The following is a 70,960-nucleotide window of genomic DNA, read 5'->3' as shown; positions in this document are numbered from 1 at the left end:
CATCTGTCACCGCTGTTGTTCTCCAAATGTTACTGCCCTCTGCTGCACTGACTACGACAACATCCACCTCAAGCATGCAGATGGAGTATTGAAATCATACAGATAAGTACAAGGCACGGTTTTATTCTGGACCAAAATAGCTGACTGTCTGCTGCAGCATCAAAACTAAAATTAGAGAAGGCGCTCGGCTATGCCAATTGGCTTCTCTGCAGGTTCCTATCTGATGGTTGCCAGGTTTCACAAAGATCATCTTTACACACTGTTCCGGGCTTCTCGGAATGGCTCCTTTCACAGACCATGCTGCCAGTTTAAACTCCTGAGATACAGAATGGTAGCAAACGCCATGAAACCTGAAAGAGCACTCCAACATTCCATTGGAGGTGCGTGTGCTCACTTTCAGTGAACATTACTCGGCAACTGGCCATGACTGCAGTGTGATGAGAGAGTGCTGCCTGTTTTCTACATTCACGTAGGAAAAGGTGAGCCCTGCCATAACGTTCACCGTGCAGACATAATCCGGACACGCGGTAAGCAAAGGCTGTGGAAATAACAGCGAGGTCCGGTATGCCTGAGACTCAGCAGGACAGCAGATGATTTATACAGAGCTGAACTTCCTGCTTTGGACATCCTGCTCTGATCACAGTAGCAGAACCCTAGAGGGAGGTAACAAAGCCACCAAAAGGCAGGATATAGGCAGGTATATTCAAAGCCCTCTAACACACACACTCACTTTCTAACACACACAATCTCTATCTCTCTTGCTCACTGTTGTTTCTCTCTTTTTCACCCTCTTTCTGTCGTGCAGGGTTTTTTTTGTTTGTTTGTTTCCTCTTGCAGCAGATTTGGACAAGCGTGAGAATTCAGGATTTCTAAAAATACAAAACAGAGCTGCATGAAAGTGAGTAATTTCCTAAGAGCGGCAAACTCCAAAACTCCTCTTCTAACCCATGATAAATTACATGTCTGTGTGTGAGGGAGTTGGGGGTCAACATCTCAGACATCTTATTAATATAAACAAGGGATGCATTGAAACTGGACTAATTCTACACAGGAAGTTTTAGAAGTTCTTAGAAAGTTTTCAGAACAGTGGCAATGGGACAGTTGATCTCAGTTCCCAGCAGTTGGGTTCCCTCTTGTCTGTCCTTGTTCAGCATGTCTGAGGTAAGGGTTTCCCTGATGATAACACCACCCAGCTTCCCATGATTTCAAAGCACAGACAAAGGAATTCCCCTCTCCTCTAGCCTCCCATTCTAGATTTGGACATGGTGTTGTGTGGGGCTGCGACTGGTATCCATTTTTTACCAAATAAGTAAAAATAAATGTGTAGAGGCTCAACTCTGTGTTTAGATCTCTCTGTGAGATTAGAGGCCTGTACCTATGTTTTGTTGTAATATGCATTTTGACAAATAGTATTTAACAATTTTTGTGTTAACTCCTTTCGTGTCTTTCTTCCAGTAACAATCAATAGATGTGAAATCCCTGCGTTCAATAATAGTAGATCAGCAGTACATCATGATTTCTTCTGCTCTTTGATAGAGCAAAATATAAGGAAAAATGGCCGCAGCATCAGCAGAAATATTGAAAAGACTATTGCACAGCGCTCCCAAAACATTAATAACATTATAGGAAATGTTAAAGTATGGCATGCCATGGATCACACTAAAGATCTGCAACGAGTTTAATTTGAACCTATTGGAAGGTGAATGTTGTTGAAGTTTAAAGAGAAGTTTGTTATATACTTTTCTGTAGCTCTCCCCCTTACACTTACATAGGCTCATCAGTCATCTGTGGGGAAAGAATGTTATGAATATCAGAATATCTGTTTAGGATCAGAAAATGAGCAAAGATGGAACCTTGCTCTGAAATCTAATGTCTCCAAGTAAACAGCTATGGAAAACCACTTACCAGCCCTGAACATGACGTAACATGGACCATAGCCAGTGGCTACTGTGCAACTATTACTCCGCCGTTAAGGAGTAGCGTGATTGCTAAAGTGGAACAGCAACAGTATAGTGACCCAGGTGGTAGAATCTTGCTCTAAATCTGAGAGCTTTTAAAAGTAAAAGCCTGGAGCCATGGACTGCTCTCCAAACGAGAGGGCGGGGGGGGGGGGGGGGGGGGGGGGGGGGTGTCTGTGAATGTGAAGGTATGATCCAGTTCAGTTATGCAATGTGGTGAAGGAACTGTGTGAAGGTAAGTCAATAGTGCCGCTCTGCTGGGTATTTACATTCAGCTTTCTGAAGGTAAATGCACATGGTACACAGAGTCCACAGATATTTTGAGTGGATTTGCAACAACTCCATACCATATCACATTATGTCTCTAAAATAGGCTATGGTAGGATATTGATGTCATGCTTTAATTCCTAATGAGATTAAGTAAAACAGTTTTGTAGAATTCACATATTCTACTGACTACTTTGACAGTATAACACATCAGTATAGTATATCAAGTGGCAGTCTAAGTTGCGTGATTTCTATGTAAATAAGGGTATTACGAATACCACCATTTGATTGGGTTATTTTACTTTGTATAAGCAGTTGACAAAAAAATGTTTCCTCTGAATGAGGCCCTGTGGTCTTCACTGACAGCAAATGTAGAGTCTGAGTGCCGAGGTACTGCATGCAGCATCTGGTAGTAATCAAAAAGAATTTCAAGCTTAGGATGTTGCGGGCTAAGAGGGTACTATTTCCATAGACTACGGTAATGGGACCCTCTTGTAAGGTAATAGGACTCAGGTGTGCATAGGAGACAGGCAGAAAATAAGGTAATTCCATATAAATGACCCAGTCGGTGTTAAAAGAAATGGTGTAATCTGAAAATTCATTTTCAGTCCAAAAAGCAACAGTATGCAGGAACCTATATTTAAATGGCTAAATTCTGAAGATGTTTATACCACTGCAATGCTGAATACAATCATATTCATTATTACAATTCATGTTTCACAATCAATTTTATGTTTGATTCTGTTATATCATGCATGGGTTGCCACTCCTGCAATAGTGTATATTATATTATAGTGTAGGTCAGGGTTCATATTTCACACTGAAACTCCAAATAGAAACAAGGCTTGCACGACTGTAGACTTATAGGCAGGAGAAACCTCCAACATCGTCCCGGACCAAACATTCCCTCACACTGTTGAAACACTCATACTGTGCACCTTCATAAAACCTCCAATAGGAATGAGGGGGTGGCTCCATATAAAAATCATCACCTTACAGAAGGCCAGGACAATGAGATGAAGAACGGTTCCAACCATGGTTGTTTCACATGACAAGTTAGCCTTACTGATACAAAGGTCTCAGATCCAGGGTGCAGGAGTCATTTTAATCAAGTTTAATCTAAGTTAAGGGAGTGCCATGAATATCAAGCATCAGTTTCCGTAGCTTGGTAAAGACACTTTTGACCATTCATAAACACTGTCTGTTCCTTTAGATATAATTTGACAGATAATCTCATGAGTTTACATGTGCTTCTGAGTATTTATTCAGCCATATCATTTCCATCATGCACAATTTCAAAATAGGATACAAGATGTGCACACATATTGCTTGTGATTATGTCCAAATTTGGAAAGGAAATTCTTCAGGTACATGTGGTTAGCAATTTGGCTGCAACACACTTTCTGACTGTGTATGAATCAGGAAACTGGGAACCATTACCTGAGATATTTTCAGACAAAAGTGAAGTCATTCCTTTCCTTTCCCCAGGAGAATGAGATACCTTCCTCCCCTGTGGGGTTCTTTGGCTACTCATTGAAACTCGGGGGTTGAAACACTGACTTCAGAGAGGAAGATCTATCACACCACGTTCTGTTTGCCTTTTTGCTGAGTGTCACTCGTGCCTAGCCAAAAAAAGCAGCACTGCTAGCCTTGGTCAGTACACATGGCCTCATTTGTAAGTTCAGTAGCAGGACTACAAGTGTCAGTTCAGGCTTTGTGTTCAAATAGCACAAAAGGGCTGAGGTTAAGATGAGAGAAAGAGAAAAGAACCAAAAGAAGTGGCAAGTTAATTATAACCAGTATCGCTGTAAGTCTTAGATTTAAAATGAAACTTTAAATGAAACTGTAGTGTCTAATCTTATCATTAGAAAGTTGCTCATTCAAGGCCAGTTAACTTCTGCAATTTCCCTTTTTAGAGAACTAATAATTTGCCCTAACAATTTAGCTCTTAATGGATAGATCCTGGGAGTGCTCAGTGCTTTTTATGTCCTTTAAAAAGGTAGACTTTAAATTGAGAGTGTATCCTGTGAAGCAGTTCATCTTTGATCTCATCCATGGCCCTCTCATGTCCAGGAGATGTGGAGACATGAAGCATGTATGTTTGTACAAAGCAACCTTCCATACCATTGGGAGGAATGAGACTTTAAGCCATGAGGCATTTTTCCTTCTTCTAGGTGCCCTAAAATTAGCACTGGGTTCCAGTTTAGAAACAGAACAATCATAAACTGAGGTACAAATTCACAGTTTCATGTCTTAGGGAGGGCATCACTTATTGTGAAAAATCACAAGTTTCGATTTGCATTTGCTCTATTGAGAATATTTAGCATTTAATATTTATATACTACGGTTGAAATATTTTAACAAAATAAAAGTAAAATATGGAAAACAGTACTGTCATTCAAGTCCCCCAAAGCTAAAAACACTGAGAGACATGTCCTGGAGATATTTTTCTTCAGAGCAGCATAACTGAATAGGGAATCGAGACATAATTAGCCCTGGAGCACTCACGGCTTTGGGCCTGTTACAGACAGGCAGATCAAGTTCACTACATGATAGAAATGTCCAGTCCTCCACCTCTCTCTCTCTCTCTCTCTCTCTCTCTCTCTCTCTCTCTCTCTCTCTCTCTCTCTCTCAGTTTTCTTTAGGATCATAAAGAGAGCACTACAATATCTTCTCTAATGTCTTCTGCATCCATCTGTTATTATACAGTGGGATTGTCCAAACGCATCTGCATCCACATCTGACCAGAAGCACATTCTGCCAATAACTATCATTATCACTGGAAAAAAAAGGGGAAAAAAATAAATAAAGAAGGTCTTTTATGCAAAAGTACAGAGGGAATCCAGATGGCTGCTTTACACTTTTCAACGACGTTAATGGCATGAGTGAGCAGTGCTGTCAAAAGCGTAAATCTCTGTGCCGGTGCTTAAACAGTTCCTCTAGAAAGTAATGAAGCAAAACCATTCAATAGTCTGATCACTACTGCATAAAGAGGTCGCGGGTCTCAAAACTATGACTTTCAAGTAAAAAGACTGAAAATGTCTTGCTGGGTCCTACATTGCTTTGTCCATAGTGTATAGAAGCTTATTGACTGAAGACCTAGAAGCTCATACTGTTTAGCATTTCATCCCATCAGTTCCCCAAACTCTCATCCTTACACTGCCTGCTAGGGCTTCCCTGGGAGAACAAAAATCACACATCTGCACATCTTGTTCCATGTATTATGAGGTATCTTCAAATTTAATCTGACAGAAAGCATACTTTCCGCTTCCTTAAAAAAATGGTGTGCTTTTTAATCTCTGTTGACCCACTTTGCTACTTTGTCATGTTTTTCATTACCTTGTCAACAGTCTTCGATCCAGAGACATGTGGGGTTTTCCCTTACCCGAAGCCTTTTTCACTGGAGGATAGTTGCCATGACGGCATATGCTACTCCATGATTCCATCCATAAAACATCATGAACACAGCACTACGTCTTAGTCAACTGGCGGTGATTCGCAACAAAGCACCAACATCTGTGTAGCAGTCTGCTCCTCACAGCGCAAACCAGACATGTCATAAACTGATGGTTAATACATTGTTTTAATGAGAGCCAAACTCGCTTTTGGGGAATAGTTTCCCCCAGCTCACAGCATGTTTCAGGTTGCAAATGTGAAGGCAAAATGTTAATTTTTACGCTACAATTTTAGCGTTAGTGGTGCTCGACCGGCGAGGACATAGAACCCTGAATGAAAACAGTAGCCACGGACAAGAAAAACACTGCTGGTGTTCATGCATCACAGGACCACAGCCTCCTGAAAGAAAAATAAAGTCTGCGTATCCAGGGGACTGAAGGACACAGATTCCGCTACACGTACAGAAACAAGCCTCAAAAAGAGACTAATGGCCTTGAGGTTACAAACCCACTGAAGAGGAAAAAAAGTGGAAAATGGGCTCATGCTAGACAAAGTGGTATGCAAGGTCAACTTTCATACAGGATCAGATGTGAGTTGATTTCTGATCTTTAAGAACTACTAAAGAAGGCTCAAGGACTGAAATTAGTGCATGACCTAGGGATGACTAAGTTATTGAGTTAAAAACTTCCAGTTCTGGAAATACTCTTTTTAGAGTGAAATGGATTTTATAGGTGAAGATTTTGAAAGACTCTAGCTCAGGGTGACCTCTCCATAGTGACATGTAGTTACTTTCTAAAAATGCTGCTTGAGAATTTGTTTAAAGTAATAACAGGTGAATATGTAGGTGAACACTAGGCAGAATGTTCTCAGGTCAACAAAAGGGTCTTGGAATAATATAATCTTACCAGCCTTACTGAAACACTCAATGTGATTGAACCTAAACCATGTACTTTAAAAATGATTTCAATGGCAATTACGATTCTCAACTTGGTGTTGTTACACAAATGTCAGCCCTTCAACACAAGTCCCCCTTCCATGATTCATAGGTGTACAACATGGAAAATCCCAATATGGAAAAAGTCTAAAAAACAACAATTATAACATTGTAGACAGATTGCAGCAGTACATAACCCTGCATAGTAACACATTTCAGCACGACTATATATCCTTCGTGACACTTTTACTACTACACAAAGCAAATTGCATGTTATTCTTTCTTTTAGGAATGTCTGAATTAGACCACATGGTTTGTAAATGAAACATAACCATTCAAAATGTAAAATACTCTATAAGTGTATATTCTACTTTCTGTTTTTTAAGTTCTATTGGATAAGCATGTGACTCAATCTTTTCTTATATGGTGTCCTGACTTGACGTATATCATTTTGCATATTTTCATAGAGCCATCATTCTTTACTCCTTAGTTAATCTTCTTATAACCCTGGACTATGTTCACACAATATAAATGAAATTAAAATACAGAGACAAGCACATTTGTACAGCAGATATGCATAGTACACACAGTAAAAAGCACTGGTCCAAACAGAAGACAGAGGAGCATTCTTTCTTGTCTAAAGGGTTTTCCAACCAAAACAATTCTCTATTTTCCACAATGTAAATGCACGTATACATTTTTTCTCTCTCTCTCTGAAATTATACCTTTCCAGGTACAAATCATATTTGATTTGTTGTGGCATCTGGCACCAGATGATATAACCAGATGCAAGTATGAGAGTTGAAAGTGAGCTACCATTTCACTCACTTTGGGATAACAATACATAACAGGTACATACAAATAGTACAATAAATACATTAAAAGTTGATTATTAACTACATCCTGGACACATTATTTCATCCATGCCATCCATGGAAGCGGAAAAGTCTCTTTAAGCAGTCACACTGCTGTGTACTGTATTAAGTCCACGGTGTGCTTAGTGAAGACATAGCCATGGAATCATGGATACATCTGAGAAGCCTTGTTCTCTCTAAGGGGTCCATACCAGCGTACAATACTGCCGGGGTGCTGCAGAAAAGGTGGACAAGTTCTGGTTCTAAAAGTTCAAGTCCTGTGATGATCAACCCTGTTGAATTCACCAATTACTCTCTTAAACACTTTCTGCTGTCTTGAAAACAAATGCAGCTGGAACAAAATCCTAGGGAGGAGTTTTTCTTTAAGAACCTGAAACGTCCATCTTGGGTCATTGGATATCACAGACCTCATGGGAGTAACTGGAATTTTTAAGATATGATGCCATTTCTTTTCTGCTTCAGAGTTCAGGATTTTACAGCTGGAAAGGAATTTCTGCTAACTTCTTCCCCACCACCTTTACCCGGCATGCCATAGAAACTACAGCTCATTGTAACACTTAGTTAGAAACTGCTTTAAATCAGAAAGACGATGGAGCTGTGGGAGGCTGAGTGTGCAGTTCGCTCATTTCGGTGACTCAGTGAAAGCTTTATGCCACACTACTGGCTCCTGCATTTAATGCTTTTTCCATCCTTTACCGTTAAGTTCATTCAGTAGGTCCTAGTAAAATGGAACATGTGGATCCATAAAACTGGATGCATGTGAGCCAGCAAAAATGCAGCCAGACGTTTTGAGTCTTTAAGAGAATCTGCAGCATGCTTGCTAAAGATTCTTACAGTAACAGATGTAATATAATACTCTAAAAGCCACTGCACACGGCCTGACGTATATGGCATAACAGAGATGCCTAAGTGCTAGAATGTACTGTAGCAATCTGCTATTACAGGCATATTTACTGTCCAAAACAAAACAAAGATATTTTAATAGATTACTGTCACTAGGAAAAAAGCGTATTAGCCATTTTAAAACAATTTTATTGGTGAGATTTCTAGCATTTAAACTTTCTGCATTAAGAAATAATAATATGCTTCTCTCAAGCAAATGAGGGACTACTTTAAGAATCCTTCCAGTTATCTCTGACCTTCCACCACTAAACCAGACCACCATGATGCATCTGATTTACATGCGGAGGCAGAGCGTGGTCATTCACCAGGGTCTGCGGACTGTGCTATGAGTGCGAGTGCCCTTGCACCTCTCTAACAAAATGAACTAAGGAGAGGAGGCCATCAATTCTGCAAGTTGACCACAGGACAGCACAGTGGACCTGTGGTGACTATGGAAGTGAACTCAGTTGAGTGGAATGTGAGTGAATGTAAGGGCTGCCACATGAAAGACAGGGGGAGGCAGCGGTTGGGGGGGGAGGACTTCTTTCCTCTACGGTCAGCCTCTCACCCTAATTACAGTTTCATGGATGCTGATGCAAGGGTAACCAACAAACCATGACGTCTGTAAAAACCCTGCTAACTGGAAACTAGACCTAATTCCTGTCTAATAGGCACAGCACACACACACACACACACACACACACACACACACCTTTGTTTAAATACATACATTCAGAGAGATGTTATCTACCTGTGACCTTAACAAAGTAGATTTAAACTATGCTAGTAGACGCACATATAAGTCAGAAAAAAGTCCACTTTTTTTTTTTTTTGCTTCCTCTGAGCTTTCTCAAGGTCCTTTGTGTCTTAGAGTAGCAAGGCCACCTTTTAAAATGGTCCTTAATAATAGCACATGTATCTTTCTGCTTTTCATGGTCAACTCTAGCCTGTCACACCATTTCACTGTAGAAGAACATACATTCTAACAACATCTTCAGTTTATATAAAGTTATTTAATGCCACTGTAGTCATCTTTAAAAGATTCTGCAATTAGATTTGAAATGAAAAACAAGTTATGATTAGATCTGTACAAATATACCAAATGTGAGTTTCAATGAACCAGAATAGCAGTATGAAATGGATGAGAAGCTACTTTAGCCTCACATTACTCGACAGCACGCGATTTACAAAAGACACAGATTTTCCACCCCCACAACACTAGCTGTTAGTCAAAGACACATTAAAACTGTGATCAAAGGCATGGGGGGGAAAAAAAAATAAAAAAAGAGCAAGAAGGTTTAAAATGGCCCAGTGTTTCTCAGCATGGCTAGTTTAGGTAGAAGCTCTCAGCAGGTAGACCCATCCGGTCCACAATGAATTACCCTAATGTAACACTCAAACTCCCCTCACCACATAAGCCATCAACTAGACATGCTTACCATCAGGCCTCTGATTTGTGATGCAAGGGAGAGGAGCACACAAAACAACAAACAAGAAGCCATTATATAGGGGTTTTTTGCCAACATGCTGTTTGGGTATAAAAATGCTTGTAGAGCAACAAGTACCCTCTGACTGGTGAGATAAATAACCAGGGTTCCAGAGGGACCTTGCATTGTTTACTTTATTCAGCGAGAGCATGTGCTTGTGTGCACCAAGCGGGAACCTTACCTGGGGTGTGGCAGACGTGCTCTCAACCAGCAGGCTGAGGGGAAACGAGTGCATGACAGCAAATGCAACCCCCGGGAGACGGCTAGCTCAAAGAGATCAGACAGCAGAACAAAGCGAGAAAGAGACTTCAGAAGCGACGGTTAGCCACAAAGGGGACACAGAGCGATAGATAGGAAATGTCCGCTGCAATGGGAGAAATTTTGCATTAACATCTTGTAGCTTCGATGTGTTCGACGGTTTGTGAGCTGCATGAGCCAACCCTTACCTGCCGGCCTTTGGGGCCAGCTGTGTGATCCTGTGCTGTAGCAGAAGCTCAGACCTGTCTACTCACACAATTTGGGGCACACAATGCAACTTCAGTGGAGGGAGTTTCCCTGTATTAACCTATAGATGAGATGCTGTGTGATACAGCACTGCAGCTTCAGCCTGAGGAGGGAAAGCTGTGCACCAGGCTAATAATACCGAAGGCCTCTTATTGATGGGATTAGCAACCTTCTAACTCTACAATACAGCCCGCTGTAAGCATGAGTCAACTGAAGCAGCACAGGGGTCAATATGGCACCCATTTATGATTCAGTCCCAGTTCAGTAAGAAGTTGAATCTTTCAGTCCACATCCCAGTGAAGTTGTTGCCTGTTGCTTTTAAGCCTTTAATTGTTATATTTTACAAATAACTGCTGGTAACCAAATTCTGCAGCAGTCTTACAACTGAGGGTTTCAGAGAAGAGGTCATATTTCAATGAGTTTAAACTGCTACCTGAGCTTCTCAAACCTTGTCCCTGGTCATTTCCTGAAAAGCATCTGGTGTATTCCCACACGATCAATGCCAAGGTCCCATAAGTTTGACATAACGACGAGCTTTATTTTTACTTCTTGAAAACTCATCGTTGCTGTATGGTTTTCCCTTAAAGTCAAAAGAGAGCACATTACCAAATGTATGTCCAGTACAATTAAGGGAATGTTATAACTGCTCCACTTTGGAGAACATCTTAACACTGCTTAATATTTTTCTATTTCATATCCGTTAAAATCAAATCAAAGTTTATTTGTCACATACAGTCATACACTATAACTGGCAGTGAAGGGGCTTTGGTGACTGCTCTGCCCGTTGCTGAGGAAAGATGCATAAAAAAAATACAGATCAGGGTAATGTGATTTTAAACTGGAATAGATCCTAATGGATCTGTTATGTGGCTAGGAAATTTGTAAGCCTTTTAAGAGGAATAAAAACAAGAAACTGGCTTGTCATCATGTGATACTTTGTCCTACCAACACCCTAGATGGCAATCCACTTTTTACCCCCCACTCAAGAGAGGAGTAATCCCCATGCTAGTTTGAGTGCACCGAGCATACCGTATGGGAAAGCCAATTCCCCAGAAACCTTTTCACTGCTTGATTTGTGCTGTTCGCTAAAAGTGTGCAGCATCAAGTAGATCGGACACCAGGCCTACGTGTGTCACAGGAGTGCCATCATGTGTTGAGTTGAAGAATGGGCAGGTGGTACTGAACTAAAACAGGCGCCCCCAAAAAACAAACCCACATAACAGTAAACTTAGACTCAACAGTGAGGCCAGGAAAGCATTTATTGAAGATGTTATAGAGGATTAAACCATGACAAAGGGAAAAAAGAATCATGGTTCCTTCCTTGGCATGTCATTTGCCATTGCTTATGGCAGCAACCCACAATTTTTTGCCATCAAAGTAACACTTCTAGCTCTGTAAAACAGCATTAGAAAGGCTATGGGACTGCGAAACTATGAAGTCTTACAAAGTTAGAAACTTCAATTGCCAACACAATTTATTAAATACCACCTAAGAAATAAAAAAAGTACACAAATATTAAGTTGAAGAAGAGAGATCATTCCAGGATAAATAAATAATTTCCTTGAGTTTTAATTCAAATGTAAAAACTTAAGAAAATACTGTTACTTTAGTATAGTGTATGTTTATTCAAAGTCATCAGCAATGTCTTAGTATTTTAAACAGCTGTAGACGAAATCCTGCAAATGTAGTGTATCTAGCAATGCTTAGCCACCTCTTAGAAAACCTAACCCCGTTCAGAGTGAACACAAAATAGATTTCACACTCAAAATAGGAAGGACACTTGTATAATTGCACAAGCTAAATCGTAATGTACTATATGCATTACAATGAACAATTATGTAATGTAATGCCAAGTCAAAAGGCAAAGAAAACAAAAGTGTTATCTGTATAAGCTAATCGAGTAACTTGGAAAGCTTTATATAAATGGCTCACGATACACCACATCAGTGTCATGCAAGGGATGCTGAAGCTAGCCTGTCTAGAGTACGCATCTAATGAGCTACACTACAGAAACACATCCCATCTGTAGGCCTATTCACAAAAGCATTGAAATCTCACTGGGGGAAAAAAGAGCAAGCTATGGAAAACTTCAACAGCCAAATGAACCACACAGCTCCTTGAGGGAGGGGAGGAGGGGGAAAGAACCCCAGCAGATCTTTCTGGATCTTTTCGAGACATGTTTCCTCAAAAGGATGTCGCCAAGTGGAGGAGAACTTGCTAAAGCCCAGAGTAGTGCCCGAACACATTTTTAAACCATCCCAACAGGAAATAGTACATATATTACTTAATAGAATCTATATTAGATATATAATTAATATCCGTCATATGCACAGTGTACATCAGTCATAAACAACTCTGTGCACTGTATAATAGTATATCTATTTATACTTAAATAAGCAATATAACACACACATTTATAACCATCATATACTGTTTTCAATCAACAGATAAAAAGTAAAAGCAATACAAATAAAATGCTGGTCTACAAAGTAAACCAATACTTTACAATATGCGCGTTTTTCACTTTATTGAAACATCTCGTGCACAGAGAGATTTCAATGTCTGTCGGAACTGGTTTGAAAATAGGCTGGGTCTAGGTGCTTTGTTAGCATGAAGGCATCTTAAAGTATCTCAGACTCCATCTAAGAAAACAATCAGACCATAAACCTCGTATGGAAGACATACTGTATACTGTAAGCCCTTAGGATGGAAGAGTCATGCACTGAATAAGTGTATTAATGCTCTCTGCGGTTCACAAAAAGACTCCTGTTTCTCTTGAGGTGTTCACGTGTAGAAAAAGAAGTTGGGCAAACTTTCTGGAACCTATCCAATTTTGAGATGGCTTAAAGGTGCTACAGGTTGGTCCTTTGCTTCCAGAGTCTGGTCCTGCTGCCCATTATAGCACAAGCTAAACTGTTGATGTGTCAATATTTGATCAGGCTCAGTCACCCATTATGTTGTTGGTGCACCATGGCACTTGCAATGGTATATATAAAAATCTTTAAAAAAACAAAACAAAAAACAAAAAAAACCCCCACATGTTTTGTAGTAAACTTCTGAATTTTGCAATGAGCTGCTGTCACCTGGGACAACAGGAGCTATGGTAAATTAGGGATTTTTGATGAATGTTTCTATAGTGATCTGTTAACGATTTAGGATGATCATTTACACAAAAATTCAACACATAGCTCCTTTAACAACCACACGTTTCTAGCATGTTTACAGAGTGCAGAACCCATGAAGAATCTTTATAGGATAAAGACAAAACAGCAGTGACTAAAAATGATCAAAGCCTCATTTGGCAAATTCTAGTTCACAGAGTACGTTATATTTTGAGTGCCAATAGTCATTTTAGCCCAAAACAGCACAACATCAATAGAACACTCTAAACGAGAAAACACCAAAAGTACAATTCAACACCAGCCCCTCCACACCACAAAAAAAAACACAGGGTCTACTGTCCCAGTCTACTTCTCCACTCAGATCAATCTAAATGCTGCCAATTGAGGTGTTTGTGTGAACCGCGGATGCCTTGCTGTCGGGATGGCCGTACAGTGGGATGACAGGCTGTGCCGAGGCATGCGAGGCAGAAATCAAGCATTTTTTAACACACCAGCGCGTCGTGATTTTCTCTGACAGGGATTTCTGATGAAACTCCTTCGCTTCTCAGGTTCGTGATGCAAACCTGGTCATTTTGCTAACTTGAATGTATCTTCCACAGATCCAACATGCGAACTAATACAGCAAAGGACACCAAAATGGAATGGAAAGGAAAAAAAAGGGGGGGGGGGGGGTAACCCTCTACAGACACACAGCTCAACACACAAAGCAGGGTTCAAAAACCCAAATTCTGCGCTTTGGACTTCATGAGATTCAAGCAATGTCCACCACTACAGATAAGTACCAATGAACACAGGACTTGAGAGATCAGAGGCACACAATGCAAAGAGGGAATGTCAGAAGACTGTCGATGCATACGCTTAGAGCAAAGGTTAGACAGTATATGAAGCAAGGTAACTATATAGATGCAAAAGAATTTACCAGCATCGTTTGTTGTTATTTTGAAACTCCACGTCTGTCTATGCAAAACATTTTAAAAAATACTCACTCGCAAGTAGCTCAAGCACCGAAAGAAAAATAAAGGAAAGCCTCAAATACTGGCCACAGCACAAGCAAAGCACTTGAAAATGAAATGACTTCTATTCCTGTGAGTAAAGTCTTCTCTCAATCTCTATAAAAGGCAGAGTGCCACATTTTTGGCACCAGGCATCAATAGTTACATTACAATCACTGCTGACAGCTATCCCACTATAGGGGAGTAAAGAGACAGCTCCCTAAGGGCAATTATATTACAGTAAAAACTGTACAAACTCCAGGTACCATTTTGGTTGGCAACATAATGTAGAACAATGGAAATCCCAGAGAAACTGCCCTGGGAGTCAGATTTGTGTCGATGGTAAGGGGAGGGCGCATTGCCCCAGCGACAGAGCTCTCTTAGAGGGCACCAGGCCTCGGAGCAGCACTGCGAAAACGAACGAGCTCTGCAGGGCTCGCAGAGACATGCCTTACACCCTAAAGGCCAGTGAGGTCGACGATGGCCTTGATAAAGATGGTGTCATCGCGGATGTAGGAGTTCTTGGAGTCGAGCTTGGAGAGCGGGCAGAAGAGCGGACAGCCACTGGCGATGTTCATGTCACTGACGGGCCTCTGGAAGGAGGAGGAGGAGATGTCCGGCCGGAAGGCATCGATGATGTGCTCCCTGTTGTTCTGGTCCAGCAGCATGAGGGTGACCTGTGGGCGTGGCCAAAAATAACACACCAAACCCAAACACACACACACACACACACACACACACACACACACAGACAGAGCTCTGAAAGGCATGAAGCTAGTCCAGTGGCTTTTCTTCCAACATTTTTTAAAAAGAAAAATAATCCATACACTTATACTGCTGCCAACACTGGGCTCATTTTTGATGAGAGGTACTAACCTTTTGGTTAAAAGGCCATTTAAGCAAGGCATCACTGTGTCCCCTCATCACCACGAAGAACAGAGACAGGTGGCTGCCACGCCCCGTGCCGTCCCCGTTCAGGTAGATGCGCAAGCACATCTTGTAGCCATATTTACTGGTATAAAAAGCTGCAGAGCAGGAGGAGGTGCCTTAGCTTTGTTTGCATTTCTTTTAATTGGATGAAAGAGGAGGAAAAAGAAAGTGTCCACCTACCGGGAGAGAACATGGCTGGGGCCCGCCCTGCCACTGCGTCCTGCCTCTTCTTGGAGAAGTCTGAGATCTTCCACACAAAAACTCCGTCATAGGTGGCGGCGGACATTTCCCTCATCTTCCCTTCCATCTCCACGATGGAGAGATCCCGCAGGCCCACCGTCCTCTCCAGCTGACGAACCTTCATAGGGATGAGAGGCAGCCATACATCCAGCCAAGCATTGCATACTGTACATGGAGTAGAATATGTCTGAACACACAGAGCCACATCTACATGCACATAAACATACACAAGTGAGGTACAACACTATTTTTGTCAGCGGACCTTGTTGTTGAGTATCTCGATCTTGTCCTGGTCGAGCCTGTGCTGACGGTTGTAGGCCTCCATGGTGGTGGCGGCGCGCTCCATCTCGCGGTTCAGCACGCAGACAATGTTCTCGAAGGTGCCCACCTTCAGCTCCAGGTCCTGGCAGCGGCGGCTCAGCTCCGCCACCTTGGCCTTCTCGCTGTGGAGCTGCAGCTCGAGCGCAGCACCCACCGTGGTGGGCAGCGGCGTGAAGGACGTGGCCAGAGTGGGCGGCGGGGGCGGAGGAGGTGCGCAGGCCCCCTGCACGGGAGACCCCGCATTCAGCTGGCCCATCTTCAGCTCCAGCTCGCGCAGAGACTGATGCAGCTCCTGGATCTTGTGGCTGGCCAGCTCCAGGCTCTGTGGCTGCAGGCTCTCCAGGTTCACCTTGATGCCCATGATAAAATGCAGAAGCAGGTTCAGGTGCTCGTAGGAGCATGTCCGCTCGTGGTCATGGATCTTCTCTTTCTCCACCTAAGGGCGAGAGTGTGTCATTTGGGCGATTGTCCAGTGGCTTGAGACCGCCATAACCAAGAAACAATTCACTCACGGACATATCACAGCCGACGACATGGAATCTGCAGGGAGTTCGGAATTTGGTACACAGCTTAATATGGTCCACGTACTGTAGAGATACGCAAGGCAAAAACAAAACACCGGAACTAAGATGAGCACAAAGAACAGCCAACTCAGCTCACTGAATAAAAAGAGAATTTACTGAATATACTTATGTAAATGTAATATAACAACCACAACAGCAGCAGCAGCAACAAATATCCTAAATTCACCTTTTCTCTGGGAATTTTTTTCTTCGCACAGCCTTCACAAATCATTGGATATTTAGGGCAAATTTCATCATGAGCCTAAAGATAAAAGGTATTAAGTTGATAAACTTAAGAAAAATCAAACTAGAGTCCACAACCATAAAGATAATTTCAAACTCAAGCAGCATGCCTCTGAAATCTACGCATCAGACTGGGACCACAATAAAAAAAATGGCTCACCTTAATGTTTTTAAAATGAAAAGGTTCTTTGCAGTATTTGCAGTTCAGTGTCCTCTCAGGACACTCTCTTTCATTGTGCCGTTCAAGTTCATTGGCTCTTAGGAGCTCTTTGCAGGAGGGACAAGGAACGATCATAAAACCACACTGTCCCTCATGAGTGGCCTGGGAAATATGACAACACATTTAGATGAAGCCACTTCACTGTTAAAGGGCTAAAATGTATGAATTTGACTTGCAACAAACACTTATTGTGGGGAAATGCCGTCAACCTCATATTCTTTGATGGTGCCTGTCCAACTGCAACCTTCATTTATACACACAGCTTCAAGGGCTTCAACTTCTCTTTTGGCAGCATTATCAGGAAAAGCCTGGTAATATTGAGATTAACACTTTATACTTCAAGTTACTTAACGAATTTATATTTTGCATGTAAAAATTAAGTATTTTTGTGATATTTTACATTAACATTAAGTTTTTATATCTGAAATCAGTACAAATTTATTTAATGTCTTTTTTTCCAGTTATATCGCGCTTTCGATTTCTCCTTCATGACTTATTTGCAATAACAACTCACGCAGCCCTGTTTCAAAATTGATGTTGGCTCCTCAAAGATATCTTCTTTTATACAGGCACTGCATTTTTGTGGACCAGAGCTGAAAAGCAAAAACAGACCTTTTTTTTTCTTCAAAAAAGGTATAAATACCATATCGTAAATGTGGATGAAGATTATCTCGTCTCACCAGAACAATTGATTAGTCACAACACCATGCTACCAGAAAATCTAATCTGGCTGGCAACAGAGCACAATATAGACCAGCTAGCTTCCAAGCTACACCCCAACAGATCCTATTGTTTGAGTTGCCTAACAGACACTAGCTTTACTACTATATACTACCACAAGAACATGACAAAAATGCCCCCAAAGGAACTATCAGGTCATATTCATCTTTTGTTATGTCAGGTGGGCCAGCTAGAGATTACAGGCTTAATAGCTGTCTTGTTGTTAAATCTAGACGGTTCTGCTGTCTATCTCGTATATTGCTCAATGAGTGGCGCTTACCTCACGGTTTTGTTAAAACAATATGAACAAAAACGATGTCCGCATTGCGCTTGAAAAGGCCTCCGGAGGATTTTCTGACAAATGTTACACAAATGTTTGTCCTCAAGCTTGTTGGCCAGAATTTTCCTAGGGAAGCCAGGTTTGTTGCCTTCTAATGACGACGGTGGCGACGGCTCCTGTGCAGCCATTATTCCCGATCGAGCATGTGACCTGGCTATAACCGAGAAGTGAAAGGAAAGTCATCTCCTAGCCTTTCATTGGTTTTGTAGAAAACAAATATTTTTGCATTACCTAACCATCAGTCACGCAACAGTGAGGTCACTGACTCACGATGACACGGTTAACTGGGGTTATCTTTATCTGAAACATGTTTTTAAAAACAGTAAAAAAAATAATAATAAATTTTTTTTTTTAAATCGCGGTTTACCCGGGTCTTTGCAAAAGATGTGGCATATGTAATACTGTAACGTTAAATACATATCTAGCTTATTATTAAGACATTTCACACATTTTCTCAATGTTTAAAAGTCCTACCATAATATGTTCCAGGAAACTATCGATGAAGACTGAACGCTCTGTAACCATCATCGCTATATTACATTTATCAAACACTTAAAATACCGTTATGTTATTATTTTCCAGGTTGTAAATAACAGTAGATAAACACCGTGCAGTTTCCGTTATGTGTATTAAAATATAAGGTAGATAATATCCAATAGGGGGCGTTGTTCGCTTTCCTATTTATAAAATAGTGGCCACTGTTGCAACACAGAGAAATTAAGTCATATTTAATGTTATATAAACTGGGTATTTATTTTTATTCTTTAGTGTGTATTGTTTTACCTTTTAAAAATGGCCCAAAGAAATGTAAGGAATTTAGGTCTCATGAAAAACAGTGCATATATGTTATCTATGCCCGATGCTAACATCTGGGTAAATAGGAAATTCTATTTACATTTATTTAAAAAGAAAAACATATATCCACCAAAACATTTATTTACACGGGTTTCATTGCGGTTTAAAATTGCATTTTGCTGCTTGTCCCCTCCTCAACAGGACACTGAAACCTTTATTTTGAAAATGTGTAAAAAAAAAAAAAGGGGGAAAAAAAAGAAAGAAAAAAAAAGTCATTCTCATACAACAGGGCTGCTTCCTTCACAGCTTTGCTTAGCGACCCCGTTAACGAAACAAAAATGATGGCTAGGATAGCTAGATAGCTACCTTTGTTAGTTGATTTAGAGTTAGAGGAAGTTTGCATGTACTTTTTTTGTACTGTCATGACGTGGTGTGGAATTTTTCGACATTAGCTTCCCACCTTAGTTAGCTATCTGCTAGCCTACCTAAGATAGCTATCCAGTCGTGAATGGTTGCCCTTTGGAGTTTAACGTCGGAAGCGGCTTCTATATAACGTTAACTAGCTAGTGGGCTAGTCTCTCGAGTCTCCATCGGCAAAAACTAATCGTGTATCGAACATAGACAGCTACAGCTAGCTCACGACCCATCTGCTTTCCACAGTCAAGATTATCAAGATAACATTTCAGGAAACTCAGTTCTTGCTATCATACTTGACTATTGACCATTCTTTCTGTTGCTTAAACTCTCGAGTTTAAGGAATCGACTGTTGCTTGTTAATAAGATCACTCAAAGACGAGGTAAGCCTTAAGATAAAATGAGGTTTAAATTGCGGTTAATTTAAGATATTAAATAGCTAGTTAGCTGGTTCGGATAATTACTCGGGAATGTAATACCACTGAGTGATGATGTCTTTCCGAAGTGTCTACTGCCAACTGTCTAAGAAGTTGGTTAACGCTAGGTAGTTAAATTACATTTGCTGTAGTTCTTGTTCTGTGGCTAACGCTAGCTAGTGAAAAGATTTTTGGTGATCCTGAACGCTCAAGCTCAAATGTCTTAATATATCTAAAGTTGGTGTGTTATTTTCATATCTAATTAGCCATTTGTTTTGTCTCTTTCTACATAAGTTATGGCAGAGGAAAGCACCCAGTTTTGCACCAATTGGTAAGGACTAAGTTTACTCGCGTCCTCTCTTAACCTAAATTGTTATGCCTTGATGTTCTTTAATGCTGATGATATTAAATCGGGAATTAAAAAAACAACTTCTCACCACCCCCGCCCCACCTCACCTCACCTCACCAGCAAGCATGACATTCCAGAGGCTAACTTTACCACTCATGAGATTCACTGTCGACGGAATATTGCCCTGTGCGATGTGTGCCAAGAACCTGTCCCCCGTGCTGAACTTTCGGAACACAAAGAGCAGGAGCACTCACAGGTAGGCTATGGCTAATACTGCTACTATCTGTCTGATAATGGTAAGGGTGATATATAAATTTAGACTATGTGGATGATGATAATCTTACATTTAAAGCTTGTGTTTCTGGTGTAGACTTTCAAAAGCACACTTTAATGTTTAAAGTTCTTTTGGATACACAAACTATGAAGCATGTTATAAACCAATGAATTGGCATACATATTACATGTTAGCAAGAGACTATGTCCAGACACAGTGTTCATAGTCATTTAAACAAATATAACATGCTTTGTATAGGAGGAACTTTGGTTGAGAGTTATTATGCAATTATGTAATAATATTTTATTAGGTTGTCAATTACATTTATGTCGAATGGGATTTTGTTTTGAAAATACCAAAAATAAACTGACGCTTTCATTCTACAGCTCATGACTGTTCAAGACATGTAGAATAGTTTTCCAAGATATGATACTTTGCAAACGGTGTGAATTAAAGAATGTTACCTCTAGTTGCATTAACTTAAACCAGTTGTCTTGTGTGGTGGTGGTGGGTTTTTTTTACCCTTCTCTCCACTCTCAGGAACAATGCAAATGTGGTCTGAAGATTGAAAAAAGGCTCATGGAGACCCATCAGGTATTGAGCTGGAGAACTGCATCACCTTTGCGTGAGTTTCACAAGAAAACAATAACCTAATTGGTCGTGACCTCATTCTGACTTCTGTTTGTAGAGTTCAGAGTGCAGCCTGCGTATGGTGCCGTGTCAGTACTGCGACCTGGAGTTGGCTTTCTCTCAGGCCCGCGACCATGAGGATTACTGCGGTACACGTACGGAACCCTGCCCCATCTGCAAGTGCAATGTCATGCTGAGAGAGAAAGCCATCCACCCAGCCTTATGCGGTAGCCTCACCCCTCCCCAGGAACGGAGGACAGGCTCCCAGCCTCCTGGAGCTTGGTTTGAGACCCAACCCATCCACAGCCTGCTTAGGCTCCAGGAGCGGAGCAATAACAGCGGCAGTCCTGGGTTGGCAGATCACAGGGGCCCACCTCGGCCATTAGAGGGCAGATTGCACAACAGCACTAGGGGACCAGTAGGGGCAGGGGTGAGGAGAAACCCAGCACCAAGGAACAACGAATTTGCTCACTGTAAGTTATTGTCTGGTTTAGCTGGAAAATCTTTTGTAAAAATAAATCACTTCTCAGCAATACTTTGTCTAACTACCTTAAGAGTTCCTAAGATCATCTGTTCTCTAGTTTTGAGATTACGAGAGGCGTTTGCTGTTTCATGGTGAATGGAAACATGAGTGTGCCTGAATGTGCTCATTTCCTTAGTGCTCGATCAGGAAGCCGAGCTGGAAAACAACAACAACAGCCTGCTGTGGCCCCTGGACCAGCTCCCAGAGTACGACTCTTCCGGCCTGGACTACCTGCTGGCCCTGAGTCTGCAGAGCGATGGCGATCTGGAGGATCTGGGGACTCGGGAGGGCGTGTGGACTGATGTGTGGGAGCACCGTCTGGGGGGGGCGCCTGCCCGAAGCTCTGTGGCGTCCCAGTTCACCTCCACCACCAACAGCAACATATACTGCAGCACAGCTCTCCCAAGCGCTAACACAGCCCAGACTCAGAGCCCTGCCTTTGACATCATGCTTCCCTGCGAGTTCTGTGAAGAGCTCTTTCCAGAAGAGGACCTCATCTTACACCAGGTCTGTGCCAAGTCTTTAGTTATCTAGTCTCAGCACATTGATGCTATATTGCCTCATGCCAATTTTGTTTTGTTTTTTTGTTTTTTTTTTTGTTGCTTTATTTTAATTTAAGTGTCCTACAAGTGTCCTTGTAGCTCATAGATCTAGATGACTGTGGGCTAGTTACACTAAAATTTAACTTGGTAACTCAATCCAGTCATTTGGTGAAAGAGACCTGTCTGCTTGAATATATGAATAGGATAAAGCAGCAGCCAAGTAGATACTTGTTTATGACTTTGTCAAATCACTATATTTGCTTTGAAGTCATTTAATTCCAGCTATTCAACTGTCCACTAATCAGGACAGAAAAGGATGAGTATTGACAAATCCTTGAGGTGCTCAGAATGAGTACACATGAACAGTTTCAGAACTGGAGAGAACCTTCAAAGGAGATGAAGGTTAAGATATGTATGGGATATTATACAATTATATTTCCTTATTTTTGCTTGTTTTTTGGGAACTGTTATTCTCAGTGTGGATGTGGAATCTCACCTCCTCTCCCTTCTGAGACACTAGTGCGTTTGTTATCCGTGTGTGTTGTGTCTGGTTACTTTCAGTGGTAGCCTCAAATGTCAAGCTCCTCTTGCACCTGTCCTTAGATCATATTTCCTTGTAGATTTATTCTTTAAATAAAGGTTTTAAGTATGTTTCCATGCACAACATAAGCACATGTATTGTCTTCAACTAGGCTTTAAAAAAATAACAAAAACACTTCCAGAAAATGACAAAGTTTATGATGTATGTATTTTCTTAAACATCTAGGAATTGAAAATGCACTTTCATGTGACAACAAGTGTAACAGAAAATATTTTCTTCCTTTAATGCAAATGACTGATGTGGTATCACTACTAATAACAGACCATGCCTCCACCCTATTACAAATGATCAGAGCTAATGTACAGTACCAAAGCATTATCAAGGGTTGAGGGTGGAGAAATAACCTGGCTTCTCTAGTGAATTCTTTATTAATTGCTGTTTTATGTGCTTACTTTATTTCCCAGACTGGTTGCAACCCAGCTTCTGCCATTGCCTCCTTCAGTAAGCAGCCTCCGTCTCTGCAGTATGAAGATGGCGCAGGTCACGAAATCCTGCCTCACACTCCCAGCCCCCCCAACCTCCCCCACTCTGTCTCCCCATTGTCCGACAGCCCCCCTTCCAGCCCACTAGAGGGCGACGTGGTCATACCCTGTGAGTTCTGTGGCATTGCTCTGGAGGAGAATGTTGTATTTCACCACCAGGTATCACAGCTGTGCAAATCTTGTCATTTACAAAGCATAAATATAAACAGCATTTCTCCTGATCTGTAATGTAGCCTCTTAACAGAAGACAGCGATAACACACAAGTCCTGCTTATCATAGCATGTCATTGCAATTTCTGGAAGGATTTTGATCAAGATGGGACAGCAAAAATATAAGTTCATTATTTTAAATTGTGATATTAATTTAAATTGGCAAAATCTGTATCTGCTGTAGTAATAACTGTGAAATAACTGCATTGGTTTACTGTAAGAAGAAACAGCCAAACATAACCTGTGTTTTTGACCAAATTCTAATATAAAAAGAATTTTGACTGTGCACTGAAGCCTTCAGTCTGTTTTGTTTTGGTTTTTTTTGCCACTTTGGTAATGTCTTCCGTTCAGGTCAGTCAGCGGGTGAGCTCTTTGAGGTGTACAGAAAATATTATGGTAGAAGGATGGAGGCTTTTTGTTCTTACTCTACGCTTATACTGACATTACACTGATGTTCAGGATAAGTGTGACCTCCGTCCTGTGACTGCTTACCAAGCAGATGGAGGGTCCCCACAGACACCCCTCCACGCTCCGAGTGAGAGATGTGGGAGGGGCTCTCCGGAGAAGCAGAGGAGAGTGAGACACCAGGGTGAGATTTCAGTATTTCAACCCATGAGTGCACACACACACCGTCACTGCACCCTCCTTTTACTAATCTGCAGTGTTATTACTGAAAGAAAACACTACCAAAACTGAGCACACTGACACAATTTTTTATGTAGGCTGTGTGCCCGATTGTATTATATTTCTAATTAGTGGCATGCTTGATCTTGCATCCAAATGTTCATTCTTTTTTGGGGTGTGCGTGCGCGTGCGTGCGTGTGCACTTACGCAGTGGATCCTAGCGAGGATTTCCTGGCACCCGGCTGGCAGAGTGGCAGGGCCAGTGGCAGTCTGTGGAAGACCTCTCCCTTTGTGAGCATCTCTTCTTCCGGGAAGAACACCAACGCAGAGCAGCAGGGGAGGAGCAGGAATCAGTGGGGGACAGCCCTGGAGAGTAGCTCCTCCCACACAGCTCCGCTTGGCGACAGCTTCGGAGCTTTGGGGTAAGCATGTGGCTGGGGAGTTTGGCTAGCATGTGAGTCAGCAATCTCCCTGCCATCCAGTCATGGTCAGCTTGTTAGCTTGCTTAACAAGACTTAGGCAATACACAGCCATTTCCAGTTAGCTGTGTCCCACACCTTTCAGTGCCCAGGCACGTCTTCTGCCATAATTTGTTTAGTTACTGACATTTTCCTGACAGCTTAAGAATACCGATGACTTTAACACTCTCTGCCTACCCCCCAGGCCTGTTTGCAAAGAGAGAACAGAAGGTAGACACACCCATAAGAATACTGGGACATCAAAGGTATGACATTTGGTTTGACATATCATTATAATAGAAGTTTGGATTAAAAATAGTAACGTTACTGTTTTAGGCAAGTCCTTTTTTCCAACTTTATTATGTTTATGTTCTGTAATGGATAATGTGTCTGATGTCACTTGCAGGCACCCAAGAAGCAGAATGTTGAAAAAGAGGAAGAGTAGGAGTTTTCAACTAGTATAAAGTCTGGAAGAAGGATGACTCTGATTGGTTAATATTGAAACACTTTGAGTGTGCTCATGTGTATTGTAATCTGAAAGGGTGTGAATGTCTTTGTGTCCGCGTTTAAAGAGTCTAAAATTTGATTATACTATCTTGGCTTCTAAACTATTTGCTTTTGTTGCACTACTTATACAACCTGTTTTGTTTTCTGTTACTGTTAGTCCAATATTTTTATACTTTTAGCCACTTTGATATCTTAAAATTCACTAAGATTAGAAGGATGATATGGCTTTTTATATTTTCCTAAAATCTGAGGGGGAAAAAAATATTGATGTTAAAGAAAGTTCTATTCTTCAATTTGCCTAATCTTTATCTTATACAAAAATATTAAGGTTTCATTCTAAACTGAGGCTTGTATAACCTTTTGATATTCTTTATGGGAAATGCCTGACAATTATTAAAAGCCTCTCTTCCAACTTGTCTCCATGTCACAATTAAACCCACAGCAATGTCTAAACCAGGCAATCATTTGGTCATTTACTGATGCCACCAGCATGCGGAATCAAATGTGAACTAGCATTTGCTGCTTGAAATTGAAACAGCAATTGCAGTAGATCAATTATTTTTGAGTTTTCATCCTTTATATTTCAAACAATGTATTTCACCATATAAAATGATTAATAACTAGTTTCATGGTGATGCCTACACCTTATGTGATAGAGCTTCACAAGGCGTATGGGATGTATAAACCTCACCATACTCAAGCCTCATGCTCTCACAATGGGTTTGTAAGAGCTGATCAAAATAAAACCCAGATGTGGCAGGCTGATGTGTCATTAGAGGGGGTGTAGCTGAGATGATGTTGCCTAAGCATTAGACCACCCAACTCAATCACCATCCATTCACCTAGGGTACTTGTGATGAGGTCAAGAGCTGTGACCCATCACTAGAACTACTTTAATACATCACATCGTCTAGAGACACAAATCAGAAACGAGGACGGTTAACAATAAAGTGGACACTTACCTGAATCTTGTAGGAGTGGTGGAACAGGTCATTCTGCTCTCTTCCAGGGACTGGAAAGCTTCATTGGGAGCTGGGATGGAGAAAGAAATTAACTAAACAAAGGTAGCTAGCAAGATGGAATTGACTATAGAGTGAAATCTTTATAAATTGAACATTTATTATGACATATTTGAGATGTTGCTTGTTTGTAAAACTTTGCATGCCTAGCCATCTTGGATAAATGGATTAGCCCTGTTATAATGAAGGAAGGGCTAAGGGTAAAGACCAGGCAATTCAGACAGAACTGCAGGACATTGACTTTTGAATTCATAGAGTTACTTTAGCAAGTGTTATTTCTTAACTTGTTTTATGTTTGTATAACTTAATTTTCCCCAATAAATACTGTAATAAAACTTGCAAATTTTATTTGTAAAGAGTCATACGGAGTGGTTTGTCTGTTTTGTCTATTTTTTAAGGCAGTGGCTTACCTTCATGTTTGAATGTTCTTTTGTAGGTTGTTTACTCCTCACTGCTGTATTTCTGCTGAAGGATGCAGAGGGGCATGAAGGTAAGACCAGACCAGATATTGAGGCCTTGTGCCTATGTTCAAAAATTTTAACAATCTTTACTTTTTTTTTTGGTCTATCTCAAAGGGTGGAATAAAAAGGTTGCACAGCATTTGTACAGTGTAGCAACATCAGTTCCTATGAATGAACCCCAAAAAGTCAACTATCTTCCTTATCAGAGCAAGATGGAGGGCTCTACTTCTGGTTGCATGCATGCAAAGTAGCTCTTTGCTTCCTCAGCAAGTCCAGGAACCCAGTCAGAATGTTCAGTCAAGTTGTATTTCAAGCAGTCAAATGGATTCTTCAGAATCTGAGACTTCAATTGGCTCTACTGGGTATTAATGGTCTGTGTTCCAAAGTTCCCAGCAACCTCCTGAAGTATCCCAGCCCCAGCTGCTGGGTTTCTCTGGTAATATCGAAACTCCATTTCAGGGCCAGAACTCTATGCCTGTCCTTGGCACCCAGATGTCCAGTAGCCTCTTTCACCAAGGTGCTTTGCCTCAGGGGTCTTCTGGCAGCTTGCACTCTGTATTCAGCACTCAAAGTTTCCCAAGTCAGTATGCTGGTTCAACGATGCACACTGCATCTGTTCAATCTGCTCCTATCCATCATCAGGGAGGCTACAGGGCTCAGTCCTCAGGCCAATCAAATACATTTCCATCAGAGAAGCACCAACCTTCTCATATTTCTCCTCAGTCTCAAAAGTACACACAATTTTCCCATCCTTCACAAACCAGGCCAGTAAGCCCATGTCCCAAACCCAGACTGTAGTGGGTACCTTGGCTTTAAACTCTCAGCAAGGCAGCTATGGTGGTCAGTACCCAAGTTCAAGTTGGTCTGCATCGTGACCAGCTATGAAATTGACATCAAACCAGTCCCAGATGCAGGGTTCCAGTGTGGGTTATTGTGTGGCTTCCACCAGCCAGCAGTCGGCCAGTGACGCTGCACAAAAAACACCAGTTATCATGGCTCTTTATGTTCCCAGCTTGCAAGTAAACAGCAGCTCTCTATCCATGACCAGCCTTCAGTAAAGACTGCCCAGGCCCAGATGCAGGGCCTCAGTGTGAGTGCTGGCTTGACCTCCACCAGCCAACAGTCTACCAGGGATGCTTCACAAAAAAAGCATCAGCTATTATGGACCTGTGTATTCTCAGGATACAGGCATATTACAGCCTTCTAGCCATTATGAGATTGCCCATACGCCGGGCTCTGGTGTGAGTGCTTGTGCAACGTCCACCAGCCAGCAATCTGCCAGTGAAGCTCAAAAAAGCAGCATCTCCTATGGGGCCCATCCTTCTCTGGTTGCGAGCACATGGCAGATGTTACAGGGCGGACTTGTGCCTCAGATTGCTCGGTCTCAGATGCAGAGTGCCCAAAATCATACCCAACCTGGATCCCACACGGTAATGTCCAACCAGTAAAGCCCACCAAGTCAGATCTCATCCAGTGTATTTTGGTTGTCCAAAGGCAGCTATTCTACTAAGTGGGGATAGGATGCAGGCAAGTGTAAGCCAACCAGCATCTGTTGTGGCACTTGGTATGGACCAACAATCCTCCGACATGCACATAACCTCTTTTGGTTCCCCTTCAAATGTGTATAGTGGCTCTCTAGGCTCAGCCAGCCACAGCTTCACTCAGGACCACCATCAGAGTAAAGCTCAATTGCCCCTACCTAGTTCAGCTGGATGGTCAAGCACTAAAGGTTTATCTAATGTGGCCTTGCTATGGGATACTGTAACTTATTGAACCTTCTCAAACTCTCTGTCCTGAGTTTCTTAAATAAAATGTTGGCAACATTTGCTGTCCCTACCACTGGTTAATCAAAAGTGCCTTTATTTTAAAGGGCGTGTGCAGAATGCTCTGCAATGAACCAAGCCAACTTATACTTGTAAGGTGGTGAAAGCAGAGATTTGTTTTACTTATTACATGAATTGAGAAGTTTGGGTATCCTGGTTCTGACCAGTGTGCCACATGCACAGTGTTTTCGTGAGGTGGAATGTTGAGCAGTGTTCATTGGTTATTTGTCAGAGTTCAAATTGTGATGAGGCAGCTACTAGAGTTATGAAGGGGCTGGGGGTGGGGGTGGGTGGGTAAAGTGAATCAGCAAATGGAACCCTTGGCTGACAAATCCTTGTTGGGGCCACTTTGAATACAACTTGGCTACCCACACGAATGCGAGGAAGTTCTAGTAGTGAATCAAGTGTCATCTTAAATTTTGAACATTCACACTGGTGTGGTTGGTGGGTTCCTGTTTATTGAGTCAACCAAGTCAAACATGCTTGCACACAAATGATGACAATCCTTTCAGTTTTCATTATAAAATCAGTGTTTAATGCATTGTCTAAACAGCTTGTGCAATGTTTGAACTCCATGCTTAAGATAGGATATATGTATAATTGGACCTGCATTAAACACTGCATTAAATGGAAACCTATTTCTGGGAACCTCCTGCAGTACTGACTATAACGGGAGTGATTTTAAGTCTCACATGCGAGTGAATGTGTATTAATTTTTAAAATGGTGCCAATTTACGAATGTCCTCTGTACCCCGTTTTAATTATTCCTCAGGAAATGTTGAGTTAAAAAAATTGTGTGCGTGTTCATACTATTGCCATTTTTGTATCAAGCTTACTTTCAGTAAGTCTTTGCTTTTTTTGAAAGAAGTTGATTAGGCTTTAGATCAAGTAATGCCATAATGACATCCTAAAGCCCAGGTCAGTTTTTAAGTAAAGCTAAATAACATTACTGTACGTGGACCTTCATTTCATCTAATCAATTAAAAATAATCAAACCAAGCTTAAGTTAGAGCAAATTAAGCAAGACAGCATCATTTCCTGTACCAGTCCACAAAAAAATAACCTTTTATTAATATTAAATAATGAGAAACGTCAGGTTTACATCAAATTATATATTTTTTACATTGAGTTAAATAATTTGCTCAGAAATTGTAACATTCTCAGCGATCCTCATTAGATTAAAACTAAGATTAAAACTAACTCATTAGATTAAAACTAACTTCATGGGTTTTTTTTTTTTGCAATAAACTATCATAATGGGTGGCCCACCGTCAAGAGGGCTAATTGATTTATGCAGTTCTTTGGTAAATCCACCAAGCCCCGCGAATTTGGAGGAGCAAATAATCAGAATGTATCCATTGGAAGTGGCGGGGTTGCTTATCTGTTTAACGCCACACCCTGACCAGCCATTCCTCATGTGACGGCTGCAGGCTGTAATGACTTGCACACAGAAGTAACTGTAAACTTAAACAACAATAAAGTGTACTTTTGTGTAAACAAAAACAATAAGATAAAATGTATATGTAGGGATGTGTAGAAAATGTAAATTACCTTAACTTTTATTATTTGTTGAGGAGACTCCTCCGCCACAAGGAAGCCTCGTCCACACATTTAAAGCTAATACTGGATTTGAAAACATATTTTTTTTGTATCAGTATCGTTAGTTTCCAAGCACATCAAGAATACAAACACTGCATACGCGTCAGTGACGTCACTCATTTTCAATCTAGATGGCAGCAGAGTTTGAATGGGTGCCGTGGTTGCCTAATTTTAAATTTAATAAATACGTTACACACAGTTTATGGAAAGCATTTCGAACTAACAAGAAAATAAAATGCCTTGCCTTACCTGCAGAGAAATTATATTGAAGTGAATGTTCAATTTGGCCTGCAGATGGCGATGATGTCACTTTGTGTCATGCATACGTGAGTTTACTCAATTCTTTAAACTGTGTATGACATTGCATCATGTGTAGCTGATGTCTACAGCTGCAGTTGTCTACATATAAATCATTTCAGAATTACATTTTTGTATAGATGCATAAAATTATTCTGGGCATGTCTTTTACCTTAAGCATCTAAACCCATTCTGCAATTCAAGATACAATTTTGAAAATGATTAAATGTTGATTTGAAGTAATCAATCAATGTCAATATACCAGCAAAATCACAATTTCAGTTTGAATAACTGCATATATTTGAATCCACAGCATTTATTATTTACAAGCTCTCATTTAACTTATTATTTAAAAAAAATCAAATAATCAAAACTGCAGTTTGATACAATATAAATAATAATTATTTATTTTGTTTTCCATAATGTTCTATTCTTACATGCATGTTAAACAATCTCATTAGTTGAAAAAGTGTTCAGTATATTCAAGACCAACATAAACAGCGATGTCTTGTGTAGGTGAAGGTTTCTGAGTAACGTACCTTTCATTCCTGTATATACCACCGTAAATGGTGGAGACAAAGGACTTGCTGGAGAATGGAGAAGTCGTATTTAGACAAAGTCTCCGCCCTTAAGGTGTCCTACTGAGTCACATAACCTCTATATTTACTGCTACATCACTTTAAGAACACTGTGCAATGACTTTATCCACAACTGCCAGGTGACTTGTTTAAAAAGGCTTATATAAACTAAGGTAAATTAGTCCTTTCCCTTTTACTGATCAGGGACAGGTTTCCTAAGAGCGTCGTAACATAAAGATCACCGTTAAATGGTGGAGTATCACGCTGAACACACTCTGTCTTTTAAGATGATCTTAACACTGCAATGTTTTTGGGAAAGTGGGCCCTGAAAAAAAAAAATTTAAGTCTCTTTCTTCCCAAAAGACTTTAAAAGACAAACAAACTGGTCACCATGCTGTATAACACTGTTCTCCCATTCCATGTTGGCTATAGATGTGCCATTGTCATGACTAGGTCTGTGAGGGGGACTTTGGGTGCAGAGAATACTGCTCAACAGTCTGGCTACTGTGAGCAGCTTTCCTGAGTAACAGCAGACAGGAGCAAATACTTCAAGCCACGAGCAACATCACACCAGCAAGCACAGAGAGAGTTACTGCTGAGACCTGGCAGAGGGGGTTGGCAAAGTCCAGTACATTGTCTTCCCTGCAGCAAAACACAACACATCTGTAACGGAGGTGCACATCTCGCTTTTGGTGTTGCCTGTTTGCAGAGGTCAGTCAGACATGTTTGAGCCACAGTTCAGCAGGGCACATGTTTAAAGGTCCCGTTAAGTGGTTTGTAAGAACTATAAATGCATACCGGCTTCCTTTATCGTTCCACAGCTTCAGATCATGCATAGTAGGACCATACAGACTATACGAAGGCTACATCATATAATGTAGTTATACATATATGCACAATTATGAAAATATTAAAACCACAACTGGCGTTTAAAAAAAAAAAAACACTATTTGTGCTGAAAGAAACAATATATGTGGAAATCATATTTAAATAATATAACTCATGTTTTTAGGGCGGTTTCTAGATTTTATGTATGACACGTGAACAGCTGCTGGCATTTTAAAATCTAACAGTTATATTTTATTATAAAAGCAAATCTAGGATTTTCTTAGTTTGATATGTTTGTCAAGTAATTCTATGCATGAGTTCAATTTCCATTGCACAGTATTCACAATACTGTATAAATAAAAGACAGAGGATGAAGCAGTAATCTGATAGTGAAGCAGAACCCCAGGTTAACACTGACCCCAAAGTCCTGATCACTGATCAGCTTATATACTTCATTACTGCCCAAACCAGGTCCATTTAAAAATGCACAACTGATTCCAGATCTGAGCTCTCCCTCTCCGAAAGGCTTTAAGCGTATGGACCAGAGTGCAAACATCTAAGTTTAAAAGCCTTTAAACCGCTCCCTCAGCCCTCCCTCTACCTAAACGTTACGGCTCTGTGAACCTCAGAACAAGGACAACGTGGACCTGCAGCGCTCTTGCTTACCAGTCCATGGTTAGTTTGGGAGCAGGACCAGGGCAAATCCCTGGAATGCCAACGCCCCCCGGCCTCCGCAGGCAAGCTGGGGACAGTGGACAGGCGTGCTGGCCACAGTGTGATGGGGTGGGCGGGGCACTCAGGGTCCTATACTGATAAACGCTTATACTGAAAAAGGCTACAGTTACACTGCTGACTTTTAAAAGCTCTGCTGGGCAAAATCCAGAAGAATAATAAGAAATGAAAATAAAACAAAACATTGCTAGATATGCCTACTAAAAAACAAAAAACCCCAAATGTCTGCTTCGCTTCCAAACAATGGCAGTGTGTAATGGCCTCTGGAAGGGAAAACGCATGTTTTGAGAATTAAAGGAAGTGCTCAGTTCATGAGAAAATGAAGCCACCAAGCACTGTAGAGTGTGAGTGTGAGTGTGTGTGTGTGTGTGTGTGTGTGTTTTTGCACGCGCGATTAAAGGCAGGTCAGTACATTAATGACCCAGTGTGGTGCATCCTGCATTCTGTTGTGAGACACACTATGTAACAGTCAGTACATGAGTGCGGGTCCGAGATGGAGACTGAGAGGACAGAAATCACCAGGGAAGGATAAAGCAGCCAGCACTGAATCCCACACCACCGGAAAAGCTGCTCTTCACTGGTCAGAGTTCACGCAGGTCTCGCCTTGCTCTCTTTTCATTTCCTCTAGGTTGGGACCGCTGTCCAAAGATCAGGCAGGTGACTCAGGGGTGGGGAGAGTTGATGTTTCTGATTGATGTTTCTTCTGTGTGGTTGTGCGTGACTGTCCTGGTTTAGTTGTAACTCCTCTGCAGATTAAGATGAAGATGAAGGGTGGAATCATCGAACAGAGGATTCTTCACCTCCATCTCCCCGGTCTACACAGAGACAGACAGAGAGAACGAGAGAGGATAATGAGAGATTTAAACACCAGTCTACACAATGATACATGCTACATTCCACTGCAAGTGGCAAATAATACCATTGATTTTGCCCACAGGGTGGTGCCGTTTTGTAAGACTGCCCTGGGAGTCACTCACACACACACACACACACACACACACACACACACACACACACACACACACACACACACGACTTACTGGGGCGAGTCCAGGGCATTCATACACAGTGAAGTCTCCATCCTCGTTCTCCTCATCAGAGGTGGCTCCTGATTCTGGGATCTTGGGCTCATCTCTTTGTCTGAACAGAGATTATGAGAAAGTAAGGAAATGATCATCTTAACAGAAGCTGTTCATGTATAAAATCAAATTCCACATAAACGGTGGCCTGGAAGCAAGCTGGTTGGCATTGGGCTGGGAATGGGTCAGGGTTCAGAGTGCAGATTTGAAGTCGTGTGGACGGACTACTCACTTCAGCGACAACATCTGCTGCTTCTGATGCTGATAGTGGTACATCTGAGCACTCTGAGCCAGTGTTTTATCTCCAGACTAAAAGCCAAAACCACACCAAAATGTAAATACAAGAAAAAAATGTTTGCGCGCATGTGTGCGTGTGTGATTTCTACACTCACAGAGGTAACATCATAGGAATGGTGGTTCAGCACTCCGAAGGCTGAGTAGTCTGCTTTCTGCGCCAGGCGAGTTGCTCTCTGCATCCTGTCACCAAAAATATAGCACGTCCAATAGCTTTCAACATGTTCCACTTGTTCCAGTGATTAATGTTCTATCAAGGCCTGCACTCTGACTCAAAGGTCTTTCTGATTCTGTTTTTAAGAGGTGCATCTATGGATGTGCCAGGCAGGGCTGACACTCACCTGACCCAACAGACTGCAGCCAAGACCAAGGCCACGGATCCCAGCATGAGGCACAAGCCTGTCACAACTACAGAGAGAATGCGTGCGTGCGCGTGTGTGTGTGTGTGTGTGTGAGAGAGAGAGAGAGAGAGAGAGAGAGCGAGAGCGAGAGATACAGACACAGATGAGACAGATGATTGAAGTATACAATGCAATAATACAGTAACCAAACCATCAGGATGAAAAAAGTAAACAAAAATCAAAACATCATGAATCAGATGTTTTGTTAATCGTATTTGCCCATTTGGCTCCTGAAGCACACCATTGCTGCCATCTATAGCAGTGCTTTAGATTCAGTGTGCGGGAGAGGAAGGCTTACCTGTGAAGGAGTGGTCCCCAGGCGGGTAGGGAACGATGAGAGGTACGCCCTGCACCACTGAGGCCACAGGGCTGGGGGAACTGGGTGCACTGGGACCAGGGCCAAGGGGGGCACCCATGGCGGTCAGTGTGGTCAGCGCGCTGGGCACAGGGTGAGCTGGGGCGGAGCCAACAGTTGCTTTAGGTCTGTGATGGCTTCTTAGCCGGGAGCTGTCCTCTGCAATCCCAGGGGCATCCTGAGAGGGCGCTGTGGAGCAAGGTGAAGGAGTCATGGCAACTCAATGAAGAAGGAATTTCCACAAAGCCATTTAAATGAGATGTTTTACAGCAAGAATGCTCACCTTTTAGATATTCACAGCATTTAATTTCAACATACCTAGTTCTAATATTCAGAGTACTTTCAATACCATCTCTTACAATAGTAATGTGTGTGTTCTGATACCTGTGTGTTTCATGCCAGACTCTCTGTGTTTGGTTATGATAGACGAGAGGAGGTCAATCTCTTCATCTAGCTCAGGCACTTCTGCAGACAGGAGAGAGAAAGAGAGAGAGGAGAGAGATCTTTGGTAATACGGACTAGCTGTATGAATTTTTGTCAGATTATTAATTTATTTGCCATGTGTACTCATTCCTTGTCCTATAAATCACCCGTCCACCAGCTGAGGCTGGGTTTTCTCTTCTAGACTGCTGCGGCAGTGGAATGAAGCCAGTGAAGTGGCTCAGTGCTCCCTGATTTAAAGAGCAATTGTGAAAGTACTGCTTCCAAGATTTACACCCCCTTCCAGTCCTGCTTACAGGCCACAGCAGGCACCACCAGCAATACATCTTCACTGCACAACAACACATAGAGATGCATGACCACGGTGAACACTGCATCTCATCCTGGTAGAAGAGAACTGCAAGAAAATGTTCAACCACTACCAATGGAGTAAACGACTCAGGACACTTCAGGAAAAGTAAAGGGTTAAGAGGCATGTGTTTGTGACAGAGCTCCAGAGGATACAACACATGTACGTGTTATGTATCTCATGAAATGAAACAAAGATCGTAAAACGTAAGCATGCATATTCATTCCTTCCTTACACACTTGCACCACCATGCATGACTTATTCTAATATTACAGTAAATATAATTCGCAATGCATGTGACTGTAGAGCGTATGTGTGTACATGCATGTGCTCTGTGATCTGTGTGCCGCTGAGCGATGGTGCAACACAATGGGCATGCATTGTTGCACATGCTGTAAGTGAGGGTTACTGCCTTCTAGATATCACCTTCTAGATTTCTGTATGTGCGCTTGTGCTGTAAGATATATAGCAAAAAAAAACAAAACAGTATTATAAGGGATGTGTATTGTGTCATGCATCTATATTTGTGCGTGAGTGTGAGTGTGCGCCTATATGCTGTAGCATGCGTGGGCATGTGAGGTCTGCAGCGTGCACATGTGCTTGTGGCGCGTGGGCTGATGGGTCAGAGCTTCCCTGCAGCACTGCCCTACTGACGTGGGAGTCGGGTGCTCGGGCAAAAACGGAGGAGGAGCCTAATCAAATTCATGAATGAAATCCGTCACCATGGCAACCAATAGAAAAAAAAACAACAGGAAAAAAGGGGACAGGCAGGAGAACACAAGGGGATAGACTCATCTGGAATGATGGCGAGAGCGATGAGGTGGCAATTAGCTCCACCCCCAACTGGAACGTTCCATGCTCGCACTGTTGAGGCGAGTTTATGATTGTTGCTATTAAGGACATTTTTCCAGCTATAAACGACTAAACATTTTCTGTGAAAAGACTATTAATGTTAAAGGGGACATTTTTTTTATGTTCCAAGATTTTGTTCAGTTCAGCGCTAAAGCCTTATCTGAATTTCACTGGCTGAAACCTCTAATTCGATATTCAGAACAGGCTCGTTAGAGTCCATCAATGTGTCTAACTAAAGCAAACAATTAAAAATTCAAATGAAACTCTCGATGGTACTAATTAAAAGAACACCTGGCAGTACTCCACATCTTTCAGATGGCGTAAGGGCTGATTTTCACTCAGTTTCCACTCTCACTGAATGATGTGTACTTACCCTAATAGAAGTTCAAGTTGAGAGGAAATTGGGAGCCTGCAGATATGTGCACTGGTCTGTAAGGCCATGACTTTGCCAAAGGCCAGCAATGAGGCTGTCAGTAGCTGCCAACCACCCAGTTAGACTGAGACTATAACCTCAGCATTTCATTTTACTTTTTTCTCTTCAGTTACCAACAACACTGGTTTAATGAAGCATGTGGAAGCCGAGTTCATTTGTCTTGTGTAAAATAAAGTGCTCATTTTTCTTAATTAAACCCAGTGTCCTTAATTAAACAGGCGTGCACTCTGACCAGCCAATCAGCTCCACAAAGAAGTGTCCAAACGCCTTCCGCGGAATCAGCGAGTGCAGAATATTTTTCAGTGCGTCAGCCTGATAAAGAGGATTTGCCAAAACGGCTAAGACAGGGCAGGCAGGAACCACGGACGTCCTCAAAATCAGGGAGCAGCAGAGCAGAAAAACACAAGCTGGAGAGAAGAACAGAGCGACAGAGAGACCGAGGCTGGAGAAGGGTGCTGGATGTGTAGTGCCGCAGGGTTCACTACTGCTGCCTGCTGAGTCTTATTGATTTTGAAGAAAAAAAATCTGCTATTGCCCTTCCCTTGCCTGCACTGGAGAGACTGAGCTCTAATTCAAACGTTTATAAATGGTCAGCCCTTATGTATAGCAGTTTGAAGAAAGGTACTGTAAATTGTAAACGTTTGGAGCTTTAAAGAATATGTCCTAGTAGGTAAAGAAAAACACATAGGCTTTAAATGCGCTCGTAGTTGGGGAGCAAAGAGCTGACAGTCCACGCAGAGTCGCGCGTTCCGCTCACCAGCCACTGCGGCACAAATAGGAACGCGACTACCCAATTCATCAACTACCCCTCTCTGGTCCGTCTTTCCACTGGCACAGGAGAGGAAAAAATATGAGAATAGGGCAGGGTTAGGGGTAAGGGAGAGAAGAGACAGATACAGAATGAGAGAGAAAAAGGAGTGAGAGAGCATGAGTGCGCCTAAGGGCTCGAGAGTATGTTGCCATGCCGGGCAGATGATGAGCACTAGGAGCCAGTGGGTGCATGTGTGTGGGTGATCATTACTCCTGCAAGCTTCAAGACCGATTCCGTTCAAGCCCAACCCACGGGTCCATTGTAGACTTCAGAACTATTGGTCCAACTCAAATGTTTGCAGTTCTAGTGCTCTCTCAAATTCCCCCTTATGTGGCACGATTGCTCTTAATAGCGCTGGGCAATATCAGTCGCCAAATCGCACAGACTGGACGCAAAATTAAGTTGCTTTCAGCAAGACAATTTGCTCTTCGCTCTATGCTGGGCTTCAGGCACAGAAATGCTGAATCACTTTGCTGACTCAGAACATAACAGCATCCAGCTGCCATTACAGCAGTGACTGATGAATATAGCTGCAATATAGATGATGATGATGATGATGATGATGATGATGACGATGATGACGATGTCAGGATCTTACACATAGCTGGAAAGAGGCATGACTGACACATATTTTCATACTTTATTCTTCCACTAAACTTCACTACTGATTCTTAGACAGCCCTACCCCATAGCCATTTATGGTCCTTGTTTATGGAACAAGATCCCCAACACCAGCATTCAGTTGTTGCTACACACCAGCCCTCATTATCGCTAGATGAATGTGTCTATGCTGATTATAAATGACGTATATGACGGAGGCATTTCTTCGCAGCTGCAGCACCAACGCGCTTGGTGGAGGGCTGGGTGTCAAGACGGGTGGAGGAGTGGCTGTGGAGACAGGTGGAGGGCTGGGTGTCGAGACGGCTGGAGGGTGGATACTTACTGAAGTGGCTCCGTCTCCTGACCACGCATCTCCCTCTATTATCCTCCACGAGTGGTAAGAGGCATGGGCCACAGTGGGAGGAGCCAGGCTCACAGAAATGACGCCCTTCCCGAGCACAGTCAAGGCTGCGAGGACACTGGCCCACTGCTGACACACACACACACACACACACACACACACACACAGATCAACCAAACAGCTGGTGAGTCATGAGACTTTTGAAACATTGGCCCTGACTTTAGTGTCTTAACTAAATGCTTGTTTGGTCTTAAATGGTTTATCTCTATTAAGACAAGAGAAATCAACTGAGCTTCCTGAATAGCAAAAGGTGTACATGATGAATGTTATTGTTGGAAACCAGACCATAAAGACATCCTGATAGCAAAACCTTACTGCTAATCTAGCAAAGGCTACTCTACTAACTCCACGCATCACCATGACCTGGAAGAGCCTTAAAAATAATAAATCACCAAGGCATGAACTCATGATGCAGCAATTTGGCCCAACAACTGTGGGCAAAAGGACGACAATAATTAAATTAGATTCTTAAAAAATGTGAATAAACAAATAGGCTGGATTTAAATCTAGCTGACTGAGCAATCGTAAATGTAGACTTTCAGTTAATTATAGAAAAGTCACCTTTTTAGAAACAACAGGAAGCTGTGTGCTGTGATGTAGCCTACCACAACATTAAAGCAGCATACTGCACAGTTTGATGGTTTTTGCTACTTTTAAAACTGCTGTGGATAACATTCAGGTTTTAGGCTTGTTCAACTGTACAAAATGATCGTCACCTGGCTTGGTACCTTCTCAGAGCTGGCACTGGCTCTTCACCTGACTACACGAGCTGAGATAGGTGTGATGACGACAGAGCTTTATCCACGTCGGCTAGAATCTCCACCGACAAACGTACCTACAAACCGCTGCTAATACAGCACTCAGGCTATTAAAATATTTAGTGTGCATGGATATTATGCACAGATGGGAAATTGAATTATGTATCCTTCACAGAAATGCGTCACATGCATATATTTGTATGAATCCCACAACAACTGCCGGTTTGACGGTTCTCTGCTCAGCTCCTCGTCCGACTGCAGCTGGCTACTCCCATTGACCACCAAAGCCAGGTGTCTCTTATCTCCTATAAGCCTACTGTTTGCCACATGCAAGCCAAATATTAATAGTTTACTGCTAATCACATGGTTGGTGATCAGGACACCAGAACAGATACAAAAGCTTCAACCCCGAAAAGCCAGAGAAATCAACTTTCCCAGTTCACAGATCTTCTCAAGCCCTAATATCTTATTTTCATAGATTGTTTTTCTTAAAGTTCCATTTACTTTTAAAGTCACCTTTAAACACGGCACTCTGGTTTTTATTCATTTGTGCGAGGCATCAAGTCACTTTTATTGTGCTGTAAGTCAGGGCAGTTACTCTGTGTGACTGGACTTTTACTCTACATAACTTGTTTGCGAAGGTCACACAAGCCACCGTGCGACACCAAGTCTTCGGCTGTTGAAGCTCCCTGCCGCCATGACCAGCTGCCACTGTTGTTGTGGCGAGGAGGCAGTTTCGATCTGTTAGTGAGAATCTACGACAGTGGGGCAGCCATGCCATCTTTCATCAGTCACAGCCCCTGGTGAGCCATGTTGGCCAGCAGGTGGGCGTCCAGATAAAAACTGGTGGGTGCTTTTTAAAAAATAGACTAAAACCCACCCACGGATAAAATCACACATCACACCAACCGAGAGCATCACAACAAAGCAACACCGAGCAGTTAGCCAGCAACTCCATACTGGGTAAGTGAGAGAGAGCCAGCTACTGTGCTAACCAGCTCCTCTCATGGCGAGAACCTTTTCTTATGCTCTTCTCTGCATCTAGCAGAAGACCAATGATGGCAGCTTGTTCTTGCAACACGCTGAGCTTTAAAGAAAGGTTGCATGTCCGCACACTATCTGCCAGCATATCAGAAGGGGAAAAATAATTATTGTTAGCTGCACTAGCGATTTTAGATCTCTGCCTTGCACCTGTGAACAGCTCTCAGCTTCTGAAACCCTGCCTGCAGTTGCCATAACAACTGCCATAGCAACTGAGAGTGTGACATCATCAGGTATGAGTCATAGGGTGGAAGGAGGGGTGTCTTTGGGACAAATTGGCGTTAAACAGGGAACAAAAGGCACTGAAACAGTCTCGTTCAACTCTTGTGGAGGAAACACCTTTATATTTGATATGCTATAACAATGTCACCAAATTGTTATTATTATTATTATTATTATTATTATTGTCATTATGACTTTTCTGAGCCATTATATTCTTTATCATCATCACTGGCCAATGAGTTTGGATGATTAAAGCATAACGATAAAGAACTCAGACAAAACCACTTTGATTAATCATTTACTAACGTAAGGGCCCACTCAGAAATTGTAAGTGCAACAACTATGACACGGCACTTAGCAAAATCTTCCAGCTATACATGAATGGGCCTCTCAGTAAACTCAAATATAAACAGGAGGTTTAAACTGTCACAAGTCCTTTGGTGTGAAGATTAACTCCAGGGCCACTTAACATAAACTTAACATCCACTTACAAGGCAATTTCATTTGATACACTTGTCTTACAGGTGCATTTTTTAAAAGTACAATTGCACACTGTTGCTCTTCTGGCAGTTATTTATCAGCGACCCTGTATCCTGCTCATGAGTGGTATGTTTTGACCACAGAACCATTGCAGACCTGGAAATGTCAGAGCCTCTCCTAGCAGGCACACCATATGATCTCATTAGCCAAGAACAGCACCACATACACACTTCCAGAGATGGGAAATCATCTTATCATACAGTCTAATTACATTTGGTACACATAAAGAAGGGTTCAAAACACAACTGATTGTGAAACGAGTTAAAGCAGGCCTGCTCAGCAGTGTCTGCTCAGCCAAACCCTGCTGTACAATACTGTTACGGCTATATAAATCCAGACCTGTATCTGGAATTTCAGATAAACTACTCCCAATTTGAAATGGAAAAATAGGTGCTCTGATCCAGCACACACTCCCACAAACCAAAAGCCACGTTCACTCCACCCTGTATGCATATCTCTGCCCTCCCAAGTCAGAGGGGCTTGGATGGGTCAGAGTGTGATGGTGCCTGCCCTGGTTCACATAAGACTCAAGGTGACCCAGCCATGCTAGCTTTGGTAGGAGTGACATTATCAGAGCGGGGGTCATTCAGTCACCTCCCGGCAGGATTACCCATCAGTTAACGCAATCCCCTAAAAAAAGGGGGGAGTTTAAAAAACAAAAACAAAACAGCAACACATTCCTGAGATAGACAGGAAATGGTGGTACACAGAAACACAGAAGACAGATATTCACCAACTTTCACTTTGCTTTCAAATGTCACATTCCAATTACGGTCAGCACACTTCGCCTGCACCCAAAAATACACTACCCTTGAATATTCACTGTAACAGAATATCAAAAGTGTGTTTGCTGGTGTGATGATGCATGACGGCCCTGATCAGAGACGGGGGTTGTTGAGTGGGTAGCAGGGTAGGACTCTCCCTTCCTCCAGACACTAATGCCCTACTGAGTGTGTACTGAGTCATGTGTCCTAATGTGATGTGCAGCCATTTGAGGTTTTGTTGTGGACCAAAAAGCTCTGTGCTGATTTAAGACAGAGAGGACAGACAGAGGGAGAAAAACGGCCTACAGTGACTGAATGCAGTTTGAGCAATTGAGGGCTAAGAGCCTTGTTCAGGGGCCCAACAGTGGCAACTTGGCAGCAGTGGGGCTTGAAGTGGCAACCTTCTGATTAATAGTCAAATACCTAGACGACTGAGCTACCACTGCCCCACTACCACTAATACCACAGGATTAAAAGGCAGGGTCATCACAGGGAAAGAATAATGCTTCACATCACTGGAGGTAAAGGTCAAAGTGTAAGTGGATTGCATTACAGCATCAGGATCCATGTGTCTCATGTCTGTAGATGTCCATTTAAAATGTACAGTTCCTCACAATCTGTGCCTTAGACTCATGAAAGGCACAAAGTAAAGTATTTTTTTCCATAGTTGATGCCTTTTTCAGTGGCAGGTCTCAATTTAAAAATGTCAAACGTTCCATGACACAGATTTCTTGAACTATTTCTATCCATTTGAGGATTGATGGAAGGTCTTTCTTCAACTCATAACTACTGATTGCTCTTTTACTACTTGCTAATAATATTTCTAACAAATATCTATCCCGATTCTGGCAGGTTTCCCAGAAAGACTACACTGAAGTTGAAGTCAAGCTGTAAGCTGGTTATTGATCTGATCTCGGATACCACATCTACCCAAAATGTAAGACTAATAGGGAACTCCCAAAAATGTGAAATTGACTGGCACACATATTAGCATACTTTCTCTAACACTGACCCTGTTCTAACATGCAATCTTTTAATTCTGGGAGTAATGAAAAATCTTCAAGTATTTTTCCAGGTCAATTCCCTCCACAGGCCTGAACTTGATGTTCAGGCAGAGAGTGTCCTACATGCATTCAACCAGTCATCTTCTGATGACACTTGATCAGTAGATTGATCCTGGATGAAATTCTGATAATTTTATGTTATTTTCTTTCTCCCATCTTGATTTATCATATGCTGTAGAGAGACCTCTTTTCTATTAACTTTATTCTACTAACTTTTCTATTAGTGTGACCTAATCACACAGCCCTCTCTCCAACTGTTTTAATATTTTTATCAAAATAAATGAAGGTACCTAAAGAAGTGTTGTTTCCCCAAATTATGTTTCTGTGAGTTGTTGAAAGGTGGTTAAGCCTGTATTTGAGTATATTATAAGGTATGAAGTAATACCCATGACCTATAGTTTTTGAAGGGGTGTGGAGGTCCATAGTTCAGTTCCCTAAGAAGTAGAAGGTGCATAAACTGTCACTGGAAACAGATGTGATGTTTACAGAACCAGAACTGAAGTGAACAGAGAAGGTCTAAGAGCAAGAGAACATAATGAAGCAGAATATTTGCTTTTCCACTCAACCTGCCAGAGCATAAATGAGGTACAGGATCGAAGATGGTTCAAAGCTGACCAAATCAAAAGGGAAAAAGAGAGAACAGCTTTGAGTCTTTATTCAAATCAACAAATATTTTATAAAAGGCAAAAATCATTCATTTAGATGGGGCATAAATCATGATTGTGTAGTGGTGAGTACTTGAATCAAATGAGAAAAAAGGAGAAAAGTCTGTATAAGAATAGTTTTTCTTCCTTTATGGCATCAATCCAGTTTTTTTAGAGAACACCAGGTCTTTTAAAATAAACTATGAACACATACTTCAGTGAATCAATACCTTCATTCAGCTAATAGCTCTAACAACCCCCCCCAAAAAAACATACTGCACATTGTCAGCAAGATGAAAGGAAGAATGGAACGTATGCAATTCAAATGTGGCTCAAACATACTTATTGTCCCATGTGTGAAACCTCCTCCACATAACCTAATTAGCTTTTTCTACTTGAACAATATTGGAATGATCCCTGTTCTGTGAACTTCAAATTGTAGCAAAATGGGAGTAAATTTTCCTCTCACCATAATCCTCCTCAGGACAGGAAGAATAATATCCAATAATAAATCTGGGCCCTGAAATAGCAAGCCCACAGCAATAGCTGTCACGAAGAATACTGATCAATATGAAAAACAGACACTCTATCTGAGCCTTGCCATCAGCTTAAATTAGGGTCCGCTTCCGGAGTGTTTTGGTATCCTGCTTGGCACGAACACGTTTATCGTATCCATCAGAGCAGGAGTGAATAGTCTGTCAGGTCTCTGATGAGGGCTGTTGTGTTGTGGGTCCTTGCAAAAAAAAAAAAAGACTGTTGAACAGGCATTCAGAGCACAGGCATCTAAAACATGATAAATCTTTATGATTTCTTGGGGTTGCCTGTGGTTGTGACAGCTAACTCTGACAACCATTACCGCTCATTTAAAGAGTTCTGTTAAAAGAAGAAAGTGATTATGAGGAGTGTAGAAGTGTGGGAACAATCCCATTATACAATCACTATACATAAGCAAGCAATGTTATGGGGACTAACTCCTAGCTTTAATGGTTTCTCTGTTGGGTTTGACATTTCACTGTGTCCAAGTCATAGCCTAGAAATGGAGACATTAGGTAATTTACTACCTGATGGGTCATTGTGGTTCTGGCAGAAGAAAGCTTTTTTTTGGGGGGGGGGGGGGGTGGGTTATACTGGAGGAATATCAGCATGTCCACCATTTCACACACACAGCAAATATCACCATTTCACACTCACAGCACAGATGATCTCTCATGGAAGGCAGGCAGACAGAAATCATATTTGCATTGTATGACAGCTCGGAGGGTATCTGGTTAGACAACACACTGGACGTCACAGGCTACATACTGCACTGCCACAGAGCAGCGATTGGTTCAGTGTCATGGAACTAAGACTCGTCACCTGTATGAGGTAATAATGGGAACCAGTTGAGACTGGAATGCCACCTTCCTGCACAAGGATGTTAAGTGAATGTAATTTATTTTCCATAAACTGTCAGTTTATGAAACAACAGGTAGCAGGATTTTTTTTTTTTTTTTGACGTGAGAAAAACAAACAGTTGAAGTGTACATTTTCTGAACATCAAGAAATGACAGACTGTCAGAATGATAATGGGTTGGGATGATGGCTTGCCACAAAATAACAAAACAGAGCAAAACAGAGAGAGAGAAAGAGAGAGAGAGAGAGAGAGAGAGAGAGAGAGAGAGAGAGAGAGCATGCAAGAACACAATGAAGGAGCTTCCATGGTCACGACGGTTCGTTTGTATCGAGTGCATCACACGAGTGGCAGCTGTAACCTCCTCACTGCAGTGCTGCATATCTGGTGCGTTATGCATCATTTCAACATACAGATTTGTAAAAATGAAAACTAAGACAGCATTTCTCCTCTCCAGTATACTGGAAGCTTGGCTCAATGCAGGGGCAGTTTACTTTCAGCTCTTCCTTTGTGCTTGAATTTATTTAGCATCTTCACAGCTACCGCCAATACATCCCAGATTACATAAAAAGTCAGAGCCTCCTCTAACACTAACTGAAATGTGTACAATATGACTACCTATTTGTACTGCAGCAAAAATACATCATTTTTAGCTGACAATACGCAATACTGAAAAACTGATGTGCAATGTTCGTATTTGGACAAAATGCATGTTTTTAATGTACTAATGTATTAATAGAATTACATTCATTACATTGCATTTCATATTTTAGGATTTCAGATTTATAAATAATGGATGCATTTTTGAAAGATCAGTTTAAAAAGCATTTGTCGGATTGTCTACCATTGATGAGACATCACCCTCTTGGTAGTTACACCACTGGGACAAGGTCTCTTGTGTGCTGTTCATGTTGAGTCCAATTGTGACCATTTGACTGTACAGGCAGTACTAACTGTAGAGTTACATACAGACTGTCAGGCAAAACTCTGGAGTTACATATAGGCAGATATCTATGTGGAGAAGGGAGGGAGCTTAGCCTGGCATGCATACTCATTATCTTAGTGCAGACAAACTGACGCACCCATTTTTACAGTGGTTTAGAATGCACACACCCACAACCCCCCCCCCCCCCCCCCCCCACACACACACACACACACACACACACATACACACACACACATATACACACACACACACACACACACACATACACACACACACACACACACACACACACACACACACATACACACATACACACACACACATATACACACACACACACATACACATACACACACACACACACATATACACACACACACACATACACATACACACACACACACATACACATACACACACACACACACACACACACACACACACACACACACACACATACACACACACACACAGCTGTGCAAGGATATACATGTGGCTGTGAAAACAAGAAGTATTTAATGTTCTGACTCCACAAATATACATTTATATTGCATGATTAGTGTAGACAGAACTCATAATTGCTGATTATTTATTAGTCTCAGAAAAAGTGTGAGCCTAATCAATAAATCAGCAACTGTGTAAGTCCAGACCACATTTTTCATGTAGTATAAGCATTGCCTAACCTGCAGCCATCTTCAAGTTTAAGGAGACTAACAGCAATTTATAAGATATTACTGGATTTGCTGTGTTTTTTATTTATTTTTTTTTACAGTAGTGGCATAACAGTAAGATAAAAACAATTTCCGTCTAGTGACTCATCTAAATATAGCATGCTACAAAATATTCCGCACACTGACAGAGGAACTATATAATCCATGCATGATCAAAATGATTAGCTCTGTCCTGACTGAGGCATGTTCCATGTTAGTGTTGGGTCTTTCTCTTTCTGCCCCTGACTTTCATATCCACTCTTTGCAAAATCAATACCAATCCTCTTCACACCAACTAAATGAGTAATGCAATCAGCTCATGGTTGCGTAACCTTCTCAGGCATAAATTCTCCTACAAAGGCAAAAAGGACCATGTTGCTTTTCCGGGTTATGCATTGGTGCAAATTTGCCTCACGAAACGCCTTAATCACAGCCTTCCCAGCTTCTGCAGTGTGTGAACGGTCCTCCAAACTTTCAGCCCTCTAGAAGATGATTCATGCCGTGGTGTGGTACAGCCTCGTTCTTCTTCCCACTGCCTGGTGGAAGTGAATTTGAATTTGCCATTGTTTTCCCTGTGGTGTCAAACTCCTGGATATGGCAGGTCATGAAACAAGCTGCTGACCTGCTGTTCGTGGTTTTAACTGATCCTAGAGCAGTCATGATGTCTGTTTATATAGATGTTGCATGCACACAGCCACCCAGAACAGGGATAAACCTTAGTACAGGTGCAGGAGTCTTCTAATCCCCACTGGCAGGTCCAGCCTGAGGTGTCAGTGTACCAGTGGCAACGTCATGTCATGAGCAGTAGCATATTAACCCCTGACCTCAAAGAAAAGTGCAAGACTTCTCTGTGGATCTCTTTGACGTTCACCAGAAAAACAAACCAAGACCACTTCTCAGCTTCCTGAACCTGCTTCCTCCATCAGGCAACCCCTCTCTCCCCTCCCAGGCAGCAGAAGAGACCAGCTCATGGAAGAAGAGACCAGCCATGGAAACACAAGCCCCACACAGTTCACGTGCACCTGATCATCCGTCAGGGAGACAAGGCTGAGATACACAGATCGAACGGACATGGAGGTCTCATAATTGTGTGTTCTGATTATCTCCAGGTCACCGTAGAGGCATTAGAAGGCTTGTAGCCTTTGTCACCAGCTCCGTCACTTTCTAGGGGCATGCTCTCCAGGAGCACGCCAGCGTGAGAGAGGACGTGTTACAGACGCACTCGCCTCCTTCGTGACGGCTAGCATTCATATTGATAAGAGTTTAAAAAGAGGAAAGGTCTAAACATACACCAGATATGTGTGTGTGTGTGTGTGTGTGTGTGTGTGTGTGTGTGTGTGTGTGTGTGTGTGTTAGGCATCCTGAACACTATGGGTCCGTGCTGATGACAGATCCCAGGGTTCATATCTCCCATACCTGCGTCACACTCGGCTAATCTGTTTCCCCCTCCGATGGCTCTGGCCCGGCCTGGCCCCTGCGCTGTCCAGGACTCTAAGCTGCATGGCCCATGGCACGTTCATCGAGTCATTTACTCTAATGGTTCACAAACCCCGAGAGAACAAAAGGGCTTTCGGACACAATCATCAATACACGTTATTTTTAAAATTGAAGTTTAGCGCGACCTAACAGTGTTTCCATGCGATATTAACCTGAACATGCAAAAATCAATACAGAACGACGCTGATTATTTTGATCGCCCATGTGTTATATGCAACGTCTGTGACCGTGACGGGAATTTTGTAACATGCTATATTTATATCTATCTCCTTGGTAAGAAATGTTGTTCACAATACTGTCCGCTGCCACAATAAGTCATTGCAAATAATTTTATAAACATACAAGAACATTAGATGCCTTCACAGTATTCCTACCGGTCATTGCGGAGCTGGTAGTAAAAGTGGCGATTAGAACAGCCTCGATGAGAAGGGAGGCCCACGGCCGGCTCCTGACTCCTCTTCTGGGTGATCGCATTCTGCGCTGCGCTCCTTATGAACAGTGTCGTGGTCTGGGGGATCCGCGCTTTACCATTCCCCCACTTCCACTATATATATTATATATATCGCAATATAAATGACTCGAAGGTTGGTCTATAATCTGATGACTGTCAACGCTGGAAGTGCACAAGTCAAATCACACGTACATCTTCGCAGTCGCGAACACTTCTTGTTGCTTCCCGGGCTGGCACGACGGACTCAACCCGCGTGCCTACCTTGCGGGAAATCTCTGCACGGGGGCGAGCGCTGCGGCGTAGGACCAGAGGCTACGCAATGGAATGTCGTCATCACGCTTCCTTGGTCCATTCCCTCCACCACCGCAAAGCCCAGGAAGGTATCTAATGCAATACTACATTTCCCCAAAAATATTCTGTTAAAATGTTTTTTTTAATTAATAATAATAATAATAATAATAATAATAATAATAATAATAATAATAATAATAATAATAAACATCTCCAAGAGCAAAATGTCTCTCTGCTAACATAAGCGACGTTTGACGTTCATGTGACTTTTTAAAGTTCACATGAACGTCAAATTAAATGTAAATTAAACTTGAATATTCTGCACAGAATGTTAAATTCCCCTATACGTTCTGATAAATGTGGGTACCAATTGTACTACAATTCAAGTTGCAATTCTTCAAGCCACAAAAACACAATTACAAGTATCAAATTATTTTTCACTAATTTTATTTGTGCCGGCAAATTTTATAATCATGAGTAGAAATTCTGGAAAATTCTTGTTTAAAAAGATATAATAGTGCAGGTATTAATTCCTTGTGACCCATTAATTTTATGCTGAAAGTAATATCAATAAATAAAGCATTCAGATCAAACACAAACAGTTGAGTGTTGTCGTAAATAAGTCTCAGTAGAGATTTATGTAAGGTTCCGTAGGGCTATATCTCAGTAGGGTAGTCTAATTTAAAAGCTGTTCCTATAAATTACCCTAATATTTCGGCCCCAACATCCGCGTCCAACGATCTATACGGACGGTGAACTGGGGGTTCTACTGCCCTCTGGTGGCAATGTGAAAGAAACAGAAAGTCAGCGTAGTACTAATGTGTAGCACTCGTACTGTATGCTGGCCTGTAACTGACAACAACGACTTGAAAATGTAAGTGACAAATCTAATCGATTTATTATCAATAATTTTGAAAGTAACGAAGTGCACCAGGTAATAAATAAAACTATATATTCAGGAGAGGATTAAGCAACAGAATAAAAATAAATGTTAAAATGTCCAATTCATTCAGTTAGGCTGAATGAAATTTAAGTCCAATTTAAGTCCAATTTAACTTAGTTTGAACATTATATTTGAACATAAATCATTCAGATTAATTTCAAACTGAAATGACAACCCCCCCGAAAACAGCTGCAGGTTTCTCTACTACGATGGCTGACACCTCAGTGAACCAACTACGCTATTGCCCTTAAACTCAAAACCCTCCTGTTCGTCTGGCTTCAGAGACTGGAGATCTGCTCTGCACACATGACCTCACAAGACACACAGCAAACACACATTCACCACTACACATAACAGGGGAGTCGCCTAATATTTCTCACCGGACACATGAGCATTGTGACTAACAACATGATTAGGCTTTTTTGGCTGCATCAAGTCAGGACAACTTCATAAAAATGATTTTTGTATGACCACCAAACACATAACAGACAGGTGTTGGTTGTGTTCCTAGAGTGACTTCAGAAGAGACAAACATAGGTTGGTTATAATGAAAGATTACTATTAAAAAAAAAGAAAAAAAAAAAAGAAGAAGAAACATTTCCATTGACTGTTATAAGAAGGAAAATATCTGTGTATTTTACAAAATAACAGGCCAAACAAAAATAAAGCAATACAAAATGAACAGGAAAAATATTCAGTGTTTTCAGTTTGAATTCAAGCAAGAGAAAAACATCCGACTCAAAAACTGAGTGGAGGGGAAGAAAAAAAAAAAAAAAAAAAAAAAAAAAAAACCCACGCACATTAGGAATGAGGAAATACACCAGCATGGAGTCAGTTATAGAGCTTTAGGCAGTCTTATTGTCAAATTCAACAGTTCTGCAGCATTTTGCACAATCTGTAAATAACTATAAAAAAATTGAAATGAATAGAAGTGATATGGAGAACGATATTATGCACAAAAGTTATTACTTAGGACAGAGCTTTCCTTGTAATATGTGCCAAAAAGTGAAATGGTAAAGTCAGATATTCAAAAAGATATATGAAGGCAAAAAGGACTCAACTGTCTAAGTGAGACTGTGTGTAAACAAACAAACCACCTTAAAAACCTTCTCTGTCAAACTAATCACTTTAGCCTAGAAGTTTATAGGGCTAAAAAGTGTACTTATAAAATACGGAATTCTGGTATTTTAGTTGTTTTCATTAGTTATCTGAGTTTGTGCTTTTGGTGTGTCTTCTTTACCAGCATGCTCCTGTCCTGTTTCACAGTCATTTTGTTTCTCCTCGCCTATCTTTGTTGTTGCCATGGCCGCCTGCAGCGCCTCCTCCTCAGCCACCTCATTGGCCGGTGACTGAAAGCCACTGTCGTCGTGGTGAGGCACGCTGCAGTGGGCAGCTGTTGGTTGGAGTTCTGAGCACGAGTCTGAAGCATTTGCTGCAGTTTCGTGCCTGTGTTCTTCTTTTGCAAGTTCCTCCTCTGCTTTTGCAGGTGGCTGGGCCTCCTCTGGGCCCGGGAGTACTCCCTCATCCTCCTGGATGGATACTGCCTCCATCTGTACCTCTCTTTGACTTCCGGGGGCAGGCTGCACCTCCTTGTTGCTTATGGTTCCACTATGCTCCATTGGAAAGGAGGCGTCCTCCATTTTTGGAGGAGGTGCAACTTCGATCATCTCCAGGGTGCCACCCTCTCCACCCTGCTCACCGTCAGCCTCTTGCACCGCATCCTCGATCTCCTGGATGGCACACTCTATGGCCAGTTTACTCTCCGAGTCCTGTGGAGACATGGGCACAGCCTCCTGTGTGCTGGGATTTGTGGTTTTTTCTTTATTGAGTGTGGTCCCATTGGGTATAGTAGGTGGGGCCTCCTTAGGTGGTGGCCCATTGACTTCCTCTTTGGTGATGGCTTCCTTTTCAGATGAAGGCGTGGGCGGAGCGAGCGGACTGCCCTCGCCCTCCTCTTCAGGAATGTCATCCACCCCTGGCACCTCCAGGCAGGACTCGGGCAGCGCTGGTGTGGCTCCATCCTCCTGGATCATGGAGACCACCTGTTTCATCCTACACCTCCTCCGGGTCTCTGCATCTTCATGCTCATTCCCCTGCTCCCCATCCACCTCCTGCTGCCCGCCTCCGTACTCCCCTGCCCAGTCGATAGGAGGATTCTCCCCCAGTAGGTGCAGGTTGGGGTCGCTGTTGGTCAGCACGATGCTGTCCCGGTAGAGGTTGTGCCTCCTCTGCACGGCAGCCTCTTTCACCGCTGGAAACGAGAGGTCATAGTTAGTATCGTGGCAAACCTGCTACGGTGTGGCATGCTGAGCGACTAGACTGGAAGTACGAAAGCACTGAACGTCTCCGCATCAAGCGTCGGTGCAGTCCTGCCTTACCTAACATAATGTCCTTCATGACTGTCTGAAGCACCACCTCTTCAAAGATGTTCTCAACGAGGATGAAGCGGGAGAAGTCTTCGAAGATCAGCTCTTGGAAATGGGGAAAGTCCTGCAGACAGACATCAATAAATGTGGGCCTGGCAGTGACTCACCAGTATGTTGTGCAGTATGAAACGCCTCCATGTGGCCACACCATGGAATACGTGAAGGTCTTACCACGGAGCAGGACGGCGACAGCTGCTTCAGCATATAGGGAATAAAGATCTGCAGGAGGGCCTCTCTGAAGAACCTCTTGCGCACGGTGCTGCTGTCATAGTCAAATTTCTGCAGGAACAAAAGTGGGATGTAGGAATCAGCCAGGCAGGGAAAAGGAGAGCATCGCCACGTGCATCGCCGCGCTGCTCTCTGGCTCACCTTGATGACGCGGTCCTGGCAGCCCTGGATGGCTTTGCACAGGTCCTCCTTCCCCTCCTGGGCCTCCAGGCTCTGATGGAGGAGCTGCTCAAACGTGTACACCGCATCGTCCATTTGCTGCAGCACATGAAAAAAGAGGCAGGGCCAGTGAGTGCATTATGTATATGTGCACATATCCCCGTTTACCAGCAGGGGGCGTCTGTGACAGCGAGCAGGCTTTGTGAGGCCGCCACGATACTATGTGTATTTAAATGTAAAAAAAAAAAAAAAAAAAAAAAAAAAAAAAAAAAAAGCATGTTCAGTCTTGTGTGGCCACTCCCTCTGCACCAATAACAGTCTCTTGGAGAACTCCTGTGCTTGTTCAACTGTTTTGGATTCACCACTGTGAAAAGCTATTAAAAAAAGGTCCCAGAACTGCTGATGCCTCACTAATCTCTGGCCAGAACTGTTGTTAGTAATAGTGGAAATGAACAGGCAAGCTGTTACTTCAACAATTATACTACGAGCCTGAAACCTCTCAGGTATGAGCATACAGTTAGTACTGATAGTAAAATGGTGCTTTAATGGGTATATATATATATATATATATATTTTTTTTTTAAATAGTACAAGCTTCCTCTTTTTTTAATTTTCTCTTCACTCTTTGCTTGTTAAGCATTGACAGCAACAGTTGAATCTGCCCAATAGGTCATGATATCTGCGTCACTATGTGACCAGAACACACGTCCTATGCCACAAGAGCAGAAGCAGTGACGATAAGAAGCAGAGTCACGAAGCACATTAGCAAATCTCACACATGGCAAGAAAAACAATTCCACATTTATTTTCACACCATCTGCCACTCCAAGGGAAAAAACAAACAAAAAAAACTTGGCAGTTGACATCAAATGATCACACCCCCAGAATAGCTAATTCAGTGCCGAATAATTATGTATCTCTATCCCCCTACCCCCCAAATGTTGTACTGGCATGACTGCATTTTTTCCAGGGAGCCAGTTTCTGGCTGTCCCTGACCAGAAGTCTTGGGCTTCGGGGTAGCACGGGGAAGCGCGCACGAGCACTCGCCTCTCTCATGAGGATCTGGGCCCTCTGGACGAACACGGATGGGCTGGTGACATCAAATCTCTGCTGCAGGCCCTCCAGCTGAAGCTGCTCCACCTTCTCGTAGCAGGGCTGCATCTTCACCGGGTGGAATGCCAGCATGGAGATCTTCTCCATGTACTGGTGGACAGGAGGAAGGAGAGACGTTGGAGGACACAACTGTGCAACACAGCACTCACTTGGAAAACCATGCAGCAAGAAGAACTAAATAAATATTACATAAGCCACACGGATAGAGTACAGGTTTAACAGGTTCAGTAAATGTTTATTGAATTACCACAGAAGAACCTAAGGAATCTCTCAGGTTAATAAAAAAAAAACAAAAAAAACCCCCCACACTTCTCTCACAAATGCTCCTTTTCACCCAAACATCCTTGGTGGGAAAAGCAAGTGGGGTAACAATAACATTTGAGCCAGGAAGACCTTTCCCAATGCCATGCGTCAATCATGGCTGAGGAGACCCCCCTCACCTCCCCCAGCTTCTCCTTGCTGCCGCCGTTCAAGAGGTTCTTGCTCATGTTCACCAGCTCCCTGAAGAAGATGTCCCGCACTTCAAAGAACCCTCGGCTGGTGGGCTCCATGAGGGCCTCCAGGATTGAGGTGATGTAGGGCTCGATGCTCACCTTCAGGAGCTTCTCTGCCTTCGGGTGCACCAGAGCTGGAGGCCAGTACAGGACACCAAACTTTACTGTTCATACCAGACAATAAAAAAAGGTCTTCACCCCCATACCTCTAATCTAGTTTCTGGTCCTGGATTGAACAGATTACTAGACTACATTATCTGTTCACTTCCTAATCTTACTGATTGGCCACTTTATCGTCACACCTGTCTGGTAGGGTGGAAAATCTGTGGCCCCTGGTCCGCAAGGGTATGACCCAAATTAACTAGCACCAATTACAAAATGTTGGACTGGATTTTGGATTCACGGTCCAGAGTTAAAAGTCTCCAGAAGAAATGATTAATTAATTACCTTAAGAGAGTCCAAAAAGGAAAAAAACAGAGATCATATGTGCACAATCCAAATGTTAAACCCAAATGCATTACTACACAACACTTTGTTTTAAGCAATGACACACTGGCCCGTTAATGTTGCAAATTTAATAGAACATCATTTTGCAACCACCTACATTCCTAGAAATGTTTCTTCCCCTGGTCATTTATAAATAAAACAACCTGGGCTTCAAGCCAAGGAGATTTATTGTTTTCCAAGCAGGTCCGTAAAATGAGATTATTGCAACTCTGCTGGGAGAAACCAGTGGAGTGACCCTCGTCCTGAATTCCGTGAGGAGCTTTAATCAGCAGAGTGGGCCAGTGAAGTTTGAAAACGCGCACATCCCCACAGGGAACAGCAGCCCTCCAAAGCTGCTCAGACTAGAGTTCTGCTTGCCTGGTTATCGGCTACTTTCCGACATGCAGAGTGCCAAGAGGAACCCTCAACCACTCATGGAATGCAGTCGGTCGACTCTCAGTTTCGCATAGCAAATATTGTGCGCTTAACATGCAGTTAAAAAGATAGTAAAAACTTTAGAAGGACACGTGTTCTGAACACTGTCTAGACCAATTCAAAAGACCAAAAGCGACTGTCAAAGCATGCTTGTGTGTGTGTCCCACAGCACTACCTCTGATTTTACTGCCAACGTGCTCCTTGGAGGTAATAATCTGGTCCATATCAGTGCGGATGGAGGCTTCCAGAGGGGGGCGCCCTGCCTCACACCTCTGCACGATTGCTTCGTACTGCGACTGGGCTTGGCTCTGAACCAAACTGTACACTGCGTCCGAGATCTGCACACACGGTATTATGAGCTAAATTTGTAGTAAAAGCCAAAATTAAGGTAATGAGGAGAAACCTGTTATTCCAATCCCATAGCAAATGGTGTCCTACTGAGTTCCTTACCAGGATCCAGCTCCTTTGTCTATCATGCAATTTGCCCTTCAGTCGAGGGCTGATCAAATCTCTCAGCTCTGACAGCAGAGTTTCCATAACCAAGTTAGCCAAGATCTGAAAAGACATGGAAGGAGGAGCGTCAGCTGCCACAGGGAGCTTAAATGTACCAAAGCTCTCACTCAAATATCTTCCTGGGAACAGTATTAGATAAGGTAAAGTATTCCTGAAAACATTCAAAAGGCATTATTTGTTAGCATTATGGATTTGTTAAAACCAGGTTGCCAGAAGCACAATGCAGCTCAGACCAACATGCTGCAGCCGTAGGCAACTTGAATCCCCGCCTTTCCACCCCCAGACAGATTTGGGATCAGCCCAGGGCACCCCAGACAGATACTGGAGAAATCTAGTAGCTCAGCACAAGACTTTGAGACATCGAGTTGAGGCCTGGGAGCTACAATTCAGCATTCCTATGTGCTTCGCCGACAGCGAAGGCTACACACACACACACACACACACACACACACACACACACACACACACAGAGAAGCACACACACACACACACACACACACACACACACACACACACACACACACACACACACACACACACACACACACACACACACACACACACACACACACACAGAGAAGCACACACACACACACACACACTAATGACTTGGGCCTCCTCCTCAAACAGGATTACACGTTAACTGATGTAAGGGAGACCCGAAAACCACACCCGAACTCCTCCCACTGTCTCAATATCCACCTCTGTGTACAAACACCTGGGAGTGTGCCGTCTTAAAATTGGAGAGAGAGGTTGAAGTTTTCAATCCTCAGGTCAAGAGGAGGTTTAGCCCTTCACCGCACATACCCTGCTCCTAGATCTTAAAACTCTGCACCAGGCCTTAACAGAACCACTGTTGAAGCTGCACTCAGCCTTGTTGCCAAGTCACAATTCTACCACTTCAATATTTCCCAACAAACAGTGAGAGGAGCAGGTGCATTGGGTTACGTGCAAGAGCTGCAGAAAACACTCGGGTCACCCGGAACTTGACACGCCCTTCAAACAGGCGTCAGCACGCCACAGTGGCCACCAGGAGAATGTTGTGAAACGTCGCTAGGCAGAGCTTGGCTAATCACCTCAGCCAAGCCTGGGACTACTTTAAGGCTACATTTGTCCCACATGGCCAAATAATGGAGAAAGATTGACATCAGTGGAGAGATGAATTGTGACACACTGTCAAAGGTCTGAGTCACCTGACAGATGCATGAGCATCGCAGGGAGTCATTTCACACAGCAATCCCAAAACGCACCTATAAAAACAACAACAATCCCTCCTTTGTGTGAGAAACTGCCACTCAGGGTAAAAAAGCTCAAACGTTTCCCATTGGAGCCTGCAGAAATACAAGACATTTCTGAGTGTGTCTGTGTCCCACCCTCACCCTCCAACATGCAACAACTATAGTAAGGTTGTAGCGATCCGTAATGCTGTGCTATATGTTATAAATAAACACATGACTTCATGCATGGCACTGCTGAGGTATTAGATCAGCACTGATTGGGTCCCACCTGGGGTGAATTGCTCAGAAGGAACTCTGAACGACTCGCGTCAGGTTTCACTTCCTCCAACAAGAGTATCAGGGGCCCTAATATCCAATGTATGTTGAAAACAAAGACTAATCAGGGTCGTTTCTGATAAAGGCCCCCGAGGGGAAACCAGACTGCAGAGCAGTGCTATAGAAGCGAAAAAGAACCACACCCTACCACTAGCCTGCTCTGCTCTTGCCAGACAGCAACAATACCCTTTGCAAGGACCAAGCTGCTAAAAGCATAGAAGTGGGTCACTGAGCATTTCGATGGCATTTATATCCAAATTATTATCAGAAAAAGTCACAGCAGTTCCGAGGTTCTGACCACTGCGTATCTGTGTGCAGGCACTACATACAGAATCTGAATATGGACACTCAATGTCTGATGGAGCAAGCTCATTTCCCTGTGGACAAGCTGAAAGACACAAGGACAACTCTGCCTGCTGGTGTCTACATGTGCAGTATAGTGAAGACCAAATGTCAGCATGTGAGGGTTTGGATTACCTGGGGTGGAAGCCCACACATCATGTCCCAGGTTCCATATTGGTTGCGAGCCTGCCGATAAAGACGTACAGCATCCGTAAAGGCTGGAGTCTGCACCTTGCACTCCTCTGACAGTCCTGAGAGAGGGCAAGAGGAAGGCATGGGAACAGATGTTAGGTCTTCTTCAACCTCCTCCTCAGTTTCAATGGCATGATCAAAAGCACATGCAGGTTTGACAGTGATTCATCTCCCACTGCACACTTCCTTATTCAAGATGTTTAGAGAAGCAAGACAGAGGACGTGTGTATATTGCTGAAAGTGTAACTATGCAGCTCCCCATCTCACACACATGCACATTTCTTTATATATATTACATAATTCTCCATGGTGATTTCTCAACAAAACACCACCATGGTTACCCAGGTAATTTTAGCAATTATAAAGTGAGAACAGCAATTTATAAAACTAAACAAAAACAAACCAGAGACTGGTTGCTGTTTTGACCTGCTTGCACATATTGTTGATTTGGTCAAAGGCTGTAGTGTCAAAGCTACTGTATCTCCAGGGTTCAGACAACAGCTTTCACACCGTTGGTGCATCTGCACGCGTGCATGTATGGTGGAGGAGGAGCTTCTCACAAAGAGGGGAAGTAAGCTGGAAGGCGGGCTGGGTGCGGGAGCTGCTGGAGAACAGGCAGGAAGTGCCCAGGCTCCACATCGGAGCGCTGCATGAGTAAGCACCGACACATTTCAGCAGGGCACATTGAAGCCTCGAGTAGGCAAGAGCACCGAGAGGTCTATTTGTGCATCATTTGTGCCTCTTTTGAGGCACAGCTGCAAGAAACATGATGCAAAAATACTGGTGTCCGCTAGGCCCATGTAAACCCCATGTTGTTCTAAGCGTTAGCGAAACCACTGCCAAGTAAACCATAACTCTTGAGACTTCATTATTGTTACACCATAAAAAAAAAAGGATCCAACTTCTACAAACCAAACCAGATCCTCCTGCCTGCTAGCAAACAAGATCAGTCGCCCTTCACCCATCCAGGCATCCACGGTGAACCACTCAGGCATGTGCACTAGTTTAACCATTACCTCGGCCTGGCTTGGCAGTTCCATTCAGACTGGTCTTCTCCCTCACTAGGCCGGAGATAAGTGAGCAGATCTGCCATGTCTGGATCCTACTACCTTTTTAGTAGTGGTCCTGTGTTACTTCCTTCTGATAACCAAACCACAAGGATTCCAGAATAATCTTGGCTCCGGAGCAGTTCTGGAAGTGCTGGAAACCGACACCAGACACCACCTTGGTGTCTCCTGGCTGTTCAACCGGCTCTAACGTATCCTAACCCCTGACGAATGCTGCATGACGGAATGCCCTGGGAAATTAATTGCCATAGAGAAACACACTTTCCTAGGATACCAGTGAGGGTGGCTTGCACAACTGTGAGGTTTCACCAAACTACCATTGCAAACTGGCACTGTAGAATGCTCCCATGTTGGCTAAGGTTTGGAGTCCAATCCAGATTAGGTACTGGACCACGCAGTCCATCCATCCCAGCTCCTCCGAAATGGGACAGTGTCTGGCCGCTGAAATGGCAGGCATGTCTGGATTATTGCACCTGCACTTTCCAGACATGGACCATGCTGGGTCCTTCCAAGGAGAGCCGTGTGAGAGCAGAGCATCGTAGCAGACTGAAGCAGAGCTGCAACCAAACCTAAACCCTGCTGGAAACACGTGCCCAGCTCATGCCTTCACCACAGGAGTTTACATGATTAGAGCATTCATTATTTAACAGGAAATATCCAAGAACCTCCTGAACAGTTCCTGAAGTTTGGGTTAGTAATCCTGGGCAAACATCCTTGCATTGCAACACATCAAAAGGAAGTTGCATCACTGGATGAGAAAGTAAGTGTTTGTCTATATATTGCCCCCCCCGTCTTTATGGTACTATTTAGTGTTATGACTGACAAACAGTTCCCTTTGTAATGTTGTCAAACTAGTGATGTTTTGTCTGAAATATGTAAAGCCCATACACACCAAATGGAATTAAGGCTGAGTAGTATAAAAGGCAGCGTGGTCACCAAACTAACTTAATACAGTGCAGAACAGAGCTTTTCTTCAGCCTTGACCTTGGCCGCAACATCCCCAGCAGTGCGTGTCAAGGGTAGTGCTGACAGGCTTCCCCTGCGCTCTGCTCATAGATACGCTCCTGCAGACACAGCTGGGCCCCCATGACCCCTGCTCCAGCACAGCAGTGTCTGTGCATGGTTTCTGATTGGCTGATTAACAGTATTAAATCCCTCTGACACTTGAGAGCCTGCTCCAGGCCTTGTTTGGGAAAAATGTGTCCTTGTGTATGGCTGACACACACACACACACACACACACACACACACACACACACACACACACACACACACACACACACACACACACACACACACACACACGCACACACGCGCACACGCACACGCACACACGCACACACACACGCACACACACACGCACACACACACGCACACACACACGCACACACACACGCACACACACGCACACACACACGCACACACACACGCACACACACACGAGGACATCATGGTCCTCCCCTCATTCTAGGTATGACCGGCATCCCTCCCTCCCTAGGGGAGTAGCTAGGTCCAGCTGTGACCACTCAGAGGAATCTGGACTCCAGCAGAGAGACAGAGCGGCTGGGTTTTATAGTCCACCAAACCACAAAGACAGCAAGGGCTTCCTCTTACATTAGTCCCTTTTGCAGATAGGTTAAGAAAGCATAATTACACCCAGAGAGCTCCAGAGTCCATGGATTCCACAAACGGCATAAACATTAAACGAGAAGCCCATATGATGCCTGGGAACATATAATGGAAATGAGTGTGTTTCTAATGCAAGATTCTGGAGCAGAAGCAGCAAATTACTGCAAACATGTTGGTGTAAGTAAGTTATAGTGAAGAACTGAAATGAGGTAATGCACCAGGTTCAAACTGCTGGGGCACAACAGGTGTGGATTTCTTTACTTGACAGACCTACTCCAAATAACAGCAGCCAGACAGCATATGGGTCAGAGGCAATTTGGCGTAAACCTGTCACTGAGAATAACAAAGCTCCGAATCTTGGAGGTCATCATTTGCCATCACCATGTTGAGACAAGATGCAATCTGCAGTTTTTATACACTGTGCATAATGATCCGATCAGAAGGCAATGAGATCCTGCATTACATTATGGCATATTTGATGATGATGATGATGATGATGATGATGAATATGGAAATTAGCTATAAACCATGACAAAACTCTCCATTTTCCAGACCATTTCCATATATTCTAAAACAAAATGGCAAAGTAATCTAGACAGATAATGCATTCAATTTTATGGTGTGCAATAAAAATGAAACTTTACACTTCCAGAAGTGCAGAGATTTGGAACACTGTTGAAAAGACAGTTCATCTGGTTACTGAAAAACAGCAGAGATGTCTCAGGTAACACACACACTCCACAACACACACACTCTTGGGTCTGCTTACACACTGTCCATGGCCCTTCATAAACTCTCATAGCCGTGAGCTACCAAATCCTTTCTGCTCTCCTGCACCAAAAGCTCTGATCGCGTTTCCTTTTTGATAAACAGCCATCAAAGCGTGCTTCTGCACGGCTGACGGCCACGGCACGCCATCGCGCTGACGTCAGGGAAAGGGCGGGGCGAGGCTCACCGTTGTTTGTGTGCCGGATGCAGTCCTGAAAGACAGCGTTCCACTTCTGCTGCTCCTCCGCAGAACCTACGCAGAAATAGTGGTGGCATGCGTAAGGATGCCACAAGATTAGAGGGAACTGCGTGGCACACTTCAGGAAGGGGGAGCTGCCCACTTTTGCCTTCACATCTGCCAAACACAAACACACACACAAACAAATGAGTGGTCAGGCATTGTGCATCAAGCTGTGCTATGAATCCCCAGCGTGTATGACACTAGAACTTGAGTAAAGCCCCTTCCTGTGGTACGTCACATTAGCCGAGCTCCCTTGCTCCCAACCCGCCCGCCCACTTCACCTGTTCGTCAAGCCTCCCTCCTCCCTTTCTCACCAGGAAGACTGGAGTTCAGCAGCTCCAGATAGCTCTCCATGGAGATTAGCACCCTATAGCCTGCACAGTTGATAGTTCCTTTTGGCTGTAGACCTCGGTTATGTGCCTGAGCAGAAGGTGCAGCACGCACACAAAATGCACTGTTAAAATCAAGAAGGCACAGTAGTTGACAAACATCATTGCGGAGGTTCAAAGATTTCCCCAGTCACCTGTTTGCTCTCATAGTAGCTGATGTTGTAGGAGTCAGGAATGAAGAGGAAACGATTACGCCACTTTTTGTTTTCCTCCAAATACTGGAAAAGTGTTCCAGAGAAGATGGACTTGTTGGCAAGCGGCACCTATAAGCATTGATAGAAAAAAAAAAAAAAAAAGAGGGTCAAATGTAACAGGAGACGGAACTTGGTGCCGCTCCAGAGCTCAGATCATTCCCTGTTATTCTCCACTTAAGCTTCTCTTAGATAATTATCTCTTATTATACTGTATGGAGAGATGTTTGCACTGGAGGAGCTTAAGATCTGAGCTGTGTTTTTTTAAGCTTCTATACACCCACAAAGCAAGTGTGTGTGTGTGTGTGTGTGTGTGTGTGTGTGTGTGTCTTCACTTCACATGAAGCATACACATATGCACAACTACATATCTCAAATAAACTAATGCAAATGTGTCCAGGCAGAAATGCTTCTTCATGGTTTGTTGGCACAAAGCTTTGCCGAAGGGGAGGAGTAAACCAGACACAGAGCAAGGAGGAGGTGCAGAAGGTGGAGCTCTTACCTTGCGACGCAGTAGCTGAGGCTGGGGCCCGCCTCCCCCCTCCACATCGTAGCGCACCTTGTTGAAGAGGGCCACAACGTACTGCTTCTCATAGAGGTGGCTGAACTCACCCAGCACCGTGCCCGTCCGTGCTGAGGGGCACACGTACACTTTTCAGTGAGGTGGTCACTTACAGGTCATAAAGCACAACAGAGAAACTGGAACCATTTAAAAATGCTGTTTTTTACTGCCATAGCAGACCACAAACTTCGACAACTATACAAGGATTCATCAGTAATGAGAAGGTTTAGTCCATCATCTTGGAGTTAAATATTAACAGCTATTCACACTGCTGCTTTGTGTCTTATCAAAAGGAGTAGATTGCAATATCTGAGCTGCTTTACACACACACACACACACACACACACACACACACACACACACACACACACACACACACACACACACACACACACACACACACACACACACACACACACACACACACACACACACACACACACACGCGTCGTCAGCTCAGTCCATTTTGTTTGCGCTCCTGAAAATGTCACATTTCAAAATTCATGTGGGAACAGCTGCAAGCCAGTATACAGGGCATTTCCTAAACTGTATGCTGTGGTGGGAACTCTACTTGTTCAGGATGGTTTTAGCAGGGGAGAGTAGTGATGTATGAAAGAGGGAGGGAGACGGACAGACAGACAAGTAGATTCCGCCTGACCTGACCAAAAGGTCACATACATCACACTACATCAAGTGACCATGGATACTGGTGGATGCAGAGACAGCCAACAGCAGACAGAGCCGCCAAGAGGTGGGGCTAATCCTGAGTTTACGTCACATAGGTCACTGTGGGTAGGAGATGTGCAGCTACACAATATTTAAGGACATGGAGGGGATTTGGGTAAATGAAGAGACAAATAAATTCAGATTAAATCCACGCCGTTACCCTGCACAGACGTCAGTCAGAGGCAACGCACGCAACACAGATAATAAAAACCGCAGAAAAGAGCAAATTGCCTTCTCAGACTACATCTACTCCACACCACGATAATGAAAAGACTTTCTGGCATGAAAAAGGATCCATGGGCAAGTCATTAAATGCTCTCGATGAGTCTGGAGAGTGTAATTAAGTGCCAAATCCACTCAGGAGTCACCAATATTAAGGGTGCAAGGACATGACAGGGCATGAGTCTTACAGTTCACACTCACTACTTCTTGACTCCAGCCTTGGCACAGCAGCAAACGTGGGCATCTTCTTTAACAGGTGGATATTCCGTGGAGTGTAGCGCCCTTGGAAAACGGTGCGCCATTACAGAATCAGTGGGATGGAGGTCTAGGACAGTATGCTTGTGAATGGAACTGTTGTTTGTACCTCGTGCACAAGTACTGCACTATGCAATGAGGTCACTGCATGGAGATATTAGGTGTGAGACTATTCATTTGCTACTGCTGCCACACTGTACAGTACATGGCAGGGCTATTGTTTAGTGGACCCATAGTTCATAGAGAACAGGCCTAACGTAAACTCTGGATGCATCAGACCAAGGAAATCCTATACATGGCCTTATATGGCTTTGAACTATTCAAAGGCGTCTGAAGTGGGAAAGGGAGAGAGAGAGAGAGAGAGAAAGAAAAAGAAAGAAAGAAAATGAAAGAAAGAAAGAGAAAGAAAATGAGTAAGGGCAAGGCATTGAAGGCAGTCATTGTTTGCACATTAAACAAACACGCTGGAGGAGTACAAACCTCTACCATGCTTCAGCTCTCATGCAAAGTCACTTACTACTGAAGCTCAAGGCGCACACAGGCACGAGCACATGAAGACTTATCAGCTTGGGAGAAGACAGGCCAAATGCAACATTGTTATCACATAGCTTTTCATCTTCATCTCCTGTTCCCCTGCGCATGGTAACTCCAGAGCCAAACACATCGGCAGCATCCCACGCTATCGCCCACGGTGGAGGCATGTGACCGTTGGCCGAGAATCAAACCGGCCTGCTGTTTTAGTGGAGATCTTGGAAGAGGCCACCGATGATGTTGCTTTAAATACTGGATGATGGAAGATTTCATTGACAGCACTAGTCAAACACTGGGGAAAGGCCTTGCAGTAGAGGAGGGTTTTGCTTAGATGTAAAGGAAACCTCCTATAAATGATCTGGGATCAATTCTTCCATTTCTCTTTGGCCATGGGACCTTGCTGATGGGAGCTCTGAAGGGCACGAAGGGGACAAGTTGCAAGGAGGGTGTGGGAATGTCAGCGAAATATGCTCACTACAGTAGGGGGAGGGTAGAGGAGGAAAAGGAGATGACAGAAGAAAGAAAAAGAAAGAAAGGGTCTAAAGGGAGAGAGAGAGAGAGAGAGAGAGAGAGAGAGAGAGAGAGAGAGAGAGAGAGAGAGAGAGAGAGAGACAGAGACAGAGAGAGAGAGAGAGAGAGAGAGAGAGAGAGAGAGAGAGAGAGAGAGAGAGAGAGAGAGAGGAGAGAGAGAGAGAGAGAGAGAGAGAGAGAGAGAGAGAGAGAGAGGGAGAGAGAGAGAGTGAGAGAGAGAGAGAGAGAGACAGAGAGAGAGAGAGAGAGACAGAGAGAGAGAGAGAGAGAGAGAGAGAGAGAGAGACAGAGAGAGAGAGAGAGAGAGAGAGAGAGAGAGAGAGAGAGAGAGAGAGAGAGAGACACAGAGAGAGAGAGAGAGAGAGAGAGACAGAGAGAGAGAGAGAGAGAGAGAGAGAGAGAGAGAGAGAGAGAGAGAGAGAGAGAGAGAGAGAGAGAGAGAGAGAGAGAGAGAGAGAGAGAGAGAGAGAGAGAGAGAGAGAGAGAGAGGATAAACATTTTAAGAAAAAGTCTGCCAACAGTCCAAACAGCCTGGCCTGGTTCCTGAGGACGCAAGAGAAGAGGGGCAGTTCTGTTCTATAGGACAACACCTTACATGCGAACTGCCTTCCATAACCTTCTTCACATTTTTCATATACTACTCTAGCCAGTTTCAGTGTGTTAGGGAATCCGGGCCATCTGCCAAAAGACTGATCCTTAAAGGGATTGTATATCCATTTAGAAAAGGTACTGGAGAGGAGGAGCAATACAGAAGATAAGTTAGTTCAGTATAAAGTTTTTGGTGAGTAATAAACAGCCATTTAAAAGTATAGTTCATGAACAGGGCCTCAAGAGTGGGAGTGACCACAAGATGTGTGTGTGTGTGTGTGTGTGTGTGTGTGTGTGTGTGTGTGTGTGAGTGTGTGTGTGTTAGCCTGTGCTTGTGATCCTGAGTCACACAGTGACTGAGTTACATGTGATACTTGCGAGACTTTGACGGCCTTCACCTTTTTCCTCTGTTGAACAGCCGGGAAGAAGAACCAACAATGTAAGCATGTGTCTTCACAAAATCAAATGTGCATTAAAAGAGAACAGGCCCTGACCAACAGAGGTGCTGTGGTATTATCACACAGTGACTATGGGTGTAACCACATATGACACTCATGACCAATCTTCCAATCTAGTTCTACTGGGTGCAGAGTATTGAGAAATCATTGCAAATGGTTTTGAACCATCATACAATACAAAAAGCAATATACAAAAGCAGCAAATCCCAAATAGTGTTCGTGTTTGCCAAAATTCAAATGTGCTTCATGATTGCTGCCTGATCTGAAATCACGTTTTCCAAAAACCATGACCATGTTGTCATCATATTCCTTTCTGGTGAAAAATAAGTGAATTGTGCAAACTCTGCAAAAACCAGAAAGAGCAAAAAGGGTACCAAAGAGCAGAGAGAGAGAGAGAGAGAGAGAGAGAGCTGCGGAAAACCAGAGAGAGAGGAGGATAACAGAGGGAGACCAGAGAAAATCCAGAGAGCCCAGAGAAACCAGCAGAATTAGAACTCAAGTGGGATTCTGAGGGCTTCTAGCTAACCACGTCAGACAGAGCAATAACTCTTATGAACTGATTTGAATTCCATACAATTACAGATTATTTTGAAGGTCATAACAGGCCCCATAGTTCACATACTTTATTTTCCATAAAGAATGTTGTAATATTGTTTTTTGGTTTTTTTTTTAAAAAAAGGCAAACTCAGCATAACTAAAAACCTTCAGCGGAAGCACATTTTGCATTCAGTATTCAAACAAAAGACCTCAGAAATAAGGCCCCAAAAGTGCTGCATTTTTTATATTAAGAGTGTAGCCTACTGATAATAGCACTGCAGGCAAAGTTAGGCATTTTGGATGCAATTATGTAATCTTAGAGCAAGTTTTGGACAGCTATGCTAATGTTTTGGCATCCGAGTGGAGTAATCACCTGATGGAAAACTGGCGTTTGCAAATCCCACAGGTGTGGGAGTAGGGGTGTTCATATCTGCTCATATCAGCAATTAGCCAACTGGTTTTATAAGCTGCTGTTTTTCTGACAGGCAACGCAAGCCTTGTTTTTGTTTAATTTGCCAAGATCTCCGCGTGTGCTAATTGTCCTGAGAGCCCCACCAGTGCTGAGTGCTTCAGCAAGCTTTAGTTTGACCTGGCAGAAACCTCCCTTCCACACACATGCACTGATTAATGATGTTGCCATCCGGAGTAGGTTGCTTTTGCAAGAACCTTGACTAATTTAATCCCCAGACTAACTGGTTTCCATTTCTTCGCCCTCATTGCTTTATAATCAGCCTTTTCAAGATCCAAAACAGAGGAGCCAATTCTTCTTCCCATTCTTTAGACATTCCAACTGGATGATTTCTATGGAGTGGCAAAGGAAGAGGTCTGTTTTGACTGACTCCCAGCTATTCTGTGGGTGACTAAGGGTTTGCTCACTGGTGAGAAACTCTGATATGTCACATATGTACATATTATAGCTTTTCTACCCAAATGCTAAGAAGGGTGAGAGATAAGGGGTAAAATGCTGATCTGCTACAGGATGTGTTGTGTCACATAAGAGGCCCATATCCTTAGCAAGGGGTGTGTATATGGGTGGGTGGGTCTGAGAGAGAAGCCTTGCTTCTTGAAACTACACAATCCCACCCTACTCTTACCCGTCTAGTCTCACAAAGGGGCCATAAAACATTTAGACATGGGCCAAACAACATTCCACTGCAGCATTTCCTGTCAAATCTACTTCTTGACGCCTGACCCTTTAACTTGGCACACGGGGGCCGATTACCTGCCAGCATAATAGCCTACAAGTTAAATTTGCCCAAGATTGCTCTACTACAATCTTTTTATTGAAGCAATCCGCGGTTTTAGTCACTAAAACAGGAAGTGTAAGTGTCTGTGTCAGTAAGATTGTATGATCTCATTGGTCATGCAGGGACAATGTTAACTGTGAGGAAGTCCATGTCTTTAAAACTGGTTATACACCATCAAGCAGCATTATGGGACGCAGAGCACCAAATTCAGCCATGAACCGTCACACACTGATTTTATCAGTGGTTTCGAATGTATGAAGGAGAGGAACTGCTTCTGCAGCAGCGCCCATAAGCAAACACAAATACAGCAATAGTGATCACTTTTCCAATAGATAATTAATCATTACTAGGTGGAGGGGCAGGGCTGACGAGGGTCTCGAACAGAACGGGAGCTCGACTGACCTCTGCTACAGGACCATGGAGTTTGTCTAATTAGTGTGACGCTATCCAGAAACACTCCAAGTTCCATGAACGATTTGAGCATTCTTGAGATTCCATAGCCTATATAACACGGTAAAACTGGAAGCCTGTGACAAAAAGAAAAGTATCCCCACCAGTTCCCTCTTCAAATTGCAGTATGTCATCCCATGCCTTCCTGCTTCTCCCACGCACATCTTCATCTCATTGTTAGGGCTGGAACCTTGCTGAAGTGACTCAATAACTTTGCTGTGGTTTTCAATCAGTGATAAACCATTAAATTAATCTGTGTCGACCTTCTATCCTAGTTGCAGTGTAGTCAGCTGGAAATAAACCTAAATTATCAGAAACAACAACCAGCATTTGAGGAAATGCCATGGATTAAGTTCCTCAGGAACCACCCCAAAAAAAACATTCCAACTCCTGCAAGCTCTCTCTCCCTTTCAGACTGGGTGGTTCAAGCCCCACTGGTAATTAAGGGACTGACTCTAGACATTCTCAGAGAAGCTGAAACAAGGTTTCCAGACGTTGGGCATTATTAGTCTTTAAAGCTTTGCTTGAGTGTAGTAAAAGTAACAGGAAACAGTAAGCCACGTCGCCGCGTAAAAGACATTCGGCGACAGAACGGCGCACGGGATTCACTTCTGCGCTCCACGCCTCCCCAGTATCCAAACGGCTGCCCAGTACACAGAAGCTACACTGATACACGTTTCTTGCCTTGTTAACAAAGTTACTTTCTTTAAGATCGACAAAGCAAGTAAAAAAAATCTCAAGGCTTTATAAATGTGTCTATCTGGGAAAGTGCTGAAAACTACGTTCTTTAGTCAACCTCCTATGTTCTGGAGATAACTTACCTGTAATAATTTCCCGTTTACCCTCATCAAGATGGCTTGATACAACATCCCCCATCGTGCCAAAATTAGTTGCTTAATCCAGCAGCTCAGTAGATTGGTTTTGTTTCAAGGGCACCGCTAGGAAATGTAAACTGGAGGGTCAACCGCTTATCCTACAATAAAACATAAACAAAGTTCATCAGTGCGTCAAAGCGCCTCCTCCCTCTTTGAAACCAACCGAATACCTCAGGAACAGCGTGGAGCGATACAACTCTAGGAGCAAAGGCGTGTGCGCACAATGGTGAGAACGAAGGAGTAAATGTACTGCTAGATCATTTCACCATGAGCTCCGTGAAACTTTAGCACAAACTCTAACACCCTCGTCGGCCTTGGTTCTGATCTGTTTTTTGTTTTGTTTTTTTAATCTAGGCCCTTGCTTCTCATAGGCGCGACGAGTCTCTCGAAGGTGTGGCTTCGGTGAGAAAGGTGACCTCATCTGTTAATCACGGGTGGGGTTTTAGATTAAAGTGTTGACAGTCCAATAATATACTAATATATAGCCGCACCTATCATTAGAATCAATTTTTGTTTTCAGAATCAGTTAAGGTAAATGTGTATTTTTCCTCTTCACATCTAAATAGAACTTAATTTAGATGTCAAAAAGCATTGGACAACATCACACCCATTTTAAAGAAAAACACTTACGAATCTTTTTGCAGTTTACACGTTCTGGCAGTTTCTACAACTCACAAAGTTTACAAAATATTCGTTAACTAACACACTGATCGAAAACGTTATATTTTATCATCAGTGATACGATTTACGCACAAAACGTATAGTTTGGCGCCCTCAGTTGGCAAATCTGCAAAATAATTCAGCATTGTTTCGTACAAATTCCATTTCATGCAGTACTATTGCTTCTTTCTACTGCATTTTTATACACTAATAAATTCTTATACCTAAGTGGTAAGTGTAATCTTTCTGAACACATTGAAATAATTTAAAAGGCTAATTTAATTTTAAAAACTAATAAAACAATGAAACACGTGCGGAGTAACAAGTAAATTAAAGAATACGATGCTAGTGTAGGCAGTATGAGGCAAATTTATCAAAGCCTAATTAAGAACATTACACATGGGTAGCCCACAATTTATGTCCTATGGCATCAGCTAGTATTGCATGCCGCGTATATCAGCAGTGGAGGCGTGGGGTTCTGCATTAGACACCGACGCAAGCACGTCTCGCTTGCGTGAACGAATGAACGCCCCGCCAGTCCCCGTGGATGAGGTTAAGTCCAGCAAACACGGGAGACGGACGAACTCGGGGAAACGGAGGAGCCGCTAAGTACAGGAGCATCATGCCACCCCTCGGCCTCAAGGCGATTGTTGGAGAAAGTAAGATGTTAACTCTTATAGTTGTACATCATCGGACAATTTACAGCCGATTCACTGTTAAAGTTCAGTGAAACGATTGGTTAACTTTATTATTCTCGCTCTATTGTGTATGAATGACAATATAACATAGCAAAGATAGTTGTCATTAGGTTTATTACGCCTAATAAACGTGTTTGCTGTTATTTCAAGTTTGTTGCTGTCGACTTTCAGTTGTTGTGTCCAGTTTATTCGTTTTATTATGATTTATTTCTTCTCAAGGACAAAGGTACAAAGCGTTTAGAGACTCAGATTAATCCGTGCAGTCCACGGATTAAAAGCACCTCGATGCGGGCACGGCTCTTTCAGAGCGCTTGTGACGGAAACGCCTCCTGCCATAAACAATACGCGGTCGCTTCATTTTTATTTATGTTTGCGATATGCAAATATACAAAGATTATTGTACTCTCATATGACGATAAGTGACAATAGTAATTAACATGACAGCAGTGATGAGAGCGGAGCTGCTACTGCCAATCACTAAATATCGGCTATTATGCTTAAGTACATTTGGGTATTATACTTACGTACATGTGTACGTACACATTCCTAATTATGTTCTGTCATGATCTGAACACCTACAGGTCAATGGGAATATAAATATTTCAATTTGGTCAGTGCACCCATATAACACACACAGGTGGAATTTACCTGATTTGTTCATTTTTGTATTCTACAGGCATGCTGTATTTCATGAGATGCATCAATTAAGTAATGAATTAATTGCAGAAGACGTCATTCCTTTTCATTAATTGTGTAGCCTAGTTATTGCTATAGTAATGAATTTGATAGTGGTTATGTACGTTCATACAAATTTGGAAGAGGACTACAAAGGGCAAGTTCATCTTAGTTTGTGAAAAGATGAAGAAATTTTTGTAAACAAAAGAACAATATTAGGGTAGCACCTTGTCTAAAATTTAACAGATAAAGATCTATTAATCTACA

The 70,960-nt window shown here is 42.8% G+C and overlaps 5 protein-coding genes across 6 annotated transcripts in view; 2 read left to right on the top strand and 3 right to left on the bottom strand.

Annotated features, from left to right (window-relative positions):
- Positions 1-11,543: 11,543 nt before the first annotated feature.
- traf2a (Tnf receptor-associated factor 2a) lies at positions 11,544-18,607 on the bottom strand. Its single transcript, XM_027010872.2, has 11 exons — positions 18,469-18,607; positions 17,935-18,148; positions 17,449-17,527; positions 17,144-17,242; positions 16,875-17,036; positions 16,659-16,733; positions 16,421-16,495; positions 15,850-16,344; positions 15,528-15,705; positions 15,294-15,442; positions 11,544-15,094 (listed from the first exon to the last, which is right to left on the bottom strand). The coding sequence occupies exons 2-11, from the start codon at positions 18,120-18,122 to the stop codon at positions 14,876-14,878; spliced, it is 1,719 nt and encodes a 572-aa protein (XP_026866673.1). The 5' UTR covers positions 18,123-18,148; positions 18,469-18,607; the 3' UTR covers positions 11,544-14,875.
- A 445-nt stretch (positions 18,608-19,052) lies between these two features.
- Positions 19,053-25,272, top strand: trafd1 (TRAF-type zinc finger domain containing 1). Its single transcript, XM_027010894.2, has 11 exons — positions 19,053-19,586; positions 19,914-19,950; positions 20,089-20,224; positions 20,783-20,836; positions 20,931-21,345; positions 21,532-21,902; positions 22,943-23,179; positions 23,690-23,819; positions 24,066-24,276; positions 24,518-24,578; positions 24,719-25,272. Exons 2-11 carry the CDS (start codon positions 19,916-19,918, stop codon positions 24,755-24,757), a joined length of 1,689 nt encoding a protein of 562 aa, XP_026866695.2. The 5' UTR covers positions 19,053-19,586; positions 19,914-19,915; the 3' UTR covers positions 24,758-25,272.
- Positions 25,273-30,402: 5,130 nt separating this feature from the next.
- npdc1b (neural proliferation, differentiation and control, 1b) lies at positions 30,403-48,510 on the bottom strand. 2 transcript variants are annotated; one of them, XM_027010888.2, is made up of 9 exons: positions 48,143-48,510; positions 38,115-38,261; positions 34,670-34,750; positions 34,229-34,474; positions 33,871-33,937; positions 33,628-33,712; positions 33,468-33,544; positions 33,197-33,296; positions 30,403-32,971 (listed from the first exon to the last, which is right to left on the bottom strand). In XM_027010888.2, the coding sequence occupies exons 1-9, from the start codon at positions 48,240-48,242 to the stop codon at positions 32,888-32,890; spliced, it is 987 nt and encodes a 328-aa protein (XP_026866689.2). In that variant the 5' UTR covers positions 48,243-48,510; the 3' UTR covers positions 30,403-32,887. The 2 variants fall into 2 exon arrangements, with proteins under 2 accessions (XP_026866689.2, XP_026866690.2); XM_027010889.2 differs by having other exon boundaries at positions 38,115-38,258.
- A 430-nt stretch (positions 48,511-48,940) lies between these two features.
- niban2b (niban apoptosis regulator 2b) lies at positions 48,941-68,977 on the bottom strand. The gene is made up of 14 exons (XM_027010899.2): positions 68,607-68,977; positions 62,181-62,311; positions 61,622-61,750; positions 61,413-61,518; positions 61,045-61,212; positions 57,338-57,453; positions 55,245-55,349; positions 54,970-55,132; positions 53,820-54,007; positions 53,314-53,469; positions 52,249-52,365; positions 52,051-52,158; positions 51,832-51,943; positions 48,941-51,704 (listed from the first exon to the last, which is right to left on the bottom strand). The coding sequence occupies exons 1-14, from the start codon at positions 68,659-68,661 to the stop codon at positions 50,641-50,643; spliced, it is 2,718 nt and encodes a 905-aa protein (XP_026866700.2). The 5' UTR covers positions 68,662-68,977; the 3' UTR covers positions 48,941-50,640.
- Positions 68,978-69,904: 927 nt separating this feature from the next.
- stxbp1b (syntaxin binding protein 1b) overlaps positions 69,905-70,960 on the top strand; it is a 15,445-nt gene continuing 14,389 nt past the window's right edge. Inside the window, exon 1 of the mRNA XM_027010859.2 lies at positions 69,905-69,979. Within this exon, the coding sequence (XP_026866660.2) occupies positions 69,943-69,979 (37 nt within the window). The 5' untranslated portion in view covers positions 69,905-69,942. The remainder of the gene's footprint in view (positions 69,980-70,960) is intronic.

The sequence above is a fragment of the Electrophorus electricus genome, chromosome 9, assembly GCF_013358815.1.
Source record: "Electrophorus electricus isolate fEleEle1 chromosome 9, fEleEle1.pri, whole genome shotgun sequence".
Taxonomy (NCBI): domain Eukaryota; kingdom Metazoa; phylum Chordata; class Actinopteri; order Gymnotiformes; family Gymnotidae; genus Electrophorus; species Electrophorus electricus.
Note: the sequence above shows the minus strand (reverse complement) of the source record. Positions and strands in the feature narration are given on the sequence as shown.

Excerpts from the sequence above, each read along its gene's own strand:
- traf2a (XM_027010872.2), bottom strand. The coding sequence starts at position 18,122 with ATGGCTGCACAGGAGCCGTCGCCACCGTCGTCATTAGAAGGCAACAAA. Across the intron at positions 17,243-17,448 it reads CAATTTTGAAACAGGGCTGC|GCTTTTCCTGATAATGCTGC; the intron begins GTGAGTTGTTAT and ends CAATATTACCAG. Across the intron at positions 16,345-16,420 it reads TCGTCGGCTGTGATATGTCC|GTGGAGAAAGAGAAGATCCA; the intron begins GTGAGTGAATTG and ends TCTCGCCCTTAG.
- trafd1 (XM_027010894.2), top strand. The coding sequence starts at position 19,916 with ATGGCAGAGGAAAGCACCCAGTTTTGCACCAATTG. Across the intron at positions 20,837-20,930 it reads GGCTCATGGAGACCCATCAG|AGTTCAGAGTGCAGCCTGCG; the intron begins GTATTGAGCTGG and ends TTCTGTTTGTAG. Across the intron at positions 21,346-21,531 it reads GAACAACGAATTTGCTCACT|TGCTCGATCAGGAAGCCGAG; the intron begins GTAAGTTATTGT and ends TCATTTCCTTAG.
- npdc1b (XM_027010888.2), bottom strand. The coding sequence starts at position 48,242 with ATGCGATCACCCAGAAGAGGAGTCAGGAGCCGGCCGTGGGCCTCCCTT. Across the intron at positions 33,938-34,228 it reads TGGGGACCACTCCTTCACAG|TTGTGACAGGCTTGTGCCTC; the intron begins GTAAGCCTTCCT and ends TTCTCTCTGTAG. Across the intron at positions 33,545-33,627 it reads ATTCCTATGATGTTACCTCT|TCTGGAGATAAAACACTGGC; the intron begins GTGAGTGTAGAA and ends TTTGGCTTTTAG.
- niban2b (XM_027010899.2), bottom strand. The coding sequence starts at position 68,661 with ATGGGGGATGTTGTATCAAGCCATCTTGATGAGGGTAAACGGGAAATT. Across the intron at positions 55,350-57,337 it reads TGTGTGGGCTTCCACCCCAG|ATCTTGGCTAACTTGGTTAT; the intron begins GTAATCCAAACC and ends ATGTCTTTTCAG. Across the intron at positions 52,159-52,248 it reads GCCAGGACCGCGTCATCAAG|AAATTTGACTATGACAGCAG; the intron begins GTGAGCCAGAGA and ends TTGTTCCTGCAG.